Consider the following 72089-nt stretch of genomic DNA (forward strand, 5'->3'; position numbering starts at 1 on the left):
GTTGGTCCATCTTCTTGAGAGCCCACGACTTGAATTTTCAATCTATAACTGGGTTATTTGGATCCACCTCTAGCGGTAGGGTGAAATTTCCCATTAAGATATTCCAAAGCATTTCTTTGGATCTATCACCGACATAAGTAACACCGTCCCCTTTTGGCTTATTCCATTCTTGAATGGAAATCGGGATGTTGTCCCTAACAACAACTCCACTCTGACTTCGAAATGCATGTACGCTCCGCTTGGGAGCACTCGTTTTGCCATGTGCATCGACTTCTTCGATGTTGAACCTTTCACTATCGCCCAACCTTTTTTTGGGTATCGTTTTTGTATCAAAGATTTGTTCGATCCGTAGGGATGAAATAAGAAAGAAGTGTTAATATATGTATATACAAATCAATTAATGCATCTACTTACCAGATCCTTAATTAATATACCTTGTCATACTTTTTTTAATGACGGTTCCAACACCGGAGCCGTCATCTTCTTGCTCCGTTCTCTCACCGGAGACGTCAACTCCCTCATCCGAGTTGTTGAGAAATTGTGAGGTGATATCATCATCCCCGTCGCGTATTATTTTCTCCAAAAAAATTTCTTGTTCTTTGTCTCTGGTGTGTTCTGGATCCATAGTTTTTGCAATCACTTGCAAGTTATTTCATATACATGTTATACAGTTTTAGTATTCTGGACAGAATAACGAGTTTATTTATTTTAACATGTATGATGATGGCAAAACATAATCTACAAGATAATTCGAAACAAATGCATATAAATAATGTCTCGATTGGAATTACGGTTCTACCAGAACGAAACGATGAGGACTCTTCACCGGCCTAACATCGAACTCAACGTGATTAGTTGTTAAAGTTTTAAACATTCCATTACACTGGCACAGAATGACTCGTGTGCCATGCGGTGGACGACCTTATCGCCTTGGAGTTGACCACGTTCGGACACGTTGTGATTAGATGGATATCACCTCCATTGTCAAGAGGTTAGGAACAAGAATAATCGATCACACAAGTAGTGGGCGTGTGCTACTTTTTTCTCTCTCGGTGCAACACACGGGCAAGTTTGCTAGTATAATTTCTTAAGGACTATGCTAAGTATCAAACGTTTGGTTCGTAAGCAATAGATGCGAACGATTTCTTAATTCCTTCGATCACCTTCACTGTTGAGTCCTCCTTTCTTTTTTAAACATGGATGGAAGAAAGAGCACAATGCTATAAAACATTTGCATAAAAATATAAAAACAAGAGGCTCACAACGGTGGTGCGAGCGACGAGATCGGCGTGGGCGATCGACGGCGGTGAGGACGGGGACGGGGATAGGCTTGGAGGAAGAACGGAGGAGAAGAAAAAGGAGAAAGCGTAAGTGTGTCTTGGGCACCTCATATCATGTTTGTTTTGTGTGAACTCTCAAGTGTCATCATTCTCTACGGCATTTCAACGAACACCTCATGTGCATAGGAAGGGAGAGCAGAAGTAGCACACACCTCCCACCTTCTTTGAGCAAAAAAATAGAGGAGGAGAGGGCGGACAGGGGGATATGTATAGGCATTTTTTTAGTCCCGGTTGGTGTCTAGAACCGGGACTAAAGACACACCTTTTAGTCCTGGTTGAAGACACAAAGTGGCACTAAAGGGTGGCAACCTTTTTAGTCCCGGTTGCTGTGTGCAACCGGGATAAAGGTCCCATACGAACCGGGACTGATGCCTGTCGAGCCCCAGCCGGCTTCTTCACCGCTCGAACCGGGACTGATGCTCACATTAGTCTCAGTTCGTAATGCGATCGGGATTATTTCTCTTCGTATACGATGTACCAAATCTGGATTACAAGTGTACTTGTGTGGCATCGACCTAGAGAGCTTGAGATGGTGTGTGCGAGAAGACCATAGAGATTCGTGAGCGTAGGTGTGTGGGTGAGAGAAAGATGGTATGTGTCAATGTAATGCTTGTGAAAAATAGACTAGTCAGTACTTCGCCATGATGCCATTCCTCGCAAACGCCCCAATAACCGTAAGATTTGCAACCAACGGTGCCAGTTATTGGACCGAAACATGAGTAAAGAAAGAAATACCATGTCATTTTACAAAACTGTCGTACCACACCCCTTCTCAACACATGAAACTGCCACACGAGTGTTCACAACTGCCATGTTCTGCTCATTGGTACAATCTATACTAGTACTCCTTCCGTTTCAAAATAACTGTCTCAAGCTTAGTATAACTTTGTATTAAAGTTAATACAAAGTTGAGACACTTATTTTCAGACGGAGGGAGTATTATTAAGACGGCCAGGCATTTGGCATGCGGTAGGGGGTGTCCCACAGTAGGCGGGGGAGTTTGGCGTGTCGGTTTGCTACTGCTCATATGCGGTCGCACATGTGAATGATGTACCCAACTAATGCACGTCCCTTTAGTGAGTGGTGGGCCGTACCAATTGTGGGCTGGTGCCACTACTCACATGCAGTTGAACATGTCAGTGATGCACCAAACCGATGCGCGTCCCTTCAATGTGCGGCGGGCCGGACCGGCCATGGGTTGGTGCCGCTGCTCACATGCGGTCGCACATGTCAGTGATGCACCAAGCCGATGCGTATCCCTTCGGTGAACGGCGGACCGGACCGACCGTGTGTTCGTGCGTCACGAACGACACATTGTAAGCTTACCACATGACTTAACTTGTAAAGTGTAACACTTGCTTCTTGATGAGTTTGTCCGGGAGAAATCCCGATTAGAAAGGCGATGACAGGTTTTTTCCCGCGTGCGAGGCGTGGTTTTTTAGTGGAGAGGGGTTGTGGGAGTTTGGCCTACGGTTTGCATATGTTTGGAGGCGTATGTGGGCCCCACATTCTCGGAGGCCATCGTGGCAGAGCCAGACACCCACAACCTCTCACAGAAAAATAAAGAGAAGTCCATTGCGTGTTATTTTCTATAATCAGTTTTGAAATTTTCAATCGTTCAAGTATGACGTGATATCAGCCGCTCATTGATGTTGATCCAATGGTCCAACTGTCTCGGATTTGCATCTACAGTATACTAATTGAACCCAACAGTGTCTATGTCATTCCGAAATCATCTTTTGAAACACAAGAGCTAGGAGTCTATCATGAACAACAACACATATTACCTTTTGAAGGGTGGTGTCTCTTAGATTGATTAGGTGTCATTTGTGAGCCTTCAAATCTTGTGGAGTTTAACCAAGGAGTTTGTAAGGACAGATCACCTACTTCGTGAGAATCTATCCCGAGTGAGGATAGTCCTTCGTGGACATAAGCCATGATGACATAAACAAGATTGCTTCTTTGTAGACCCTTCATGGATGGAGCCCTCCGTGGACCCATGCAATTGGTCCCCTCTATGGATTGAAATTTTCATCAATGTGGACCTACGATAGCACCACATATCGAAACCATGCCAAAAATCACGATGTCCTCATTGCATTTGATTATCTCCTATCCCTCCTTTACGTTCATGTGCAAAGTATTTACTTTCGCTGCTATCTTAGACTTGCATGTGTTGGATGTGTCTGGACTTGTTAGTATTGTTAAAATCTGTCAAGAACTAAAGTTAGGAAAAAATTATTATTCACATAGTCTAATCATCCCCTCTCCAAACCTACTTGCAATCCTACACGGGTTGATACTTGAGAGAAACATGACGGAGATCGAGAAGAAGAAGACGCGGAAACAGATGCAGCTTGAGAAGGCGAAGGCAAGGGAGCACATTGAGATTGATACAGAGAGAAGGTGGGCACTGAAGCAAAGAGAGCGACAACGGAGGGCGAACAAGTTATGCTCACAAGGATTATCCAGGAGTCCAAAATCATATTGACCTACACTAGCTTCGTAAGTCTGGACGAAAAGAAAGACATCAATGTATGTAATGTTTTTTTTTATTCATTCGATTTAACAACTATGTTTGAAATGATGAATTATTATCCAAGATCATGTTCAAACTGATGAGTAGCTTAATTTGTTGATTGTTGAATTGTTTAATTATTTGTGTTTAAATATTGTTGAATATGTGATATATGATTAAAAATATTAAAAGTATGAAAAAAAGGACAAGACGTATGGGAAGAGAGAAATAGGAACGCTGCATCGTATTTTACAATTGCCGGTTCAGTTTTCTCTGTTTAATGCTTCTTTCTGTTTGAAAGAACAGCCAATGCTCTTGGTCCTTCAGGTTTTCGTGGAAGGGAATAAAATGATACAACTCCACCTCTGATCGAACTACTTCAAACATTGTTTCTTTGTAGCCGAAAAATTAATCGTTCAAGGAGTTATTGAGAGAATAGTTTTCCTAGTGAATATAACTTTTTTCCTTCATTTTATCACCATCCCAGTTTACAAAATTTTAAGTTTTGTAACGTACCGTTGTTTTCTCAGTAGAGATGGTTACCAATGGAAGCAACTGTAGAGAGGCGGATCGGGCTTGTGAAATCATCCTTGCAGATCCAGTTGGTTTTGGGTCGGGATGCAAACCACTAACGACCATTTCAAACGCAAATAGGTTAGGTCAATAAGTGAGCGTACTAGCATATATTATGGTTGGTCGGCCGTGCCAAAAACGAGGGTTTAAACAAGGCAGGTAAAGGACTTTGAAAACTAGGCCATCGCCCTGGAATCTAGCAGAAAAATCAGACGCATACGCACACACGCAAAAACCAAAGTGACAACGTACACGTTACAATTGACTTTTTGGAAAGGAGTAGGTAAACGTTGCTGCCTGCACGGCGTAGAAAATTAGGCAAGAGCAGGTAGGAAGCAAACGAATTGAGAGCAGGCAGCTGCATTGTTTTGGAATCCTCCACGCAAGCTATATCTGTTTTAGGCTGGTTGTAATGGATAGTATCATAAGTTAATATCATTCATATAATACTAGTATATAATACTATCTTTCTAATACATAGTATAATATATTAGTATCATAGATCACTTATTTATTATGATACAATATCATGATATGATACTTAATCATCTTTTTTTTCATTTAATTACATGCCACATCATTAAAATTGTCTAGTTGACATGCATGATACTAGCTATGATACTCCCATAACAACCAACCTAAGTATATAGGCAGTGACGAGGTGGGAGGAGAATGTCAAAATTACAGCGGGCTAACGATTTATGATGCATGATAACACATGCTTCCATGCGTCAGGACAAAGCGGAGTAACCTAAAGCTTGAGATAAACATGACTTTTGTTGCGCTCCTTTTTAATGTGATACTTCTTCCGTCTGAAATTACTTGTCATAAAAATGGATGTATGTAGACATATTATAGTTCTAGATATATCTATTTCTTTTTATTTTAACGACAAGTAATTCCAGACAGAGAGAGTAGGAAATAACCAAAAACTTGAGCCTACAATGCTACAAAATTTGAAATCCTAATTAAAAAACAAAAATCAGAAGGAGACATTACGTTCAAGAATGTTACAAGAAATTCAAGAGGCCATACAATGATTTGCTACTCTAAATCACGACAAGAAATTAACAACCACATTGTTGGTAAAAACTCAAGCATAAGGATCTTTTTTTATACAACAATAATATTTGTGTAAGATTTTTCTTATTTTGACAGAGAAAAATTGAAAATAGGTTCAACAGCACCGTTGATGAAAGCTACACTGCACCAGTTTTCTAGATGGTAGACCCTTTCGTTATTTACTTATATACTCCCTCCGTTTCTAAATATAATTCTCTTAAGAGATTTCAAAAAGGACTACACATACATACGAATGTATATAGACATACTATATAGTATAGATTCATTCGTTTTGCTCCGTATATAATCCGTAATGAAATCTTTAAAAAATATTTATATTTGGAAATGGAGGGAGTACATATGGGTTTTCAATTAAACTCAACAAAAAGGATTTACTAAGTGAGTGCAGTAAAAAACTAAGGAGACATCTAGAATATTGGGTTGCCAACACTTAACATTAACAATAGCACAAATATCAAAAGTGGATTAACGGTTCTTAATTCTAAGTCTCTAACAGGTGAAAGCATGCTTGACATCAACAAAAGTGAGATTCCTAGCAGTCAGGAAATAATAAGCCATGAGCACCACAAATCCTCTGCAAGATTCTTTACATACCTAATGATGTCTACAGATAATACTATGTTTCATATTAATATTAATGAGGTCTTCTTCGGTACAACCCCCCTAAACATAAAAGGGCAGTATGGTCATTGCACGTTCCGTACCGTATCGTATCTGTCGCCCCGTCCATCGTACGCCCGCCCGCCCGTCGTACATACGCCACGTCACCCACGCGTCGGCGGTTTGGTTGAAAAAAAAGCCTAGCTTCATCACGCCCGCCTCCGCCCCCGCGACTCCACCGCCGCGACTCCACCGGCGCGACGTCTCCACCGTCGTCCCCGGCGCCGACGTGGCTCCGAAGAAGAAGTGATTATAAATAGCTATTTGCTTAGTTTGAATCTATGGATGGTTTACATGGGTGGCCTAGATTGGCTTGGATAACAGGATTTTCTGTGTGGGCCACAGTGGGCCAAATTGCCTTTTATGTGTAACATGTGGATCACTCCATCTCACTCTTCACCATCCATTGCCATCAAGCTCTCTCCCCTGTGACAGTTCAGTTCCTTGTTGCTAGGCCCTGATAATACCTGCCTAGTGCGCAACACTTTTTTGATCCTTGGCTTGTATCGCCACCGTTGGTTGTTTTTAATCATTTATGTTTGTTCGAGAGGGTAGTTCACATTTAATTTTTTTACCTTCTCCAAGCTGTGATCGAATGGAACTTAATTGCATTCCGGTCATTACGAGATTCAGCTCAATCTAAAGCCTTTTCTCTGACATCAGAACAAGCTTATAGTCTGCATAGAATCTTGAGGCTGCCAAAGGGCATATGGACAATTCTAATGAATCTGATGCAGGTTTCAGATGCTTATGGGATGCTTGCTTATGGGTCAATAATTTATTCAATAATTCACTTGTCCAATATTCTAATTGTATGAATAATCATACCTTCCACTCATTTTAATTGATTGAAGTTTGTGATAACGCGGGCAGCAAGGACCTCATATTCAGCAATCAGCAAGGCAAATTATTTATTGATTTTCATAGCAAGCTGTTTGGAGACACGATATGAATGATTTGTTAATGTTGTTTATAATGCATTTAAGTATATAGCACTTGTCGTATTGAAATACTTTGTGCTATTGATTGAAAAATGCTAATCACTTTATGTTTACTGTTCCTCTTCAAGTTGTCAATTGCTGAACTAGGACAAATTAATATTCACTTCTTCTTCGGTACAACCCCAAACACAAGGACGGCTGAAATTAAACGATACCCCTTCGTAACAAAGGGCAGGATGGTCTTTTCCCCCGTCCCGACGTACGCGCGTCATCCCGACGCGCGCCAGCTGACGAACTGGCGACGTACATGAGCCCCGGGATACGCGTCGTACCCGCGTCCACCCATTGCGACGTGGCGTCTTCACGTCGGTCTGACCGCGGTCAATCCGTCGGTTCCCGAGACCGCGCCATTAATCCAGCGTTGCGTCGTCAGTTCGCGTCGGTTCCCGAGGCCGCCGCCATTAATTCCGCGCTGCGTCGCCAGTTCGCGACGGTACCCGAAGCCGCCGCCATTAACCATCGCGTCAGCGCCCCGTCGCCAGCTCGTCTCGTCGGTTCCCGAAGACGCCATTAATCGCCGCGTCAGCGCCCCGTCGTCCCATGCCGCCGTTAGCCCGTTGGTTCGCCGACTCCCGAGGCGACGCCATTAATGGCGGCCGCGTCGTCAGAGCCCAGTCGCGTCGGTTTCTGACGCCGTCGCCACTGGCCCGCTGGTTCGACGGCTCCCGAGGCAACGCGCATTCACTTCGGGGGAGTTACGCCGGCCAGCTGCCCCGTCGCCTCCCCTCCCGTCGTTGCGCTATATATACCCGTCGTCCCGCGGCTCGTCGGCACACCCGTCGCTCCCCTGCTCTCCTTCTCTCCCCTGCTCTCCGACGTCCCGCCGCTTCTCCCAACGTTCTCTTCCTCCCTCCCCCGTTCTCCGTCATCCCGGCGACGGATCACGCCGGCGGCAGCAGCTCCGGCGGCGGCGGCGTGTCGGAGAGCAACTGGCCCCAGAGCATCGACAAGCTGCTGACGGAGGAGCTCTACGGCTACGGCCTCCTCGTCCCGCCGGGGTGGCGCCTTGCAAAACCATGGAGGATTTGCAAGGACGGCTATCCAACGCTGGACAACCCCGCAACGCCGGAGCAACTCCGGGTCCATCCCGGCGGCCGCTACAACATCCGCGGCTGGCACGACTATTGGGACGGAAAAAACTACAACGACGTCATCGGGCTTCACCGGCAGGCGGCGGCGGCAGGCAACGCCGGCGGCATCCCGCGTCCCCGTCGGGCGGCGATCCCCCACCCACCGCCGGTGGCCCCGGTGGTGGCCCCGGCTATCCCGGCGGAGTACGAAGTGCCGCCGGAACAGTTCGTCCTCCGCGAGGACGGTGACCCGACGACTCGCCGGGGCTACTCGTCGCCATGCGGGTGTCGCAGGCGACGGCGGCAGCGGCCGCGGCGGCGAGGGAAGAGGCGGAGATCGCGACGGCGATCCAGGGGACGGCGGCAGTGGCGGCTAACCCGCCACCCGTCGGCGATGACGACGACGTCGACTGGGACGCCCTCGCCAACAGCTCCGACAACGACGACGGCGACGACGACGACGGCGACGGCGAGGACGGCGACGGCGTGATGGACGGGCCCGCCGTCGTCTACCTGGACTCCGATTAGATTAGGATTTATTAGAATTTACTAATATTTAATTAAATTTTATTTTTAGTTTTTTTAATTATGTTCGAATGTAATCGGGAACTATGAAATTTTATCTAAATTTATTATGAATCTAAATTTCTTTACATTGTTATTATTATTATTTATTTGAAATATTTAAATCGTTTACATAAGTTAACTAAATATTTAAATTTTATCTAATATATAAATTTTACAAAAATGAAAAAAAACTAAAAATTAATAACTTATATTTTTTCTTAAACGATATAAACATTCATGAAATTATATTACGACGTAAAAAAATTCTTAAACGATATAAACATCCATGAAATTATATTAAAAAAATCGTAAATGATATAAACATTCATGAAATTATATTAAGACAGTAAAAAATTTCTTAAACGATATAAACATTCATGAAATTATATTAAATAATATTTCTTAAATAGTATATAAATAACATATAATTTTTCTTAAACGATATAAAAACGTAAAAAATTTATATTGCCTTCATGAAATTCACCTAACTTTTGCCGGCATCGGAGAATGGACATGCAATGATTTCACGCAAAATTTCGACGAAATCGGAGACCAAACGCACGTTGCGTCACGTCCGGCATCTATTTTTGCCGGTTTTTGAATGGAAATTCAAAAAAAAGCACGGATTCTCAGAAAATTCTAAAATTTGACGTGCCGGCTTGTGAAGTTCGTCATGAAGCGTGGAAAAAAAATGAAATTTTTTCATGAAGGAGAGTTGCAAGATGGCATTGTAGCACCCCTTCCGTCCATACCAACACCCATGGGTTCCACATGAAGTACATGGATGCATTCATGAAATTCACCCAACTTTTGCCAGCACCTAAGAATGCACATGCAATGATGCCACGCAAAATTTCGACGAAATCGGATACCAAATGCACGTTGCGTCACGTCCGGCATCTCTTTTTGCCGGTTTTTAAATGGAAATTCATAGAAAAGAACGAATTGTCATAAAATACTAAAATTTGACGTGCCGCCTTGTGAAGTTCATCATGAAGCGTGCAAAAAAATGAATTTTTTCATGAAGGGGAGTTGCAAGATGGCGTTGTAGCACCCCTTCCGTCCATACCGACACCCATGGGTTGCACATGAAGTACATGGATGCATTCATGAAATTCACCCAACTTTTCCCGGCACCTGAGAATGCACATGCAATGATGCCCCGCAAAATTTCGACGAAATCGGAGACCAAACGCACGTTGCGTCACGTCTGGTATCTGTTTTTGCTGGTTTTTGAATGGAAATTCAAAAAAAGCATGGATTGTCAGAAAATTCTAAAATTTGACGTGCCGCCTTGTGAAGTTCATCATGAAGCGTGGGAAAAAATAAAAAAAATCATGAAGGAGAGTTGCAAGATGGCGTTGTAGCACCACTTCCGTCCATACCAACACCCATGGGTTGCACATGAAGTACATGGATGCATTCATGAAGTTCACCCAACTTTTGCCGGCACCTCAGAATGCACATGCAATGATGCCACGCAAAATTTCGACGAAATCGGAGACAAACGCACGTTGCGTCACGTCCGACATCTGTTTTTGCCGGTTTTTGAATGGAAATTCAAAAAAGAGCACGAATTGTGAGAAAATTCTAAAATATGACGTGCCGCCTTGTGAAGTTCATCATGAAACGTGGAAAAAAAATGAAAATTTTTCATCAAGGAGAGTTGCAAGATGGCGTTGTAGCATCCCTTCCGTCCATACCGACACCCATGGGTTGCATATGAAGTACATGGATGCATTCAAGAAATTCATCCAAATTATGCCAGCACCTGAGAATGCACATGCACTGATGCCACGCAAAATTTCGACGAAATCGGAGACCAAACGCACGTTGCGTCACGTCCGACATCTGTTTTTGCCGGTTTTTGAATGGAAATTCATAAAAAAGGCACGGATTGTCAGAAAATTCCAAAATTTGACGTGCCGCCTTGTGAAGTTCATCATGAAGCGTGGAAAAAAAATGAAAAAATTCCATGAAGGGGAGTTGCAAGATGGCGTTATAGCACCTCTTCCGTCCAAACCGACACCCATGGGTTCCACATGAAGTACATGGATGCATTCATGAAATTCACCCAACTTTTGCCGGCACCTGAGAATGCACATGCAATGATGCCGCGCAAAATTTCGACGAAATCGGAGACCAAACGCACGTTGCGTCACGTCCGGTATCTGTTTCTGCCGGTTTTTGAATGGAAATTAAAAAAAGCACGGATTGTCACAAAATTCTAAAATTTGACGTGCCGCCTTGTGCAGTTCATCATGAAGCGTGAAAAAAAATGAAATTTTGTCATGAAGGGGATTTGCAAGACGGCGTTGTAGCACCCCTTCCGTCCATACCGACACCTATGGGTTGCACATGAATTACATGGATGCATTCATGAAATTCATCCAACTTTTGTCGGCACCTGAGAATGCACAGGAAATGATGCCATGAAAGTTTCAAGGAAATCGGAGACCAAACGCACGTTGCGTCACGTCCCGCATCTGTTTTTGCCGGTTTTTGAATGGAAATTCATAAAAAAGCACGGATTGTCAGAAAATTCTAAAATTTAACATGTCGTCTTGTGAAGTTCATCATGAAGCGTGGAAAAAATGAAAAAAATTTCATAAAGGGGAGTTGCAAGATGGCGTTGTAGCACCCCTTCCGTCCATACCGACACCCATGGGTTGCAGATGAAGTACATGGATGCATTCATGAAATTCACCCAAATTTTGCCGGCACCTGAGAATGCACATGCAATGATGCCACGCAAAATTTCGACGAAATCGGAGACCAAACGCACGTTGCGTCATGTCCGACATCAGTTTTTGCCGGTTTTTGAATGGAAATTCAAAAAAAAGCAAGGATTGTCAGAAAATTCTAAAATTTGACGTGCCGCCTTGTAAAGTTCATCATGAAGCGTGGAAAAAAATGAAATTTTTTCATGAAGGGGAGTTGCAAGATGGCGTTGTAGCACCCCTTCCGTCCATACCCACACCCATGGGTTGCACATGAAGTACATGGATGCATTCAGGAAATTTACCCAACTTTTCCTGGCACCTGAGAATGCACATGCAATGATGCCACCCAGAATTTCGACGAAATCGGAGACCAAACGCACGTTGCGTCACCTCCGAGATCTGTTTTTGCCGGTTTTTGAATGGAAATTCATAAAAAAGCACGGATTGTCAAAAAATTCTTAAATTTGACGTGTCGCCTTGTGAAGTTCATCATGAAGCGTGGAAAAAAATGAAAAAATTTCATGAAGGGGAGTTGCAAGATGGCGTTGTAGCACCCCTTCCGTCCATACCGACACCCATGGGTTGCACATGAAGTACATGGATGCATTCATGAAATTCACCCAACTTTTGCGGGCACCTGAGAATGCACATGCAATGATGCCACGCAAAATTTCGACGAATTCGGAGACCAAACGCATGTTGCGTCACGTCCGACATTTGTTTTTGCCGGTTTTTGAATGGAAATTCAAAAAAAAACACGGATTGTTAGAAAATTCTAAAATTGGACGTGCCGCCTTGTGAAGTTCATCATGAAGCATGAAAAAAAATGAAATTTTTTCATGAAGGGGAGTTACAAGATGGCGTTGTAGCACCCCTTCCGTCCATACCGACACCCATGGGTTGCATATGAAGTACATGGATGCATTCATGAAATTCACCCAACTTTTGCTGGTACCTGAGAATGCACATGCAATGATGTCACGCAAAATATCGACGAAATCGGAGACCAAACGCACGTTGCGTCACGTCCGGCATGTGTTTTTGCCGGTTTTTGAATGGAAATTAAAAAGAAGCACGGAGAAAATTCTAAAATTTAACGTGCCGCCTTGTGAAGTTCATCATGAAGCGTGGAAAAAAATGAAAAAATTTCATGAAGGGGAGTTGCAAGATGGCGTTGTAGCACCCCTTCCGTCCATACCGACACCCATGGGTTGCACATGAAGTACATGGATGCATTCATGAAATTCACCCAACTTTCACCGGCACCTGAGAATGCACATGTAATGATGCCACGCAAACTTTCGACGAAATCGGAGACCAAACGGACGTTGCGTCACGTCCGGCATCTGTTTTTGCCGGTTTTTGAATGGATATTTAAAAAAAACACGGATTGTGAGAAAATTCTAAAATTTGACGTGTCGCCTTGTGAAGTTCATCATGAAGAGTGGAAAAAAATGAAAAAATTTCATGTAGGAGAATTTCAAATTCATATGGAAAGATTTCATGTAGGAGACTTGCAAATATTCATATGAAAAAAATGAAAAAAATACACCCGACATCGTCATATTTTTTTCCCACGACAGCGAGATTAGCGACGTTGCATACCCTAGCCACATCGACGTGATCTCGCCGCCGCCGCGCCCCCGACGGTTCGCAATATACCCGATGTGATCTCGCCACCCCCTCTCCCCCGACGCCTAGCCGTACGCCGACGTGATCTCGCCGCCCTCCATCCATCCCGACGCTGCGCCATCACAACTCCGTCGCCGCGTCCGCTACCGCCACCATCCGTCCGCCGTCGGTCGTGACCGTCCGTCCGCCGTCGTCCGTCGCCGTCGGCCTTGACCGTACGTCAGTGCGTCGCCGCGGCCTTCATCGTTCGTCCGTCCGTTCTTCCTTCATCGGCATTATAATTGGGTAAGTATGTTTATAATGTTCATGTTATTCACTACAAGGAATATGCTAGTACACGACGTTATTTTTTCGTCGCTACATTGTCACGGTTTTTCATTTACGATGATCGCACGACGAAAAACCAAGCGTCGAAAACGGAGCGTCAGAAATGAACAACAACGACGTTTTGGTCAAAATCGTCGTAACTTTACGACGATTCCTGGATTGTCGTAACCTTTACGACGATCCTAAATCATCGCTGACAATTAAACCCAGTCCTACGTGGAAAAATTACAACGATATCAAAACGTCATGGCTGAAATCAACCCAACCCATTTCAATTGATCACATGGGCTCGTTTTATTTTTTTGGCCTTTTTTTATTGGGCTTATTTTGGGCCTTGGCCTATTTTCAGCCACTTTTAGTTTTTATTTTTCGAAATTTTTTTGGGCTCTGGCCTTTTAGTGTCCAAATACATTTGGTCCAATTTCAGTTTTGACCTTTTTTTCATTTTTGAATTGAGCAACTTTTTTTTCAAAAACTTGGTTTCATTTTTATTTATTGGGCCTTTTCAACCAATTATTTGTCCAATATTAAATGCAGCACTATTTCATATTCAAATTAAGAAAACTCCAAATCGAATTAAAATCGTCCATCATATAACATCACATAATACATCTCCCAGGTTTACATAACACAATAAGTCATATCCTAAATACATTTCCTTACACATGAATATAGCAAAAACAAACAGAATTACACAATAGAACATTGGGACATCTGCTACTGTCACTACAATGGACTTCATTCCACTCTCCTATGAGACATGATCGAGATGCGACAACTTGTCATCCTACAAGTAGACTCTCCTGCAATCATCTCTATCCGAGCCTGAAAGAGCAGCAAATCCCATTTTATTTAGCAGACAACCTGTACAGGAGTAAGAAATACAAGAGTCAAATAAAATCCATCAACCAGTGAACAAACAAGAAAGCTACCGGATCTTCAGGAAGTAAAACAATTAAACAGTCACAATTTATAGATACACGAACATCTATGAACCTAATCTGCACTATGGGTTCAATGCCATCAGCATCTCCAGGGTTTATAGGAGAAAAAGTGAACCGCAGGCAAAATATTCATACTTAAGACTGAAAAACAAAGATAGATGTTGTCCTTAGCAGAATCTATACTTGTACTGCTGGAATAAATCATGCATGAGACTGAGACCAGATTTAGAAACGAACAGTAACATAGAAGACAGAAAGTGTGCAAGATACTCTTGTCAAGTGTAACTTACACAAGATACTCTATAATTTCGAGAGGTAGATGAGGTTCAGAACTTGCAGGTTACTGTTCCACTATACAATTTCCTTACAACTGCAGGTAAATGATAAGTGTAGCAGGTCGTAAAAACAAACATATTAACCAATCAATCGATACGAGAGTATTTTGATCGTATATATACGGAGATACAAAAGGATTGCTCTAAAAATCACCATGTCGCAGCACCTGACCAAACATGAATCGGTGATGTACTCAATCACCTATTCGTACTAGTATCTAGCCTAGCCTAAGCAAGGTAGGACACGGACACAACTAATCAGCAAGGAACACTATCACGGACGCTTACACTATCCTACCTAGCCGGATACAATTTCTAAACTTATACGTACATGACCAGTCCTACTACTACTTGGATTAGGACACACACTTAACTGCCAAGCTAACAAACATCTAAATAGCGAGAAAACTAAATCACGTTATAACACTACTACTCAATCAAGATTATTTCTAACACCTTTTCCATCCCCAGACAATAACAGCTTAAAAGAGCCACTTGATGAACGTGATTGGAAATTTTTGGCATCATCCAAGTGCAGGACTAGTTGGTCAAAAGGACCAGATGCTACTGATTGGGCGCTCTCCCCATTACAAGTAATTGCCTCATACCTGATGACGGAAAGGTTTCACAATACTGGGCGAGTCAGAACTTATATCTGAGATTGTGAATCATAAAAGGCTCAATATGCCATATCCATGAAACACGGTTTTCAGCCAAATGCAGCGATGAAAATCTGAATGACACTTCATAAGCTCAATTAGCTGTGAACGGGTGTATCACCTGTTTTTGGTCAAGGACACTTGGAACACTGCAGAATGAAGCTCAACGTGGCCAGCAACTCTCCTCTCCATTTTGCCCACAACTACAAGCGCATCCCCCAACTCCTACACTACATTTTTTATAGATCGAATCAGCTCCTCATCCACTTCAAATACCTGAAAAGAGGAATATCAGCACAAATGTCACAAACCTTGCAAAAGGGAACAGATAACAAAGAAGAGAGATAATGCGACTGCCAAGGTCACAAACGATAACATGTCAACATCTATAATAACTGATTAAATGTTCCATGCCAAATTATGCAGGTTATTTTCCAGCATGGGGGTACCAACCAAGCATAGAGCAAACTGATTGTGCATGTATTCACCGAACCAACTCCACACCTAAGTCATTCATTCCGCTTGATTATGTTCCCATAGCAGAGACAAACTTATAGGCTTCTAGCAATTAAACAACATGTGGTATGAGCGGAGTATGCCTCAACTTCCTGCTCGAGCTGCGATCTGTACCGCCGCATGTCGACGCCCCTCCGGACCCCTTCCCTCTTGTCGGCACCATTGATGCCGTCATCCTGCAATGGAACGACACACCAATTAATCAGGTTCATGAGTGTCACCTGAAAACAGTCCGAAACGGCGAGCAGAGTCGAAGCATCCCAACCAAGAAGGGGAGGAAGAATGCAGAGCAGGATGCTGAAAACAGAGCAGTTCAAGAACTAGCAAGCAAAGGGGAAAGTGGTATCTCGTCCTGTGGGGGTCCCTCGAATTCAGGATGCCGACACACAGCTTGCCCGAAGTTGATGATTCGCGCTGCTGACAAAGGCGGGGGATGGACAAAAACAAGATCGTGTTTGGAGAATTCTAATTATTGTGCGGGGAAGCAAGAAATCGGAGGTTGACTATACGAACGCGACACATTCATTGACCAATTCACCAGAGAAGAAACGAGTTGGGTAGAAGATGAGAGACCAACTGCGGAGCAGCTCGACGACACGGACGCCTCGCCGCCGCTCCCCGCCGTGAGACGCGCCGGGCGCTGTTGCTGCGGCGGCGTCGGCATCGGCGTGGGGCACGCATCGCCGCCCGACCTCCGGCCGCCGGCTCCGGCGCCGCCCAGTCGCTGCATCTCCCTCTGGAAGGAGCCGCCCCTGCGTGCGTGGGCCAAGAACAGAAGCAGCGGCAGCAGCCGCCAGCGCTGAGAGGACGCAGCCGAAGTTCATGCCCAGGATCTCGAGCTCCATCGTCTCCAGATTCGCCACCACGAATGCCAATCTCAGTTCCCCAATCTACGGTTGGTAAATCACCCAATACAGAAATCAGAAGGAGGAAATTTAACGACTAGAGGATGCTCCGGTCAGGAGGGAGCGGGGGGTGAGGGTCGCTGACCTGCTCCGGTCGGCGTCGCGGAGCAGCTCCGTCCGGCGGCGCAGGAGGAGTCCCGGCTGAAGGTGCAGGAGGAGTCTCGGCCGTGGTAGGAGGCGGTTGCGAGGGGAGAGGGAGGTGGGTGGCAGATTTGGATCGGGGAGAGGGCTAGGGTTCCTGTGTGCGCGAGAGAAGGATGGATGGATGGGGATGGAGAGATGGATAGATGGATGGATGAACGCCATGTCGTCGATCCATGCCACAACCAATTTCACCAATTAGAATAAAGCATATCTAATTGTATTTTTCCTATTGTTTTGCTTCTACTTTTTCACATAATAAAATCTAAATATAATCTCTTGGAGTAGACAAGCTTGTATCTTGGAATTACAAACAATGCTGCCAAAGGACTTCTCATTTTCTTTGCACGAAAAATCCATTTTCCATTTTTCGAGTGCCCAAAGTGAGTTTTTTTGTGAAGGACCTACCATATATTTGTTAAAAAATTAGACCAATTTTTTTTCTAAAATTTTAAGTCTTATTAAATGTACAATTGACCAAATGGTTTGGTGTCAAAAGCTTTTGATCGACCTCTCGTGAAAAAGACAATTTTCCTTTGATTCAGCTGGAAGCAGGTCAAATTTCAACTACAACTGTTTGATAGATTGCTCTTTAATTTTCCCAAAAATTATTTTAAGTACATAATTATCTATTTAATCATATAAACACCAAAAAAAATGCAAGAGTCAAGCCCTAGCTACGAACGGTCATACCCGCCGTTTGGACCGTATTTTGAAACAGGTATGAAATATTTAACAAGCTAGAGAACACAAAGGCTAGCACAATACGTAGTTTCACATAGTTCATCCATATATATACATACAAAAGTTTTACATCGTTCGTCAATACAAACGAATAAACTAAACACTAACAATCCATCAATGCCAGCTTCCATGAAATTAATCAAATCTGCAAAAAGGAGTGTAATTAAGAAAGTTAGAAGAAGTAGAAGAAGAAGAAGAAATACTAAAAAAATAATAAGTAAAATAAGAAGAAGAGGTAGAAGGTGCATATATGCGGGAATGTTCATTGCATATATGTAGACAACTTGTTAAGGCCTGACAAAAAATACTAAAATTACAGTAGTGAATGGTCAATCTTATGGCCACATTCATGTCATAGTTTGTTCAAATGATCTAATATTGTGCACAAGGGTGTGTATAGGAATGGAAAACAATGTTGCTTAAGGAAGTTTTCATTTTCCTTTTATGAAAAATTTATTTTCCATTTTTCAAGTGCCCAAAATGAGTTTTTTTGTGAAGGACCTACCATATATTTGTAGCAAAATTGGACCAAATCATTTTTCTAACATACTAGGACATATTTAATGTACAATTAATGAAATGGTTGGGTGTTAAAGGATTTTAGCGACCTCTCGTGAAAAAGACAAATTTTCGTTGAATCACTTGAAAACGGTCAAATTTGAACTGCAGCTACATTATAGTTGCTCTTTATTTTTCCTAAAAATCATTTCTAGGTACACAAGTATCTATTTAATCATAAAAACACCAAAATATTTTTAAGATTGAACCACTAGGTAGGAACGATTATACCCGCTGTTTTGACCGCGTTTTGAAATGGCCATGAAAAATTCAAAACAAATTCAAAAAATGGAAAACCATTGCATTGTGTCATTATATGTGACAAAGTTACCAGGAAAAATAATAAACTAGTAATGCGACAATTATTTTAAATAAGTGTTCTTATAAATGGGCTATCATGTGTGAAGATTCATGGCTTTCAAGCCAAATGATCAATCTTATGGCTACATTCATGACATAGTTTGTTGAAATGATATAATATTATGCACAAGGGTGCATATTGGAATGACAAACAATGTTGATTAAGGAAGTTTTCATTTTCCTTGTATGAAAAATTCATTTTCCATTTTTCAAGTGACCAAAATGAGTTTTTTGTGAGGGATCTACCATATATTTGTTTCAAAATTGGATCAAATAATTTTTCTAAAATACTAGTCCATATTTAATGTACAATTGACAAAATGGTTGGGTGTTAAAAGATTTTATCCATCTCTCATGAAAAAGACAAATTATGTCGATTCAGCTGGAAGCGGGTTAAATTTGAACTGCAGCTGCATTATAGTTTGCTCTTTATTTTTCCCAAAAATCATTTATAGGTATATAAGTATCTATTTAATCATAAATACATGGTGTGGTGCCTTGACGTCGAGGTTTGGATGGTGGTCGAGGGCCCCAACTCCAGAGCGCGTGAACTTGCATGCCAGTCGCATGGTCACCGCCTAACCGTTGCATTGCCACGCGTTCTAGGTGGAATAGTCATGTCTGGTGGGTTGGAAAATTCCTCGATAGGTGTTAGCAAGAATAATACAATAGAATAATCTCATGAGGAGACTGAACTAAGCACAAACATGAATTAGCAGCCAAGTGTTTGATTAGCGGTGCGGGTAATTCACATAGACAATGGGCCTAAATTTTGGCTGAGGATGGTCATCTACTAAGGAGACTCTCTTGACAAAATTTTATCTCAAATGGATGAATCTAGGTGGCACTTGCTTTGCAAAGTAACACATTGTGCAGAAATATGGACGTTGAAGCTAGGATCAAATGGATGAATGGATTGAGCTGAAATTTGGTGTATGATATTAATTTGGGCATATGAAGGCACTGTATAAAAATTATACCATTTGGACATGCCAAAGTGACACTTCCTTCACAATGTGCCAATCTGGACAGAAAATGGTAATTAAAACTGGGCTCAGATAGATGATTGGATTGAGCTTAAATTTGGAGGAGGATTATAATTTGCGCACATTAAGGTACTGTAAAAAATTCATAAAATTTGGATAAACAAAAATTGTACTTCCTTCACAATGCTCTCTACTGAACAGAATATTGGAAAAAATATTGAGAGAAACTGGCTGAATTAAATGAGCTAAAATTTGGTGCAGTGAGGTTATATGGTCAGTATCATCCCGTGGTAAATTTTTCATCAACTATAAAGCAATATAAAACATAGTTGCTTCACAAAATGAAAATAATACCAAAAACAAAGATTGGATGATGAGCTCACATGAATTGTTAGATGTGGCTAAAATTTTATGGAGAGCTACGTTTTGGGCACATAGATGATGTGGAAAAAATTCAACTCATCAGGATATTCCTATCTAGTACTTCCTTCACAAAGCTGTTAGCTGAACACAAACTTTGAGAATTTGCTGAGAAAGATTTAGTAGGCAAATCGTTACGAAAGTTTTCATGAGGCAATGATTTGGATAGGAAAGAGTGCCCAAACAATATGAGGGTAATCAAAGAAATAGAAATAACACTTCCTTCACAAAGTGCTATTTTGAACAGAATAGGAAAATGAATATTTTTGAATTATTTTTGAACTATGGAAGGGAGGGTTTTCACATATTTGAGAAATATATAGTCCAAAGTATTTATGAGAATTTTTCGAGAATTTTTGGAATGATAGAATAGTAGGTTGCTTCATAAACCAGGATCAGGTGGGATAGAATGGACCCACGAGTGACATGTCAACATAGTTAGAGCATGTTACGACATTTTTACAATCGTCGTAAAAGTTATGACGATCTCATCTTATGCGGTTACGACGTTTTGACTCACATCGTCGTAATTTATATGTAGATTTGATCCCCTCAAACGGTTTACGACGATCTCGGATGAAATCGTCATAGATTTATGACGAATTCGTCAACGACATTTTAAAAAACATCACATATGAGCATATTTCTTGTAGTGATTATTGAATTATCAAATAAATTGCGTCGTACGTGACAAATTGTTTAAATTATGAAGGATGGAAATCGACAGTGTGATTCCATGTTCTGTTGAGAAGTGGGTTAGTCTTGTTGATAAACTTTCAACAAGTCAAAAATTTACGTTTTATTAAACGGATTTGCAAGGCATGTTACAAATGCTGTCCGTTAAGATGCGTGAATTTTTACTTCGCTTTTTGATCCAAGGCTACAATCGCCATAACAAAAAGGTTCATGGTTCAAGAGTCAGCTGGTAGTAAAGGCCTTATTTCAATAGGGCATGATAATGTGTTATCTATTTTCGGATTGAAAAATCAAGGGGTTGATGTAGTTGGTTTTCTTAGATCAGAAGGACAAAAAAGTATGAAAAGAATACCAACTAATTTTGTGGACACAAAAAAGGGTAAGATCATGATTGATGATCTTATCAATAAAATTGTGAAGAATGAAAACACAGATGATGACTTTGTCCGGATGACGTTTCTAGTTTTGTTGGGAACAGTAATCGCACCAGTCTCCCATGAATATATTCCGAAGGAATATTATGCCTTAGTTAAGGACAAAAGGATGATAAGTAAGTTCAACCGGAACGAGCTTACTTTGAAATTCTTTCTTTCGCAGATTGGAAAGGTTCTAGAGGATGGCCGTGTGAGGGAATGGCCACATGGCAACCTTGCCCTTTTGCAGGTATGTATTATTCGATTTATTACTCACGTATTGTTAGTCAAATATATATTATTTAAATTATTTGGTGTATTGTAGTATTCCTATTGGGAGAAAGTACAACCAATTATAGGTCCAAAATATGATCCGTTGTCACTTATGAGCCCCTTGATGAGGAACTGGACGGAACCTGTCGCGGAGAAAAAAGACAAATACGACTATGATTATGGTCATGGTGTTGGAATGGTAATCCATATTCTCTAAATTTATTTTTTAATGTTACATTTCCATGGTTTGACTTATTGTCTAAAATAGATGTATAATTATCGGTCTCTAATTATTGTTTTTGTAGATTGATGACAATATTACATATGAGTATAGGGTGAAAAAAATTGCTCCAGAACAAGCTGGAAAAAAATCAAGTACTAAAAAAATTTACTGTTAGTGTAAAGAAGAAAGAGAGCAACACATCAGAGGCTTCTGCGAGTAATGTTATGGACCGCATTTGGCATGAGCTGAAGGAAATACGCAAGGAAATGCGTCGCTTGCCAGAGTTATGCGCATAGGTAACGACGCAACACTATTTACTATCGTGCATAATGTATTTCATTGACTTAAATAACTCTTGTTAATAAATATTTTTTTAGAGGATGATTGAGAAAATGAACAAAACCGGTGTGTTCTATAGAACCGGTAACATGGAGGAATAAGAAGAGAATCTATATGGTGACATTAATAAATCTACAAATGATGGTGATTTGGTCATAAGGAGTTTGTTTATCAGTCTGATAAGGACAACTATCGCACACCTTCTTAAGGTAAAATTAATAAGCAAAAGGACGATGACGAAGGTAAGGTACCTTATTATTGCACTCCAGAATATCTGAATAGTTTCAAGGGTGATTGGAGTGATCCTATCGAAGTATCTGAGGTATCAGATGAGAAGGCGGTCACGTCTTTAGATACAAATGGAATTTCATCACACGAATCGGGTCATTAGAATGGAGTAGATGAGCAAGTGGAAAAGGGGATCGGCAAACATAAACGCACTACATTAAGAGCCATAAAGTCTCCTTTTCTTGTTGTTAAACCCATCAAGCGTGCAAAACGTTCTGCCAAAGCGAGTAAGATTGTTATGAATCGATATTGTTTTTGTAGAACAAAGTTTATTGTAGAGTTACGCTTACTAATTTTAATTTGTAATTTGCAGAACTGTTTAATAAAGTAGATGGTAAGAAAAATAGTGCTGACGTCGATGTGATAAAATCGAGTGTTATGTTTTTACGCGCATGTGAGCGCTCAAAGAAACATAAAGCTACACAAATTTTCAATGACGGTGTGACCGACGCTTTGACTGTAGAGAGAGCTTGTCAGATTCTTAACCGCCAATGGATAAGCGGCGATATAAGTTATTTATATTTTTAACATTATATTTGACAACAAAGTACAATCATTACATTTATTATATTATTTTTAGGTTATGAATGCGTACTCATCTTTTTTGTTGGGGGAAGCTAAAGACGAACGTTACATAATACCTGCTTGGGTGACGTGGCTGCTTGAATATAGAAAGGATAAGAATTTAAACGGTAATGAGTATGAAAAGTGTCAAATTCTAATGAACCCGTAAATAGGTGTATTAGCGAGTATTTCAAAGCACCTAAGGTATGTTTTTGTGGTTGTAATGTATACAAATAATGTAGTAGTATCAAAATATTGCATTGATCTAGTTAATATTTTCTTTTTTTTCTTTATGCAGACTTATATGGCTCTCAACAAGGATAACACCCATTGGGTTACATTCGTCATGCATAAGGAAAAGGAAGAGTACCAGGTTCTAGACTCGTTGATGGGAAAAGAACTTGACAGTACAACTAGAAAACTCGTTGAGGACTTGGTAGGTTTTAATACATATTTGCATTGCGGAACCATCGTGTGTTTACATTATTTATTGAAAGTTTCTTGTGTTTTATTGCTATTTTTAGAGAAGAGAAATTGGAGCAGATATTGCAGAAGCAAATACAACCGGATCTGTGCAGTATCCGGATGTATCCACATGGCCTATTAAAACCTACGACATGCCTTAACAAGAAGATGTGCGAGTATGTAGTTGAATATAACGTTGATGTATTATATGTGTGTGACGCATAATTATTTATTGTTAATTACATGCATAGGAACTCATGTGGATTATTTGTTCTTCATTGCTTTAAAAATTGGAATGGCGATACATGGATCGATCTTTTTCACAGGTACAAAACTAATATTAGTACTCTTTACTATGAACACTTATAGTGGACTAAAATAATTTGAGTGTTGCTTTGCAGAGATCAATTGATGATGCGAGGGAGCTAATGATAGCGCAATTGATTTTTTTCTTTGAAGAATACACTTGGGGAAATGAAAGTCAAAGTTATTAGGATTGCAAGGAGAAAGAAATAGATGACATCAGAGGAGATTCATACGTGTTTGAGTTTACTACGGGACTAGATTATTTTATCATATTTTGTGTTTAAACATTTTATACGTAATAGTAATTATATAGTTTTAGTAATATATAAATATTACGTTGTTGTTGAAAATTCTATCAACTGTGCTACGTTGTCGGTGCATGCAGTCGGCGCGACGTTTTTTAAACGAACGGACGGGGGCCAACTGCATCCACGTTCGGCGGGACATGCAGACGGCGCGACGTAGTTTGCACAAAAAAACCAACGGGCATCTGCGTTCGCGTGGCGTCCGGACATGCAGTCGGCGCGACGTTTTTAGCGCAGAAAACGAAGGGCTCAACGGCCCCGCGCGACGTCGGCACATGCAGTCCACGCGGCGTCTTTTTTGCATGAAAAAAACGGCGGGCATCTGCGTTCTCATGGCGTTGGGGGATGCAGTCGGTGTGGCGTTTTTTTGCCCAGAAAACGACGGATCAGCGGCCCCGCGTTGACGCCGGCGCAGTCGACGCGACGTTTTTTTGCCCAGAAAACGACGGGGTCAACTGCTCCCGCGTGACGTCGGCGCATGCGGTCGACGCGACGGGGTTTCACCGAGAACACACAGCGCCGTCATGGCGTCGGTACATGCATTTTGCATTTAAAAAATAGCACAATTGATGTCGGTTGAAGTGCTCGTAGTATTGTATTATATAAAATGAACAACATATGACATGAAAAACATATACGTATTATCTTAAATAACAAGAAAAACATATACATATTGTCTTATGTAACACAATATTATTGCAGATATAAAAATTTAAAGATTACAATAACACCGCTTCTGTCTTCAACCCCAATTACTGCATGAAATAAATTATAGGTTATAAAAAAATAATTACCGAAATGAAACAACATAAGTAAAATAACAAACAACATACGTACTCTGGATTTTGGTTGCAAGTGGCCTTGTTATGACCTGGAAGTCTGCATAGTCTACATAGACGTCCGCTTTTCTCATCAAATGCTTTTGGTCTTCCATTTTTGGTGACCTCACGAGCATTCTTACCCTGACCTCTAATATTCTGTTTAGGTGCCCCTTTGGTGGACACCTTCACTGGATCACGAATAAGAATATGATTCTGCTTAGGCTGAAATTCATCATTACTCACAAAGCTTTGCTGACTGGGTTCTTCATTATTCAAGATGTCCTTATTCACTATAATTTCTTTCATTGCTGCCAGCATCTTGTCGAATAAGAATGGGTTATGACATGCTATATGAGAAGCTTCTGCAAATACACTGCTCAACGTACTATATCTAGCTCTGGCCTCCTTACCCGTCCAACCCCATGAAAACAGATCGCTGGTGCGCTTCACGGGCAATCCAGATCTTGCTTTCTTCGTGAACCGCCGCAGGATACAACACTTAGGTATTGCAGGTAAGTTGAGTGCATTCAAAACATGAAGAATATGTTTGCAAGGAAGGCCTTCGCGAGTCATACTTCGACAACTGCACTTTATAGTTTCTGCAAAGTTACCTTGTGCGTAGTCCACATTAAACCTATGATCCCTGTTATTTTTCCAAGCAACCACGAATCTGTGACTGTCTGCTCCTCTTAATCTATCAATTACCTCAAGCTGATGTACCTTTTTTAAATCTTCCTGCAACATGTAAAAGTTTGCCTTCGTGAATGCTTTGGTAGCAAACACCTCAATGGTCTTACACTCAGTCACTGCTACTGGTAGAGTCTGTGATGCCACGCAATCGTCATGCGATTCATTCTCGTGCAGGCGCATGATGCAATTCTCATAGTGTACAATCATATCAACAATTGTCATACCGTAGTCCAGATGTAGGTGCAGGCATGAGTTCAGGCTCTCGCTCCTCTGATACGCATACCAAGAAATAACCCACCAAACAAATATGATGCATCCCAAAGCTTCTTCTTCCTCTACATCCTATGGAGCCATGTTTTTGTTTTCTCCGTGTGCCATTTCTGAATAAACGCGGCCCATCTCTCCTCGAAAACTGCATGTGTGGTGGCTTAGTACAAGAGTGACCTGAATTCCTTCAATGACTTGTGGTGGAGGTGTTTCTGCATGTTTTTTTCAATATGCCATGAACATAGACGATGCCACACGTCAGGAAGCACCTTCCTGATAGCCCTTACGTTGCTGCATCTCCATCAGTAATTACAGACTAGGGCTTCTTCTGGCAGTGAGCTTTCAAAAACGTCTCTAGAAGCCAAACATACGTACCTTCAGTCTCATCTGAAAAATGGCGCATGCAAAAACCGTAGTGCAACGGTGATTGTTGAGACCAACAAAAGGGATAAATGGCATTCCATACCTATTCATCTTGTAAGTACTGTCGAACACAGTGACATCACCATAGTCAAAATAATCCGGACGTGATTGCGAATCACACCAGAACAGGTTGTTCAGCCTACCTTCAGCGTCAACGATATGCTCAAAGAAGAAATCCGGATCCCTGTCCTTTCTAGCCAACATGATTCCTATAGCAGTGTCAGCATCACCTTGGACAAGCAGTTTCATCTTCTCCCTGTAGCACATATTATACAATTTCCTCCTTCCAAACCCTGTCTTAGCGTACGAAGCGTACCTGCTGACAAAGTTATAAAAAATGATATGCTTTCTTATCCCAGCTCCTGCCATAGATAAAATATGTGCTTTCTGGAAATCTTTGATTACATTGTGAGACCGGAGGAAAGGGACCTCGTCCAGTTTTGTAAGAACATGGCTGTGATCATCGAAGAAACTGCTGACATACCAAAGTCCACTATTTCTATCAAGCTTCACTTTTAAATGGGCTTCACAGAAACATCGACTCTCCGGTCTCAGTCTGCGGGTCCGGCCTTCCATGGTTAAAAAATTTGCCTGTCGTTTTCCTGCCCTGGAACAGAGATACCTCCTCATGCGTAAAACTTTTTGGGAACCTTTTCCAAATCTTTTCAAGTCCCTCCTGATACTGAATCCACGATCTTTGGCGTACTGGTTATAGAACATGTACGCCTCTCCTTCTGACCTGAATGTCTTGGCCATGACTTCCCAATGCCTATCCAATGTCTCTTGCTGATATTCATCATAGCCGATGTCAAGGTCAAAATCAAGATCGCCAACATGCTCATCGTTCCCATTAGAACCATCAACAACCCCCTGCAAAAGAAGACATATCACCATGTTCGTCAGTCTTTTGATATGTTTTCAGTTTTCATGAGTAATTTGAACATGTAATATAACTTACTTCGCTCATATTTCCTTCATTAGATGCATTGTCATCATCCTCATCATTATCATCATCCTCATCATTATCACCATCCTCATCATTGTTATCATCCTCATCATTGTCATCATGTAAGGTTCTCGTCTCAGCGTCACTATCGGTATTTCTCTGTGCAGATTCAAAAGTGTAAGTGGTAATACAATTTGTATGTTAGTACTAATACAACAACATATTTAAAACATACCTGGGTTCCACTTTCAGCATAAGATTGATCATCGCTGTCATAATCGTCATTGTCATCCTTAGCATGCACCTATTTAAATTCAATAGCAATTGTAAGTGTTAATGTAATAACTTATATTTTCATTATTTATAGTCAACGCACACAACACTTACATTACCACTATATGATTCATCCTCACTCATATAGTTGTGACTGAGTGATTTATTTGCATTCAATGACGAAGATTCATCCTCACTACTAGAGTCATCGCCAACATATTCGGTGTTGTCTTGATCTATTAATAAACCATTCAATAGGTATTGTATCAATGTCACAATAAACACTCATACAATGAAATCATGAAAAATTGTATGGATTAAATGAAAAAACTTATTGTCCGTCGTCGAAGGGTTGATCGACATCGTTCGACGTCGGTGCCACGTCGGTCACTGCAACCCCCGGCGTCGAAGCGAAGGGAGAGGAGTCACGTCGCCGGTGGAGACGTGTGCGGCGGCGTACTGGCGGCGGCGGAGACGAGAAGGTGGGGGAGTCCTGTTGGCGGTGGAGGCGACGCGTGCTGGAGTCGCGGCGTCGGCGGAGACGTGCGGGGGGGGGGGGGGGGGGGGGGTGGAGCCACGTCGGCGCCGCGGACGGCGGTGGAGACATCGCGGCGGCGGAGGCGGGCGTGATGAAGCTAGGGTTTTTTTAACCAAACCGCCGACGCGTGGATGACGTGGCGTATGTACGACGGGCGGGCGTACAACAAGCGGGCGGGTGTGCGACGGGCGGGCGGGCGTACAACAAGCGGGCGGGTGTACGACGGGCGGGCGAACGGGACGACAGATACGGTACAGAACATGCAATGATCATATTGTACTTGTACGTTTAGTGGGGAATTGTACCGAAGAAGACCTCATTTATGATCTATCTAGAACCATGTATCGTGCCTCCAACCTCGAGCCGTCTTTCTAGGCTCTCTCCAAATTGTGCCACTGCTGCTTTCGGGGGGCTGTTACCACTAATCTGCTGTCACACTCTGGTTCTCCGTCAGTGCTTCTCCTCCCAAGGCAACACCCCTAACGCATGAATTGATTCCTCACCAAAGAACAGAACCTCGCTCGCTGTATAAACCACCACCTTGGGCCTAGACACCGCCTTTGGCTGCTATCCAGCGGATTTTGGATCCTTGATCCAAGCATTCATAAATTGCTTCATATCTCAGATATTTGCCACGTATTCCACTAAACATCGAAACATGTTCATTTGAATTTACTGGTACGATGCGAGGCCATTAAGTCCTAAACTGCGGAAAGATGTTTTTTTCTGTTCATCCTATTTTCTGGCAAGAGCTATTAATCATTCCAAATGGTGGATTATAGATTAAAATTTGTGATTATAATTACAAGGAAAGTACAATGTAATAGATATAAAACATAAGATGACAGTATAATTTACTCTTAATAGTCCCTGACATAAACATGACAAATGGGCGGATTTCACTGCCCAGCAATGCCTACCGGCATTAAAAAGAACGACAATTGACCAACAAACCTATGGAGTACTGAAATTCCCTTTCATTCCAGAACTTCTACTAATTGCGATAACGGCATTTCAAAAGATGAGAGCAGTGTACACGCATGTACAAAGCTAGCAAGCACGCACACTGCTGGATGGATTTTCAATGTACATGACTAGCCGCAGCCTCCCAACGTGAGTCAGCTAAGCTAGAGCTGCTTACTTTCGATCAACTCGACGGAACACGAAAAACTTTCGACGATACGCACTGAATCGATTTATAGCCAAAGGCTGTTGACGTGCCTTGTTTTATTGCTTTGATCTGATTTCTGGTGTTACAAGCAACACTTCTAGGATGCCTTTTATACACATCCACAAGGGACTATGAAAATAGACTAGGACTAGGTATCGTAAATACTAATAGGACTCAGTTTGGCTTTCTTTCCTAATCCTACAGGAGCAACATGATTAACTTCTACATTCACCTCCTTAATCTTGTTGTTTGACTTCACTTCTTGCACTCCGACTTTCTTCCTCATCTCGATGAACTTCTGTCGACTGAGGGACTTGGTGAAAATATCGGCAAGTTGGTCTTTCGTGTTCACATGTTGAACCTCGATCAACCCTTCTTCAATACACTCCCGGATATGGTGGAACCGGGTATCTATGTGTTTACTCCTTTCGTGATGAACCGAATTTTTGTACAACAAGATTGCAGCTTAGTTATCGATCTTCAGTGACACCTTCTGCACCTCCCGCTTTGCAAGAATAGCTAGGAGTCTTCTCAGCCACACTGCTTGACAAGCCGCCGTGCTTGCCGCTATGTATTCTGCCTCGCATGAAGACAGTGCCACCACCTTTTGCTTCTGAGAATTCCAGCTAATCGGATTCGGGCCAAGGTAGAAAACCATGCCTGTTGTGCTCTTTCGGTCATCAACATCACCTGCCATGTCGCTATCTGAATATCCACGAAGGATCAATCCTTCCTTTCCCTTTCTGTACATGCAGCCAAGATTAATTGTGCCTTTCACATAGCGTAGAATTTGATTGACCGCGCTCATGTGTTCGGTTGTTGGATTCTCCATGAAACGACTCACGATCCCGATTGAATAAGTCAAGTCAGGTCGGGTATGCACCAAGTATCTTAGGCTGCCCACAACGTTTCGATACATTGTGGTGTCCACCGGCGGATTTGAGCTACGCTTGCTCAACTTGTGACGTTGGTCCATTGAAGCTTGTGTCTCGTAGCAATTTGACATGCCACACTTTTCCAATAACTTGACCGCATAAGCCGATTGACATAGGGAAATGTCTCTGGAGCTTTGCTTCACTTCGATGCCCAAGTAATAGCTGAGTAATCCCAGATCGCTCATGCTAAACTTGTTCTTCATTTGCGGCTTGAAACGTTCAATTTCTTGTACGCTATCTCCGGTGATAATCAGATCGTCGACATAAACTCCAACTAGCAGGTTTGAGCCTTTGAAGTTCTTTGTATAGACTGCATGCTCGAGGGGACATCTCTTGAACCCGAGCAAGACCAAACTTCGGTCTAACTTTGAGTTCCAAGCTCTTGGCGCTTGCTTCAACTCGTAAAGTACCTTCTTGAGCTTGTAAACTTTCCCTTCTTCGCCTTTCTTCTCGTAGCCCAGGGGTTGTTCTACATACACTTCTTCTGTGAGATCGCCGTTGAGGAAAGCGGATTTAACATCCATATGATGAACCTTCCAATCCTCTTGTGCTGCCAAAGCTAGGGGCACTCTCACTGTCTCGAGTCGAGCAACTGGTGCAAACACCTCATCATAGTCAACTCCTTGACATTGTACGTAGCCCTTTGCAATGAGTCTTGCCTTGTACTTCACGATGGCACCCTCCGTGTCCTTCTTTAACTTGTAAACCCACTTCAAACCAATCGCCTTTTGGTTCGGAGGTCGGGTTACCAAAGTCCACGTGCCATTGCTCTCAATCGTCTTCATCTCCTCATCCATGACGTGCGTCCAGCTAGGACTTTTGCTCGCCTCTACGAAGTTCGCCGACTCCTCAACTCGGAAAACACATAGTCCGGACTATTCGAGCGTAACTGGCTTTGTGTACTTGTAGACTTTCTTGAGGGTCTTGTAGCGACGAGGCCCTCAGGAGTCCGCTGTGGCTCGCGAAGGAGGCGACACAAATTATGTCGGTGTTGATGCACTTGAGTAAGATGGCTGAGACCCGGGCGTGTCATCGACATCCGTATCGTCGGCGTAGTCGTCGTGACCGTGACCATCATCTTGATTGTCGTCGTCACTAAGCGCCTCGTTGTCGATGTTGTCGTCGAGATCTCTGTCGGTGCCGCGCGCGTCGTTGTCGCTATCTCCTTGCGACCTATGCGCGTTGTCGTCGGTGTCGGCACCATGATGATCACTACCATTGTGGTCACCTTGGTTGGGCGTCTTGCCAACCACCTGAACATCCTCCCCTGCATCATAATCAGTTGGAAATTCAACCGTGAATATGTTACCGTTTGGAGCATCGTCGGCTGCGGCGCTCCAATTCCACGCTTGGTTTTCTTCAAACACGACGTCGCGTGAAATCCGTAGACGCTTGGTTTGTGGATCGTAGAAACGGTATGCCTTGGTGCCGGAACTCCTCTCGTATCCGATGAACACCTTCTTCGTGCTACGATCGTCAAGCTTTGAGAGGTGCGGCTCCGCCGTCTTCACATGTGCCACGCACCCGAACGTCCGTAGATGAGACACATTCGGCTTACGTCCGTAAATTGCTTCATACGGAGTCTTGCCGATCACCGCCTTCGTTGTATCCCGGTTGAGAAGATAGACCGCCGTCGAGACAGCTTCTCCCCAAAAAGTCCCCGGTAGGTACTTGCTCTAGAGTAAACTCCTTGCCATGTCAACGACGGCTCGATTGCGCCTTTCAACGACCCCGTTCCGCTGTGTCGTGTAAGGTGACGTGAGGAACCTTTTTATGCCAATCTTCTTGCAGTAGTCGTTGAACTCATTCGACGTAAAGTCTCCACCGCGATCTGTCCGTAGAGCACGAACCTTCAACTTGTGTTCCATCTCCGTTGCAGCCTTCAGCTTCTTGAACGCTTTAAACGCCTAATCTTTCGTAGGAGAACGACCTACATATATCTCGAGTAGTCGTCTACCACAAGGAAGAAGTACTTCTTTCTTGCGTGAGTTGCCAGGGTGATAGGGCCACATAGATCACCATGGAGCAACTCGAGTGCATCTTTTGCACGATAGGTAGACTGAGCAGGGAACGACCTGCGGTGCTGTTTTTCAACCAAGCACCCGTCACATACTCGATCAACATGGTCGATAAATGGCATCCCGGATACCATCTCCATCTTTGACATCTTCTTCAAGACGTAGAAGTTAATGTGTCCAAATCTACAATGCCATAACCACGAATCATCATCACTCTTGGCGAGCCAACACTCCGGTTGAGATTGATCAAGGTTGAGGATATAGAGCCTGTTCCGTGTGCGAGTAACACGAGCTAGCACGTTTCGGAGGTTGTTGAAGATCGTCATCACTTTGTTCTCGATATCCACCTTGCATCCATTCCCGTCAAGCTTCCTAATAAAGATGATGTTGTTGCAAAACCGTGGGATGTAGTACACTCCGGTGAGTATGCGATGTTCTCCTGTGAGATCCTCGAAGAGGACAGATCCTTGCCCACAAATCTCCACATTTGAACCATTACAAAACTTTACCGAGCCTTCAACATCATATTCCAGCTTGAGAAATTTCTCCTTGCATCCCATCATGTGGTTACTGGCACCCGTGTCGAGATACCACGACACATTGTGATCCCCAGATAACTTAGGTGTCACATTCTTCTCATGAAGTAGCACTTTCCGGCTTGGTTTCACAACCACCGTTTCAGCAAGATCACAAACTTCGGCCATCAGAAGACCTGGACCTTCGTCTTCGTGCTTTGCCAAATTTGCCTTGATCTCCCGCTTGTCAGGCTCCAGACAATCCTTTGCAAAGTGACCCATCTCGTTGCAGTTATAGCACTTGACCTCGGACATATCCAAGTTCCGTTGCTTCCGTCCTTTAGATCGGTCTGCCTTACCATGACCTTGTGGCTTGCCTTTTCCTTTGCCTTCTCCGGTTTGTCCGCCACTCATTGCGTTGCTTGAGCCTTCGTTGCCATCACGCCTTCCTTTGCTACTTGGGGACTTCCAATCTGCGCGCGAGTACATGAGTTGGTTACTACCTCCCCCGTTGCCTTTCCGACAGCCACGAGCATTCTCTTCCCACGTCCGTAGGCGTCCGATCGCCTCCATTATGGTCATGTCGTCGATGTCGTAAAGCGCTCAAGTGTGCCGATGATGTACGTGAATTTATCAGTCACCGAACTGGAAAATTTCTCCACAATCTCGGTCTCCTTGAGCTTTGCACCAAGCACGCGGATCTCTCCCACCAAAGTAGTAAGACGCGTGGCATAGTCGTTCACCGATTCAGTTTCCTCCATCTGCAACTTGTGAAATTGGCGCTTCAGCACTTGTCCCCAACCTTGGTGACGCGATCTTCTCCAATCCTCATCTCCTTGAGTGCGTTCCACGCCTCTCTTGCCGTCTCGAACTACGCCAATGTCATCAGCATGGAATCCGGCACGGACTGGGCTATGGCGGCCATGGCACCTTCGTCGGACTCGTCATCGACGTCGTCGTCCGTGATTGCCTGCCACACTCGGAGGGTTTGGAGAATAATCTTCATCTTCACCGCCCATACGCCATAGTTGGCGTCGGTGAGCATCGGGTACTGGATGTGGATGTTGCGATGCGCCTGGACGTTGGCACCGCTCGTTCCTCCACCACTCGTTGCTAACTTGCCGCCCTTCTTCACCTTGTCACCGTTCTTGTTCGCCTTGGGACCGTCTTTCCCGGACTTGACCAACTCAGCGTCGCTGTCCGTCATCGTAGATCGTAGATTGTCGAGGCTTTAGATACCAATTGTTGACTTTTAGATCGACTGATCAAACGACGAGAGCAGTGTACACGCACGTACAAAGCTAGAGCAAGCACACTGCTGGATGGATTTGCAATGTACGTCACTAGCCGCAGCCTCCCAACGTGAGTCAACTAAGATAGAGCTAGTTACTTTCAATCAACTCGACGGAACATGAAAAACTCTCGACAAAACGCATTGAATCGATTTATAGCCAAAGGCTTTTGACGTGACTTGTTTTATTGCTTTGATCTGATTTCTGGTGTTACCAGCAACACCCCTAGGGTGCCTTTTATACACATCCACAAGGGACTATGAAAATGAATTAGGACTAGATATCCTAATACTACTAGGACTCAGTTTGTCTTTCTTTCCTAATCCTACAGAAGCAACATGATTAACTTTTACAGTACTGAAATTCCCTTTCATTCCAGAACTTGTACTAATTATGATAACGGCATTTCAAGTGCACTTAAATATGCTTAACAAAATCAATGGTGATAAAGAAGTATACCCAGGGGACGCACCTTCCGTCCGTCCTTCAGAATGTAGAGTGCTTGTCCATATGGTACAAAATGACATCTTCCTGAGAACATAGTGTTTGTCCATATGGCTCAAAATAGCATCGGAAGAATTGCAGCTCGACGCCACGGAGCATAGACAAGTATTCACTTACAGGTTGGAAGCATAGGTTACTCGCAAAAAGAAGGTTGGAAGCATAGGCAGGAAAAAAAACTCGCTTTAATCACCATGCATATAACCACTGTACCTCATTCCTGCAAGGATATCATCAGTCTATGGTTCTGCTAACTTCTGTCTTACAAACTTCACCCAAGCAATGTGGTGTGTTCGAATTTCGATTGCACTTGGAGCAAACGCAATCAGGTCCTTCCGGCCAGTAGCATATGGCCCGTAGAAAGCACACAACGACCTGCAATATCTAACTGCTATACCGAAAAAAATATATACTGGAAATGGTAAGAGCGAACAGCATACCTGCAAATGAAAACGCTGGAAGAAAGACCATCACGACTTCAGTGATGTACATAAAAGGAGCAAAAGGACCAACCGAGCAGGTTTGGCAGGGAGTCAGCGGGCAGCGGCGTATGACGGCGTAGCATGAGGAGACGGAGGCAGCTCCTAACACGACGGCGCGGGGCGGCGAAATCCACAGGACGGCAGGGCGCCGGTGGCTAAGGCAGGCGCAATGCTAGGAGCGGGCGGTGCCAGGCACATGCCAGTGCTGCCCCAACACGTTCGTGCGCCGGCCAGCCATCACACCACCATCCCGCCTCCACCGCCGTCCACCAGCCCACCACGCATCTCCCTCTGGTGTAGCGCCTCGAACGTTGGTCAGACCTGCCCCAGCCGCTCCATCCCCTCGATTTCTGTAATCCCCTCTCTCTCGCTCGCTCGCGCTCTCCCTTTCCCCACAGCCCATCTCAAGTCGCCAGTTCGCCACACTTAGAGCATCTTCGATAGAAGATTTTTTTTAAAGATCCTCTAAGATGTAAATTTATATAGTCGTACTAGTAGACGTCATGTGTTGAAGTTGGCCCTTTTTAAATATAGTCACACTAATTGACAATCCGTTTTCACCGTTGGCTTTGTCGGAACGAGATCTTCAAAACTAAACACGTGTCGACATGTTTCGAGAATTTTTTTCTTCATCCATAATTGCCATATTTTTAGACTTACTTGTCGTATTATTAGCCACTTGTCCGAAAAAATAAATTAATTGCCATTTTTTTGTCGATGTGAATCATGTGCCGCATGTATCCATATTACAGCACACATCAGCGTGGGCTAGAAGGATATGCAGATGACATCACAAAAACATGCATTGCATGCAAAGCATCACACAGAAAATCGGTAAAAAAGTGTCTCACACAAAACATGTGTTGGCAGACCTTATTCACTAGCTAAATGCATCTGGTTAGTACTAGTACTACTGGTAATAGTTTAAAATTGCATAGTTGTCAATTTTACAAAAACTTAGTTGTTAAGATGCTACTTTAACTATGCCGAGTTGTCATATTTACAAACAATGATCAAAAAAGATTTCTTTGTGGTCACCGGTTTTAAATATGTTGAGTTGTCATATTTTTGCGTGTAATCGCCTAAAAAAGGTGTTTCTGTTTGCCATTTTGATTATGTCAAGATGTCATATTTATACGCAATTTTTAAAAATTTGAGGATTAAGTTATTTTTTTTATCAAACAAGTAAGTACTTACTAATATGACAAGTAAGTGCAACAAATGTGGTAATTATGAGTAAAACAAATTGTCCAAACATGTCGACATGGGATCTAGTTTTGAAAATTTCGTCGAAACAAAGTCAACGGTGAAAACGGATCATCGATCGAATTAACTGTTTAAGAGATAAAAGTTTTTGAATTCCGGTCATTTAGAATGAATCTGATGACATCATTGCATGCATGCATGCAATAGAACACACAAGCCGTGCACCGGATGTTTACGGTGCGGTGCTTCTAGATAGAATTTCCCAAGACTAAATTATCGTTGGCAAATTTGTTCCTTAGTGGAAAGTAAATCAATTAGTTCAAAAAAGTATGAGATACATGCAATCAATGGCTCTGTTTGGATTCATGGGTTAGAGTTAGAGTTGGTTAGATTGGACCAAACTAACCCCAAAACATCCAAACAAAGGGTTAGAGTTGGTTAGATGCATCTAACCCATCCAAAAAACTAACCCACCCAAGAGGTGCTTATTTGGGTTAGAGTTAGGTGGGACCCAGAAAAAAATACTTTTCCCTCTACCTCCACCACATCAAATCCTAGTTAAAGGAGCGAAATAATTGGAAAAAGGTGTTTTTATTGGCAATGTAATGTGGCACCCCGATTCAACGAATTGGATTACCAGTGTTTCCAACCCAGAGATCATGTCTTCTGGAAACACTCAACAACTTGGAACAAAACTGAACTAACTTTATTGATGGCATAAGGTTACAAGTACATATATTACAGTGATAGCGAGGCCAAAGGCACCCATGGTGCTGCATCCGTATCTACATTATCTATGGAACAAAGTGGGGCATCGGAACTACTAAGTACTTCTACAACGCAGTGGAACATAGCGGCAACTCCATACATAGGGACATTGTTGTGGACACATCCTAGTACGAACCATCAGGACCTCCGTCCTCGGCTTCTCCTGCATCTGGCATGATACGCCAGGTGAGTACTTGGAATGTACTCGCAAGCTCATAATAACCAAGTAATGCAGCAAACAATGGCAATAAATTATGAATAATACCACTAGGCTTTTCCGGTCATCAACTTACTCATGTCCGGGGTTGTATCAGAACCACCGGGATGCCTATCAAGCATCTCCATTCAGTTGAAGGGTTCTTCCATCATTCTAACATCAACATGGTTGACCATCTACTGAGGTCTGGTCGGGCTGTCCATTACCGTGGACTCGGCTATTCGAATAGGTTTTACACTCTGCACAGGTTGTACACTTTACCCACACTATGGAGTACTAGCCTCGTGATCCCATTCGGGTGGACCAGCATTACTCCAACGAAACTTGCCTGACCCGTGACTCTTTCATCATACCACCAGCGATCATCCTCCCTTCCGGAGTCCTGCCCTGGGTAGCCCTGTGTCCTCATGACACCTGCCACCGTCGTGGCCAAAATGAACCGTCCCACCTAGGGACGGGCCCAACTCATCTTAACTGGGTTCACAGGGTTATCACCGCCTACCGGGCCAAGGTAGCACGCATGAATAACCCTCCCTCTCTAGGGGTATCGGTGAAATATCACGCGGACAACCCAAGTCACGGCGTTCCCATACCGACAAGGTGTGGTTGTACGATTATGCCCGGACAGGTACCTCATGATCAACCACTAAGCCATGATACACATAGAGATTTGTAACAATAAGCACATGTTTCTATATGATTGTTTATTAGACGGTTATTTCCTAGCAAGTTAAGTAATTATAATGCATGAAGATGTAGGTTATGCTATGCAAAACTACATCACATGGATATGATGGCTTGCCTTGGTCAGTGGGGTTGTTCAAACACTCCTGGTCTTCAAAGTTTCCCTCTGAAAATATATTTGAAATAGTAAAAGAAAAATAAAAGTCATTCAATACCTTTTTATTAACCAGAAATTCAAAGAGTGTAGGAAAAATATCAAATTTTACGAGAAAATAAAGGGGATCAGTACCAACTCAATGCAAAAAGAATCAAGTGATTTGGACTTATAAATAAAAAGATACAAATGGTCAAAGTTGCTGGTCAAATCTGAAATAAAAGAAAAAGGAAAAGAACCTGACAGGGGCCACGTCGAAGGCGTAAAGTGGAGGGGTGCCTCCACTTACCGCTTTGGCCGCGGGCCTCGGTCACTGGCAGGTGGGGCCGGCTACTTCAAAACAGAGAGAGGGGGAGGGAGACAGGGACGCGGCGGCTCCCCGGCGATGGTCGCCGGTGCTAGAGACATCGACGAGGCTTGGGACTAGGGGGAATGGAACAAGGGGTCTACGACGAGCACACACGTACCCGCAGATCGGCGAGAGGTGGACAAATGGCGTTGCCCCCTTCTTCTCCAGCGGCGGCGGCTTCGGGTGGTCGTCGGAGATGGCAATGCAGGCGAGGATTGGCTCGGGCGAGGGGTCGAGGAGCACTAGGGGGAAACCCTGAGCTCGATGGAGGGGTGCGGAGGGCTCTGGAGAGGGTGGTTGGTGGTACGGCGACAGAAATCCTTCTGTTGCCTCTTGAGCTTGCATTGGTTTTTCCCTTGAAGAGGAAAGGGCGATGCAGCACAAGAGTAGTAAGTATTTCCCTCAGTTTGAGAACCAAGGTATCAATCCAGTAGGAGAATCGCGTCAAGTCCAGAGTACCTGCGCAAACACAAAAGAGCTTGCACCCAACGCTATAAAGGGGTTGTCAAGCCCTTCAAGATTGATTACAAAGTGAGATCTGAAGGCGGAAAGTGCAATGAAGTAAAATTGTAAGGCTGAAAATATGGTGTGAAGTAGACCCGGGGGCCATAGTGTTCACTAGAGGCTTCTCTCAAAATAGGAAATAATACGGTGGGTGAACAAATTACTGTCGAGCAATTGATAAAACCGCGCAAAGTCATGACGATATCTAAGGCAATGATCATACATATAGGCATCATGTCCGAGACAAGTAGACCGATACTTTCTGCATCTACTACTATTACTCCACACATCGACCGCTATCCAGCATGCATCTAGTGTATTGAGTTCATGATGAACAGAGTAACGCTTTAAGCAAGATGACATGATGTAGAGGGATAAACTCAAACCAATGATGAAACCCCCATCTTTTTACCCTTGATGGCAACAACATGATGCGTGCCTCGCTACCCCTTCTGTCACTTGGTGAGGTCACCGCACGGTATGAACCCAAAACCAAGCACTTCTCCCATTGCAAGAACCATAGATGAAGTTGGCCAAACAAAACCCACAACTCGAAGAGAATTACACGGATATGAAATCATGCATATAAGAGATCAGAAGAAACTCAAATAAGATTCATAGATAATCTGATCATAAATCCACAATTCATCGGATCTCGACAAACACACCGCAAAGAAGATTACATCGGATAGATCTCCATGAAGATCATGGCGAACTTTGTATTGAAGATCCAAGAGAGAGAAGAAGCCATCTAGCTACTAGCTATGGACCCGAAGGTCTATGGTGAACTACTCACGCATCATCGGAGAGGTCATAGTGTTGATGAAGAATCCCTCCGCATCCGAATCCCCCCTCCACCAGGGCACCAGAACGTGCCCCAGATGGGATCTTACGGAGACAGAAGCTTGCGGCGGCAGAAAAGTATTTTCGTGGATCTCTGGGCAGTTTTGGGATTTTTCTGAATTTATAGGCGGAAGAGGTAGGGCAGGCGAGCCACAGGGGGACCACAAGCCTGCTAGGCGCGGCCCCCTTGGCCGCGTCTAGGGGGTTTGTGGGGTCCCCTGCTGGCCCCTGCCTTGGTTCTGAAGTCTCGTGCGTATCTTCTGTTCCGGAAAAAATCTTTTCGGAAGTTTTATTCCGTTTGGACACGGTTTAAAATCCTCCTATGAAAAGGGTCAAAAACACGGAAAACAGGAACTGGCACCTGGCACTGAGTTAATAAGTTAGTCCCAAAAAAGATATAAAAGGCATACAAAACAGCCAAAGTTTGACAAGATAATAGCATGGAACCATCAAAAATTATAGATACGTTGGAGACGTATCAGTTGGCGCTGGCGACGGTGGGGCTGCAAGCGGAGGAACTCCAGCAATGATTCGAGGCCGGAGGGCCTCTTGGCCTCGGCTCACTCAATGTGGGCCCGATTGGAGGCTGCAGGAGGGGGATGGAGAGCTCGAAGGTGTCGGGCGCCCTTTAAATAGGCCGGCGACGAGAACGGCCGATCTCTCCCGAAGCGGCAAGGATAAGCTCGGCCACTAGCGCAGGGGGGTGAGCTGGCCGTTGCTGTGTGACCTGAGGTGACGGAGGAGGGCAGAGGGTCGACGGGACGTCTCCTGCACCATTACTGGCGCGCGGACGCCCACATTGGCTGGAGCCGACTGTTCGGTCCGTGGAGGAGCTTGGCAGGGAGCGGCGGTGACCCTCTCCGGTGACCCAGGGCCTTCTGGAGGTGCCACGCGGCTGCCAGGGACGCCCTCGACGCTAAGGACACGGAGGGGCAGCGATGGACGGCTCGAGTGGCTCGGCCGCCATAGGGGCTGCACAGCGCGCACGCTGTGGCATGCCAGTACCGTGGTCACCACGGTTACTGCTGCCACTGAGCCTCGCAATCCTGGGAACCTTGTCTAGGGTGTCGACCTTACTCTCTCCAATCACTCCCTACCATCAGACCGACCAGTCATTCACTCCTGCGAAGTGTGGCATCAACAACAGATTCTGCCAGCAAACTGGGGGAGGATCTAGAGCACAAATGGGTTAAGATTAGGGCAAACTAGCATGTCTAGGTTAACCGGCATAGGAAAGACTACAGACTGGCAAAGTTGGACAGGGTTTGAAGATCAAATGGATAGGGTTCCTTTGTAAATCACCTTTCTGGTCCAGAACACAAATGAGCTCATGGCACTCTCATGCCAGCCCTGTTAATGGTGAAACTTGGTGAAGGAGTGTCATTTAGTAGTGCACTCATGTCCAAAAATTTGCAAGTCATTTGTGCAACTCTAGCTAGCACTTCCTTCACAAAGGTTCATTTTTAACACAAACTTAGCAGAGTCTTACTGCTAAAAATTTGTACTAGACCATCAGATGTTTTTACATATTTGAACTAGTTATGATCCCTTGGATCTAAGGAAATTTATTGGGAATTTTCTAAAACAGGAAAAATAGGGTTGCTTCACAAAGTGATAATTCTGGTAAGAAAATAAATAATTTTTTCTAGCCAAAATTTTATATTGGGCAATGAAATGTTTTTAAAGATTTTGATATCATATGATACTGAGAACATGTGGAAAAAGTTTTGGGGTCAATAGCTTATTCCAACTATAGGTTGCTTCACAACCCATTGTGATGCCATAATTCCCCAAAATAGAAAAAGAATTATTTAAAAGATTTAAATGATTGCCAAGAAAGGTTTTGGGTTGCTTGAGACAAGAAATCAGAGACTCACAATCCAACTTGCTTGAGAAAATTTGAAAATCCACCAAATGGCAAGTGAAACTCCATAAGTATTTTAAAAGGAAAAGGTTGAAAAAATCAGGGTGTTACATCTAACCCTATCATCCAAACACCTCTTTGGTTAGAGTTTGTTCAAGGTTAGTCCAGGATTAGAATCTAACTCTAACCTCTAACTGAGTTAGAGTATCCAAACAGGGCCAATAAAGATATGGTTTCCTTTTTTGCTGTAGACAATCAAAAAAGAGATACTTTCCTTTTTTAGGAGGGCTAACAAGGGAATTATGGGAAATTAGAAGAAATGCACCTTACATTCTAGAATTTTATTAAAAAACAAATACACCTTATATAGAGGAACGGAGGGAGTAAATAAATCTACACTATAAAATATGTCTATATATGCCCGTATGTAGTCTACTAGTGAAACCTCTATAAAGAATTATATTTAGAATCGGAGGAGTAATAGAGATATAAAAATAGTGCTCTAACACATGATGCATATTTGAAGATTTGAAACAACTACTCGAAGCGGCAGCGGCCGAACTTTGGTGGCATGGTAAAGGCACGGTTGTGATCTATCGATGGTGGTCAAGCTTTAAGACTATGGGGCCACGCGACTGTGGATTGAGCATCGGCGGTCGAGCATGGACTTCAGAGGCACTAGTAGGGAAAACCTTATAGGTAGGAGCCTAGTAGTAGCGCTGGAAAATTGCATGCACTTCTGCTACTTAGCAGTAGTGCTGGCTCAACCAAGCGCTACTAATAATACGCATAGGAGCAGCGCTGGATATGTAAAACGCGCTACTACTAAACGGGGCCCAACGAGGCCACCAACAGTAGCGGTAGCAGAAGTGCGCACATGCAAAAAAGCATTACTGATAAGTTCAATAACAGTAGCGCGCCCAACGAGGCCACCGACGATAGCGGTAGCAGCAGCGACACATGCAAAAAGCGCTACTGATAGGTTCAATAGCAGTAGCGTTGTATTATAAAAAGCGCTACTTCTATGCGTGGCTGTGGGCAGCTTCCACCCGCCCACACACCCTCTCCCCCTTCCTCCCCCTTTGCCCTCTCCCCTCCTTTCTCCTCTCATCTCTCTAAGTTACTTCTCCACCATATTGTTGCCCTTCTTCTCTCTTCCTTCTACCTCTCTTCTCTCCCCATCAATGCCCCCTTCACCCTAATTCTTCTCCATAATGTCATCTCTCTCCACTAGTTAGCTAGGTCATCTCTCTCCCTCTCCACTAGTTAGCTAGAGTCATCTCTCCTCACAACAACTATATCTATCTATTTATTTAGTCATGCACAATCTCTCTCGGGATATAAGGTGAGTAAAAAGTTGCGCATTTCAATAACGGGAATATGTGTGTTTGCGATATGAAGGTATTTGTGTTAGTGACATGCCCTCTGAGCTGTTGATGTTTTGCCAAAATGTCGATTTATTTCCGTTTCGGGGAATTTCGAGCAAACTCAATATGTCCTATTTTTAGGCAAGGTCATGCCAAATTTTTATATGACATTGATGAATGCATGCATTTTGTTTAAAACCCTTTAGATTTTTATACCGTGCAGTCATGAAGGTGAGTGGAAGGAAGGTGGAGCGATACTAGCAATCTGCGGTGATGGACATGTATGGAAATAAACGGACTGGGATTAGATGTCCGTGTACAAGATGAAAAGAAGGAGTAATTTTGGACCCTTTTGATGGTGGAAATTTGAAGGCCCACTTGCTGATCAATGGTTTCATGGATGGCTATATTCGATGGATAAGTAAAGATTATGATGAGGATGTCCACATGGCAGGGAATAATAAAATGGGACTAGACGAAGAGATGAACAATCGACATGAAGACGATGGTGCCGAACATGGCGGCGGGGAAGAGTCCGGACATGGCGGCGGGGAAGAGTCCGGACATGGCGGCGGGGAAGAGTCCGGACACGGCGAAGAAGAGGCGACGGAAACCCCGCAAAATACGATGCTACTAAGTTCAGTCATGCAGGACCTTCATGTTTGAGACCTCCTTCGTAAGAGTACGACTAGCAACAGAGTTGCATCTAGAGAGGAGGCCAAGCTGGCGCAACTTGAAGTAGACTCGAAGACTCCATTATATGACGGTTGCGATCCCGAGGTGACCCGCTTGAGTTTCACGCTCGAACTTCTAAAGGCGAAGGCCAAAAACAAATGGACAAACAAAATCCTCAACTAGCATCTGAAGTATCTACATAATAAAGTTCTTCCCGCGAGGAACATGTGTCCTACTAGTGTCGAGGAGGACAAGAAAATCGTTTTCCCTCTTGATCTCCCGCACATTAGATACCACACATGCATTGACAATTGCATCATCTATCTGCGGCAGCACGTGTGTGAGACGCTTACTGGTCTCTGCAACTTCTACGATGTTATCTCTCAAAAGTCCATCAGTGTGAAGCAACTTCGAAGGCTACACGAAGAGATCGTTCTCATACTATGTGAGCTTGAGATGTACTTCCCGCCAGCGTTTTTTGACGTCATGGTGCATCTGTGTGTCCACATCGTGGATGACATCATTGACCTCGGGCCAACATTCATTCACAACATGATGTCGTTGGAAAGGATGAATGGGGTGATCAAATGATTTGTTCATAACATGGCCCGTCCCGAGGGGAGCATCGTCCAGGGGTATCTGACCCAAGAGTGCATCTCATTTTGCGAGAATTATATGGGCAAAGAAGACCCTGTTGTTGGTTTTCCCATCAACAATCACCATGGGAGGCTCGGAGGAGAAGGTCACAACAACGGCCGGAGGGAATTGCACGTGGACTACTCGGATTGATGGGACAACTTTGACAGGGCTAACTCAGTAGTGCTACAACACCTAGATGTCCTAGATGATTATGTGAAACTTCATAAAGAAATCATCGCAAAGAAGTACCGTGATCAGCGGGTGCGCAAGACAGACGATTAAGTTACTGTAGAGAACAACGTCACTTCCTTGCATTGGTTCAAAGAGAAGGTTTGTGCTAATCCCCCAAAAGAGGGCAGCATGCACAGGTTTATCATACACATCTTAGCACATGGCCCCACGCCCAAACTCGTGTCCTATGAGGCATACGATATCAACAGGTACACGTCCTACACGGAGGCCAAAGACATGGACAGTGATTACCAGAACTCAGCGGTGACGATTGAATGTGTGGCTGACTCCAACGGCACAACTAAAAGATTCTACAGAAGGATCGAAGATATCTGGGAGATTAACTATGCTGGACACGATGCGGCGATGTTACGTGTCAGGTGGGCTAAGGCCGTCGTAAGAGAAAACAAGTATTTCACTACCATGTCTATACCCGACGCAAAGAGCGCTACCGTGATTGTTAACGCCATCGCCAAAACTGAGCCATGAATACATGCTAAGCACGTGACACAATACATCTTCATAATCGACCCGACCAATCCCAGACGTGTTTTCATGAGGAGAGGCAAAAGGAATATCGTCGGAATGGATGGAGTCGCCAACGAGGAAGACTACAACCAATACGGCAACCTGATGAGGGAAGATGACGATGATGATGAATCATACGTGAAAAGAAGAATCAAGACTACATTACCTAAGAAAGATCATACTCCATGGTGTCGGAAATGAAAAATCAACACAATGAACAAGAAAGGAAAGAAGCTCAATGTGAAACATCTTTCATACAGCTGAGAAACAATCATTTATATATATATGTATGTATTTTGTGTACGAACAACACATGGTTCTGGTAATATTCGTGCAGTGTGGGAGGGAGACGTTCTCGTCGTCGGCTACATGCGCGCGAGAGGCCGTCAGGAGAAAAACAAAAAAACAAAAGGGAGAAACAAAAAGAAAAGAAACAGAAAAGGAAAGGAAAATAATAAAAAGGAAAGAAAAGTAATAAAAATAAAGTAATAAAGAAAAATAACTAAAAGAAATTAATAAAGGAAATCAATAAAGAAAATAAAGTTAGCAGTAGCGCGGGTCTAGTCCAGCTTTACTGCTATATAACCTAGGTCATTTAGAAGTAGCGTTGGGTTAGAACGAGCGCTACTGCTAACGTAGTAGTAGCGCTGGTTTTAACCCAACACTACTGGTACATTTAGTTAACCGGCTCCTGAACCCATCTCCCCCACTCCTTCCCTCTCCGTTCGATCCACTCTCTCCCTATCCCCCGATCCAGCGTCGCCCTCACCGTCGCGACCCCGACGCCGTGCCGCTTCCCTCTCCGTTGCCGACCCCCTCCAAGCGCCGCCGCCCCCTCCAAGCGCCGCCGGCACCCCTCCACGCGCCACCAGCCCCCCTCCATGCACCGTTGTTCGACCCCCTCCCCTCCCGCTCTGGTAAGACCCCCACCCCCTTCTCCCTACCGCCTCGTTCGCGCACCCTAGCACCGCACCGCACGCGTGCACCCTAGCACCGCACCGCACGCCTCCCCCTGTCGTGGACGCCCCCGTTTCCTGTGGCCTTGCATAGAATTACTACCCGTTGCCTCTTCTAGTACTTCTATCTATTCTGAACAAGAATTGGTTAGCTAGTGGTTTCTTTGGTCTGTCAAGAAAAAGAAGAAAAGAAAATTTAACTTTTTTACTTGAAACAAATTGTTTGTTTTCGCGGGTTCTTGAGAATATGTATATGTATGTATGGTTAATACAATTTGTCAGTGTAAAGTTGCACGCACGCTCACTACTGATCTCATCTGAGGATGCCTAACCGTTTTGATTTGAAAGTCCTTTGAAAGCCAGTATTTCCTTTCCTTCCACCATCATCATATATAAAAAGTAAAAAACTTAATTTCCCATATGAAAAATAGGCCACAAAACTTCAGACTTTGATATATATACTTTTCTGTCTAGGCTGTTATCAGTTACCTGTCTGTCTGTTAGTGTATGGGCCTAGGTGCTCAATCTCGAGTTGAACACCAACACCTTATTGTAAAGTTTAAAGTGACCTCACTAGCAGCAAAACTATTATCTCTTTTTTACTAGGCAAGCACTGCATTCTTGCTTCACCTTTGGTTACTACATTTAGTACTCCCTCCAATCCTTATTACTTATCTCCAAAGCAGCGACAAGTAATATATATGGATAGGAGGGAGTAGTAGTGTTTTTGAGTAATTTTGGTGTGAGGGTCTACCACTGCATCTAGGGGTTAAGAGACTTAGTGAAGATGGGGTGGTTGCTGACCTAGGGCATGGAAGAATGTTTGAGGGGAACTTTTGCAATATGGTTAGGCATGAGATGTGCTAAATGATTTTCAAGTAAAGAGATGTTTTGGGGATTACTTTCCAAAGTTGGTCCCTTTATATATAAAAAGAATAAAACCTTGCAAAACTTCTGTTTTGAGAAAAACACAATTTGAATATTGAAAGTAGAATACAGATTTTTTTTGTATGGACTTTTATGCATCTTCATGAGAAGAATTTTTTGTGAAAATGTTTGTTATGAGTAAAATGATTGCTAATAGTTCATAATATTCTCTGATTTAGCCCATTTGTTGTACTTGTTCATTGTTGCTATATCCGAGTGGCCTATGTTTTGCTGGAATGTTGATTCATTTCCGTTCCGGCAAATTTCACGCTCTCCATATGTCCACTTTTTAGCAAAGGTCATGCTGAAAATTTCTGTGTATTTTGGCATGACTTGTGCTACAAACTAGGACATATCGAGTACCCGGGAATTGACGGAAAGGGGAATGAATCAAGATTCCGACCAAATATAGTCCCCTTTTTATTATTCATGTTATTCGGCCTAGAATCAAACTATTATACTTATATAATCATAGGAAATTAATATGTCTAGCCACGACGAAGTCGGGGGTTCTGGTGGCCACGAAGAAGACCATTTTGAGAAAGCTAATCATTTTTTTGAGTACCTGGACGAACGGCAGATGTGGATGCAGGGTGGCAATGAGACCAACCCGACACTAACACTGCCACCGGTAGTGATAGTGGCACCGACACCAAGACCAGCGATGATTTTGACGTACCCGGTGAAGGAACGAAGCTGAAGAGGACGAGAAAACCAAACGAGCTCGGCACCGGACAAATTGTGGTCACGGCGATGCACCCCACAAAATTAGAGCCAAAGGCACCGGAGTCAGCACACAAGTGCTATGGCAATCAACTAGGATGCATCCTGAGGGAAACCACCAACATCAATCATGAAAAGTTAAAGAAGATACCACATATGGAGCATACTCTCCTAAGGAAGTTGCACAATAGGTTCTTGTTGTTGGAAATATTCCCTAGAGGCAATGATAAAATAGTTATTATTATATTTCCTATTTCAAGATAATCGTTTATTATCCATGCTATATTTGTATTGAAAACATAGATACATGTGTGGATGCATAGACATAACAATGTTCCTAGCAAGCCTCTAGTTGGCTAGCCAGTTGATCAAGGATAGTCAAGGTTTTTTGACTATATGCAAGTGTTGTCACTCGATAACTGGATCACATCATTAGGAGAATCATGTGATGGACTAGACCCAAACTATAAACGTAGCATGTGATCGTGTCATTTTGTTGGTATTGTTTTCTGCGTGTCAATTATTTATTCCTATGACCATGAGATCATATAACTCACTGACACCGGAGGAATACCTTGTGTGTATCAAACGTCGCCACGTAACTGGGTGACTATAAAGGTGCTCTACATGTATCTCCGAATGTATCCTTTGAGTTAGCATGGATCAATACTCGGATTTGTCACTCCGTGTGACGAAGAGGTATCACGGGGCCCACTCGATAATATAACATCACAAACAAGCCTTGAAAGCAATGTGACTAAGTGTAAGTCACAGGATCTTGTGTTATGGAACGAGTAAAGAGACTTGCCGGTAACGAGATTGAAATAGGTATACGGATACCAACGATCGAATCTCGGGCAAGTAACATACCGAAGGACAAAGGGAATGACATACGGGATTATATGAATCCTTGGCACTGAGGTTCAACCGATAAGATCTTTGGAGAATATGTAGGATCCAATATGGGCATCCACGTCCCACAATTGGATATTGTCCGAGGAGTGTCTCGGGTCATGTCTACATAGTTCTCGAACCCGCAGGGTCTGCACACTTAAGGTTCGATGATGTTTAGTATAGTTGAGTTATATGTGTGGTTACCGAATGTTTTTCGCTGTCCCGGATGAGATCACGAACGTCACGAGGGTTTCCGGAATGGTCCGGAAATGAAGATTGATATATAGGATGGTTTCATTTGGTCACTGGAAAGTTTCGGGCATTACTGGCAGTGTACTGGGAGTGACGAATGGGTTCCGGGTATTCACCGGGAGGGGCTCACCCACCCGGGAGTGAGCCCAGTAACCCTAGGGTGGCGCACCAGCCCTTAGTGGGCTGGTGAGGCCAGCCCAATAGGGCCATGGCGCCACAAGTGGAAAAACACCAAAGGAAAGAAAAAAAACGGAAAGAGGGAGGTGGGAAGGAAGGAGTGGACTCCTTTCCCCAAACCGAATTGGGTGGGAGTCCACCTCCTCCCTTCGGCCGGTGCACCAAGGGGATCCTTGAGCCCCTAGGCTAGCCCCTCCCCTCCTCCTATATATACTGGTGGTTTTAGGGCTTTTGAGACACAACTTGGCCACGTGCAACTCAAACCTATACCACGTAATTTTACCTCTAGATCGGATTTCTACGGTGCTCGGGCAGAGCCCTGCAGGAGTAGATCATCATCATCACCGGAGGGCTGTCACGCTGCCAGAGAACTCATCTACTTCTCCATCTCCCTTGCTGGATCAAGAAGGCCGAGATCGTCATCGAGTTGTACGTGTGCTGAACGCGGAGGTGCCGTCCGTTCGGCGCTAGACCGGAACGGATCATGGGACGGATCGTGGGACGACGGTGATTTGAATCACGAAGCTGTACCACTACAACAACCGCGTTTCTTAGATGCTTCCCGCTTAGCGATCTACAAGGGTACGTAGATCTAATCTCCTCTCGTAGATGGACATCACCATGATAGCTCTTCGTGTGCGTAGGAAATTTTTTGTTTTCCATGCAACGTTCCCCAACAATGGTATCAGAGCTAGGTTCATGCGTAGATGTTATTTCGAGTAGAACAGAAAAGGTTTTGTGGGCGTTGATGTTCGATTTTCTGCCCTCCTTAGTCTTTGCTCGATTCGGCGGTATTGGTGGATTGAAGCGGCCCGGGCCGACATTACTCTACGCTTACGAGAGACTGGTTTCATCGACTAACATGCAACTTGTTGCATAAAGATGACTGGCGGGTGCCTGTTTCTTCAACTTTAGTTGAATTGGTTTTGACTGAGGCGGTCCTTGGAGAGAGGTTAAATAGCAATTTGCACATCTCCGTTGTGGTTTTTGCGTAAGTAAGATGCGATCATATTAGATACCCATAGCAGCCACGTAAAACATGTGACAACAAATTAGAGGACGTCCAACTTGTTTTTGCCGGGTATGGTTTGTATATGATATGGCCAATGACGTGATGTGATATATTGGATGTGTGAGATGATCATGTTGTAATAGTTAATATCGACTTGCACGTCGATGCTACGGCAACCGTCAGGAGACATAGGGTTGTCTTTAAACTAATGTTTGTGTTTGCGGATGCGTTTACTATATTGCTAGGTCGTAGCTTTAGTAGTAATAACATAGGTAGCACGACAACCTCGATGGCGGCACGATGATGGAGATCATGGTGTGGCGCCGGTGACAAGAAGATCATGCTGGTGCTTTGGTGATGGAGATCAAGAAGCACAAGATGATGGCCATATCATGTCACTTATGAATTGCATGTGATGTTAATCCTTTTATTCACCTTATTTTGCTTAGAACGACGATAGCATTATAAGGTGATCTCTCACTAAAATTTCAAGATGAAATTGTGTTCTCCCCGACTGTGCACCGTTGTGGTAGTTCGTCGTTCCGAGACACCACGTGATGATCGGGTGTGATAGACTCAACGTTCACATACAACGGGTGCAAAACAGTTGCACACGCAGAACACTCGGGTTAAACTTGACGAGCCTAGCATGTGCAGACATGGCCTTGGAACACAAGAGACCGAAAGGTCGAGCATGGATCGTATAGTTGATATGATTAGCATAGAGATGCTTACCACTGAAACTATTCTCAACTATCGTGATGATCGGACTTGAGTTAGTGAATTTGGATCATGTACCACTCAAATGACTACAGAGATGTACTTTTTGAGTGGGAGTTTATCAGTAATTTGACTAGTTAAACTATAATTATCTTAAACATACTAAGTCCACTTTGCAATATTTGTGTTGTAGATCAATGGTTCACGCAGTACCAACCCTGAATTTTAATACGTTCCTAGAGAAAGCTAAGTCGAAAGATGATAGAAGCAACTTTGTAGACTGGGCTCATAATCTAAAGCTGCTCCTGCAAGCTGGGAAGAAGAATTATGTCCTTAATGCTGCGCTAGGAGATGAACCACCCGTACGTCTAGCCAAGATGTTTTGAACGCCTGGTTAACATGTAAGGAGGACTACTCAGTAGTTCAATGTGCAGTCTTGTATGGCTTGGAACCGGGACTTCAACGTTGCTTTGAGCGTCATGGAGCACATGAGATGTTCCAGGAGTTGAAGTTTATCTTTCAGAAGAACGCCCGGATCGAGAGGTATTAGAGCTCCGATAAATTATATGCTTGCAAGATGGAGGAGAATTCGTCTGTCAGTGAACATGTGCTCAAAATGTGTTGGTACTCAAACCGTCTAGCTGAGCTAGGGATTAAACTCCCGCAAGAGGCTATCACTGACAGAATTCTTCAATCACTACCACCTAGCTATAAGAGCTTTGTGTTGAACTATAACATGCAAGGGATGAACAAGTCACTCGGCGAGTTATTCGCGATGCTGAAAGTCGCAGAGTCAGAACTCCGGAAAGAGCATCAAGTGGTTATGGTCAATAAGACCGCTGGTTTCAAGAGAAACGACAAAGGCAAAAAAGGGTAACTCCAAGAAGAATGACAAGCTTGTTGCCAATCCGACAAAGAAACCCAAGGCTGGACCTAAGCCTGAAACAGAGTGTTATTATTGCAAGGGAATGGGTCACTGGAAGGCCAACTGCCCCAAGTATTTGGCTGATAAGAAGGCGGCCAAGGAAAAATCAGGTATATTTGATATACATGTTATTGATGTGTACTTAACCAACTCTCGTAGTAGTGCGTGGGTATTTGATATCGGTTCTGTTGCTTATATTTGCAACTCGAAGCAGGAACTGCGGAATAAATGAAGGCTGGCAAAGGATGAAGTGACGATGCGCGTGGGAAATGGTTCCAAGGTTGATGCAATCGTCGTTGGCACAGTCTCACTTCAGTTACCATCAGGATTAGTTATGAACTTAAATAACTGTTATTTAGTGCCTGCATTAAGCATGAACATTATATCTGGATCTTGTTTATTGCGAGACGGTTACTCGTTTAAGTCAGAGAATAATGGTTGTTCTATTTCTATGAGTAATATCTTTTATGGTCATGCACTTAATGTGATAGGATTGTTCATATTGAATCTTGATAGCGATGATACACATATACATAACATTGATACCAAAAGATGTAGAGTTAACAATGATAGCGCCATGTTTCTGTGGCACTGCCGCTTAGGTCATATTGGTGTAAAGCGCATGAAGAAACTCCATTCCGATGGGCTTTTGGAGTCACTTGATTTTGAATCACTTGACACGTGCGAACCATGCCTCATGGGCAAGATGACTAAGACTCCGTTCTCCGGAACAATGGAGGGTGCAAGTGACTTGTTGGAAATCATACATACCGATGTGTTTGGTCCAATGAGTGTGGAGGCGTGCGGCGGATATCGTTATTTTCTCACCTTCACTGACGATTTGAGTATGTATGGATATATCTACTTGATGAAGCACAAGTCTGAAACGTTTGAGAAGTTCAAGCAATTTCAGAGTGAAGTTGAAAATCATCGTAACAAGAAGATCAAGTTCCTACGTTGTGATCGTGGGGGTGAATATCTGAGTTTCGAGATTGGTGCTCACTTAAGACAGTGTGGAATTGTTTCACAGTTTACACCGCATGGAACACCACAGTGTAATGGTGTGTCCGAACATCGTAATCGTACTTTGTTAGAAATGGTGCGATCTATGATGTCTCTTACCGATTTGCCATTATCGTTTTGGGGTTATGCATTAGAGACAGCTGCATTCACTTTAAATAGGGCACCATCAAAATCCGTTGGGACGACACCATACGAACTGTGGTATGGGAAAAGACCAAAAATTTCATTTCTTAAAGTTTGGGGATGTGATGCTTATGTCAAAAAGCTTCAGCTTGAAACACTGGAACCCAAAGCGGAAAAGTGCGTCTTCATAGGTTACCCGAAGGAGACAATTGGGTACACCTTCTATCTCAAATCCGAAGGCAAAGTGTTTGTTTCTAAGAATGGTGCTTTTCTTGAGAAGGAGTTTCTCTCGAAAGAATTGAGTGGGAGGAAGATAGAACTTGATGAGCTTGTCGAACCTCTAATCCCTCTAGATGGTGGCGTAGGGAAGGGGAAACCTCTGTCGAACCGACGCCGGTTGAGGAGGAAGTTAATGATGACGATCATTGTCGGTGAATACTCACAACATATGCCATAGGTAGGCTAAAGTCGGTGAGAGCCGAAGTGGCAACAGAGGGTGCTGGGGGCGAGGTTGGTACAAGCATGGAACGCACGATGTACCCAGGTTTAGGGCTCTCCCTAGAGATAATGCTCCTAGTCCTGCCGGAGTGTATGATGTATATGGATGAGATTACAAGGTTTCTCGTGGAGCTGTATTGCGGAGGAAGAAGAAGGGAGCAGCCGGCTCGTCTCTCCCTCTCCTATGTGGTTGGTGAGTGTGTGTCTAATCTGTTGACCGACCCTATGCATGGAGGGGGACCGGGGGTTTTTATAGACGAACCCACTGGCCTACAATATGGATAAAGGGTACAAGAGTGGGACCCGGCTGGCAGCCTCGCCGGCTGGCCAGGGGGCCCACGAGGGTCTTGTCTTGTCGCATGAGGGGCCCGCCGGCTGCGAGATCCTGTCTGGCCGTGGGACCCGCTGGCTAGCCAATGGAGCTCTCGCGTAAGGTTGACGCAGGGCACGCGCGGTACGTCCGACGTCGTCCAGCGAGATTCGTCATGGGCAGATGGTACGACCGCCTCCACTATTACCACGCTAAGTGTAGTAATGGAGTGGGATTTTGACGGCCGACACTATGCTGGGTGATGCATCAGAGCCGGGGTAGGTCAGCGGCGTAGCCGCCGACGCTGGTACCTGCCGTGCACTCCAATATAGTACCTTTGCTGACGTGTAGCCACCTTTAATCATAGGGTCTCGTCATGACCTACGATCTGATGTGACTTGAGATCCCCAGCCGGCTAGCCCGCTTGGCTATCTGGCTTGGCACAGCCGCCTCGCTCCTAGCCGGCTGGCTTGGCCTAGGCAGTCAGGAAGAGGTAGCCGTCTTGCTTCTAGCCGACAGGTGTTGCCTGGCTGGCCAGAGAGTTAGCCGTCATGCCCCCTAGTCGGTAGGTGTGGCCTAGCCGGCTAGAGGACTTGGGCCCTGCAGAATGGTTCTTGGTCATTCCGTTGGGGCGGGAGATAAAGGAGCAGGCTCGTTGAGCCTACCCCGGGGTTATCCCCCCGACAGTAGTCCCCGGAGCTGGAGAGGCCCGCCACATGCTGGCGAGTGGCCTTACTGGCTTGATTTTTGTCATTGTATTCCTGCCGCCACCTACGACAGGGTTCGTCGACTCGGGAGCCAGCTGGCTTCGAGGCGACGCCTCGGCTTCGTCGTAGGCCACGCAGATCGCGCCACGTGCCAGGCCCGGCCTGACGTAATGATGGTTATTACTGGTGATGGGACCGGGCCTGGGCCCTGGGTCCCGCCAAGACGCCCCCTCGGCCTCCGCGCGGAAGATCCTTTATGGATTTGCTCCACGACGGTTGGGTTTCGAGAAGCGCTACCGCCCGTAATACACGGTGTTAGTGGGGCTCCGCGCGCACCGGATCCCAGCTATCCCACAGACAACAGCGCCAGAAATTGACACGTTGACAAAGGCTGGGCTTGCGTTGGTTTTTCCCTTGAAGAGGAAACGGTGATGCAGCATAGGAGCAGTAAGTATTTCCCTCAGGTTGAGAACCAAGGTATCGATCCAGAAGGAGGGTCTCATCAAGTCCAGAGTACCTGCACAAACACAAACAAGCTTGCACCGAACGCTTCAAAGGGGTTGTCAATCCCTTCAAGATTGTTTGCAAAGTGAGATCTGAAAGCGGAAAGTGCAACGAAGTAAAAAGGGTAAGGCTGAAAATATGGTGTGGAGTAGACCCTGGGGGCCATAGTGTTCACTGGAGGCTTCTCTCAAAATAGCAAGTATCACGGTGGGTGAACAAATTACTATCGAGCAATTGATAGAACCACGCAAAGTCATGATGATATCGAAGGCAATGATCATACATATAGGCATCACGTCCGAGACAAGTAGACCGATACTTTCTACATCTACTACTATTACTCCACACATCGACCGCTATCCAGCATGCATCTAGTGTATTGAGTTCATGACGAACAGAGTAACGCTTTAAGCAAGATGACATGACGTAGAGGGATAATCTCAAACCAATGGTGAAAACCCCATCTTTTTACCCTTGAAGGCAACAACATGATACGTGCCTTGCTACCACTTCTATCACTGGGCGAGGTCAACGCATGGTATGAACCGAAAACCAAGCACTTCTCCCATTGCAAGAATCATAGATCTAGTTGGCCAGACAAAACCCACAACTCGAAGAGAATTACAAGGATATGAAATCATGCATAAGAGAGATCAGAAGAAACTCAAATAATATTCATAGATAATCTGATCATAAATCCACAATTCATCGGATCTCAATAAACACACCGCAAAAGAAGATTACATCGGATAGATCTCAATGAAGATCATGGAGAACTTTGTATTGAAGATCCAAGAGTGAGAAGAAGCCATCTAGTTACTAGCTATGGACCCGTCGGTCTATGGTGAACTACTCACGCATCATCGGAGAGGTCATGGTGTTGATGGAGAAGCCCTCTGTGTCCGAATCCCCCCTCCGGCAAGGCACCAGGACGTGCCCTAGATGGGATCTTGGGGAGACAGAAGCTTGCGGCGGCGGAAAAGTGATTGCGATTGTCTCTTGATTTTCTCTGGAATTTATGGGATTATATAGGCGAAAGATCTAGGTCAGGGGATCTCCAGGGGGCCCACAAGCCTGGATGGCGCGGCCCCCCTGAACGCGGGGTGGGGGCTTCCTTTGGACTCCGTTTCAATATCTACTCTGAAAGGGGTAAAAAACATGGAAAAAACAGGAACTGACACTTGGCACTGAGTTAATAAGTTAGTCCCAAAAAAATAAATAAAAGGAATGCAAAACATCCAAAGTTTGACAAGTTAATAGCATGAAACCATCAAAAATTATAGATACGTTGGAGACGTATCAATCCCCTCCCCACGACACTTCGTGGGGTTTAAATGGGATGCGGGGGTTCCGAGGAGGCCACTCGCCCCCTTCTCGCCCCGCATCGTCGCCCTCTTCCTCCCTGAGCCCAGAGAGAAAGAGCCCGTCCTCCTTCGTCTTCTTCTTCTTCTTCTCTGTCGTTGTCGTGCCACCAGCCTTCCCGAGCATCCGCTGCTCGTAGTCATGGCCGGCGGCTCTTCGTCGAAGAAAGCCTTGTCCTAGGGAGCCTGGCTCGGTAGTGAGATCTACGAAGGCCGCATCGAGGCGCTCCGCCACCGCCGGATGTTGCCCACGACCTCCCAGGTGTTGGTGCGGATCCCTGGCGCCGAGACAGCTCCAACACCGGAAGAGGGAGAGATCGTTGTATTCGACGAGCACTTCTAAAGGGGCTTTGGGCACCCGACGAGCCCCTTCTTCTCTGACTGGCTCAACTTCTTCGGCCTGCAGCCACACCACCTGGCGCCGAACGCCATCTTGCAGCTGTCGGCCTTCGTTATCTTGTGCGAGGGCTTCCTGGGATCGAGCCCCGCCTCGACCTCTGACGTAGTTTGTTTTTCTTCAAGCATCAATCCATTGTGATGGACAAGGCCGAGCTGGATAAGCTCGTCGGGCCACGCCTGATGACTCCGTGCGGAGCCGCACTGGTGCATCATCGTTCGAAGTCCGGCTTCCCCCAGATGCCGCTGCAGGAGTCCATCAAGCAGTGGCAGAGGGGCTTCTTCTACATGAAGAATGCCGACCCTGCACACGACACCCTTAACATGCCCCCGTTCAACATCAATCCTCCGATGAAGTTGAACTTGGGGGCGAAGTTCCCGAATCCGATTCCCGAGGTGGCGCAGATCGGCGCCCATCTCGACGTCTTGTAGGATCGCGACCTCCTTGGCCGCGACCTGCTTACCACCATGGTTACCCGCAGGATTCTGCCGCTGCAGAGGCGGCCCCGTCTCGTCTGCGAGATGAGTGGCCGGCATGACCCCTGTCGGACCTCCACCAAGAGATTCACCCCCAACGCGGTGGCGCGGGGGGTGAACTAGATCTCCATCGCCCGCATGGACGACAGTGGGAACTGGGCGTGGGGGATGGCCCCTTATAGCAGGCCCCGTCCGCCTCCGGTGGTAAGCATTCTTCGTTGCTCTGTTCTTGCTGTTTGTCTCGTGGTCGGCCATCTTTTTGAGCCGGCCGTCAACTCCTTCGCGCAGGTGTTCGAGAAGCTGCAGGCACTCAACCCGCCTGCCCCCGACGTGGCAACGTGTGACGCCTCAGAGGTAGAGGACGAGGGCATGATCGAGTCCTGTTCTGACTCCTCTAAAGGCTCGGAGAATGCGCTGGAGTCGGAGGGGACGGAGTCGTCTGGTGAGCATCTGCGGCCCTCCATTGTAGATTGGACGGACGATGACGAGACTCCCTTGTCCCTATCTGATGCAGCCTTCGAGGAAGACTCCGACGGGGTGGAGGAGGTCACCAGCCCACCTCTGACGCGCGGACGTCGTCATAGGGCTAAGGCGGCCGGACTTGACGAGGCGGCCCGGAAGAAGGGCAAGGGCGCCACAGCTTCTAGGCCGACTCCTAAGCGCCCGGCGACGGGTCCTCCAGCCGGAGCACGAACAGGCGACGCTAAGAAACGACGTGCTAGTGGCGGCAGGAGGCAGGTGCCCATCGTCGTAGGGTAAGGGTTCCCCTCCCTTCTTTTTACTTTGTCTTGTGCGAAGCTTCGTTCCTCAAAACATCTCCTGGCAGGGAGGCGAAAGACATGGAGGAGGACACTGCCTCCGTAGCCGAGCGAGCCGGCTAGGCGGCGGCCGACGCTACCCGGAAGGAGATCGAGGATCAGTCCACCCGCCGGTGGGATGCGGCCGCGGGGAAGATGGCCAAGGGCCAGTCTCGCCCTAGCTGGGCTGAGAAGCCGACAGAGAAGCGTACGAAGGCTAGACATGACCCCTGCACATGTGCTCGCGTGGAGGAGCCAGCTAGCGAGGCGGCCCCGAGGACCGAGGAGGCGCATCCCTCCGAACCGGATGCCTCTGCGCCGGTGGATCTTGAGGTGATCCCTGATTCACCTGGGGCCGAGGCGGCGCCCGACGCGCCAGAATTGATCCTGGATGCGCCAGACGTGGCCCCGGACGCGCCAGGGGTGAACTTGGATGCGCCGGACGTGACCCATCCACCTCCTGCTGAGGAGGCGGCGTCGGTTGGGACGTCGGCGGAGCCGGCCGCCATGCCAACACATAGAGACGGCACCATCGTCGTCTCCAACCGCGGTCCGGCCGCACCAGGAGCCGACCCATGAAGGCCTGGCGGTTGGCTAATCTGGAGCTCCAGAAGCTGCCCGCAGGCACCGTTCTCCACGGCGTCCCGGAGCTGTTATTGATGTTTGCCAGCAGCCGGTTCAAAGTGGACCAGGCGGCCCGCGTGGTGAGTGATACGTCTCCAACGTATCTATAATTTTTGATGGTTTCATGCTATTATCTTGTCAAACTTTGGATGTTTTGCATGCCTTTTATTTATTTTCTGGGACTAACTTATTAATTCAGTGCCAAGTGCCAGTTCCTATTTTTTCCATGTTTTTGACCCCTTTCAGAGGAGATTTTGAAACGGAGTCCAAACGGAAGAAAACCCCAAAAAGATTTTTTCTGGAATGGAAGAAGATCGGGGGACTTGGGAGCCAAGCCAGAAGAGCCCCAGGGGCCCCACAAGCCCCCACCCCGTGGCCAGGGGGGCCACACCATGCAGGCTTGTGGGCCCCCTGGAGGTCCCCTGACCTAGATCTTGCGCCTATATATTCCCAAATATTCCCAAAAAATCAGGGGAGCATCGTAATCAATTTTCCGTTGCCGCAAGATTCTGTCTCCGCAAGATCCCATCTGGGACACGTCCTGGTGCCCTGCCGGAGGGGGGATTCGGACACGGAAGGCTTCTCCATCAACAGCATGACCTCTTCGATGATGCGTGAGTAGTTCACCATAGACCTACGGGTCCATAGCTAGTAACTAGATGACTTCTTCTCTCTCTTGGATCTACAATACAAAGTTCTCCATGATCTTCATGGAGATCTATCGGATGTAATCTTATTTTGCGGTGTGTTTGTCGAGATCCAATGAATTGTGGATTTATGATCATATTATCTATGAATCTTATTTGAGTTTCTTCTGATCTCTCTTATGCACGATTTCATATCCTTGTAATTCTCTTCGAGTTGTGGGTTTTGTCTTGCCAACTAGATCTATGATTCTTGCAATGGGAGAAGTGCTTGGTTTTGGGTTCATACCGTGCGGTGACCTCACCCAGTGACAGAAGGGGTAGCGAGGCACGTATCATGTTGTTGCCATCAAGGGTAAGAAGATTGGGTTTTCATCATTGGTTTGGGATTATCCCTCTACATCATGTCATCTTGCTTAAAGCGTTACTCTGTTCGTCATGAACTCAATACACTAGACGCATGCTGGATAGCGGTCGATGTGTGGAGTAATAGTAGTAGATGCAGAAAGTATCGGTCTACTTGCCTCAGACGTTATGCCTATATGCTAGATCATTGCCTTAGATATCGTCATGACTTTGCGCGGTTCTATCAATTGCTCGACAGTAATTTGTTCACCCACCGAAATACTTGCTATTTTGAGAGAAGCCTCTAGTGAACACTATGGTCCCGAGGGTCTACTCCACACCATATTTTCAGCCTTACACTCTTTTGCTTCGTTGCACTTTCCACCTTCAGATCTCACTTTGCAAACAATCTTGAAGGGACTGACAACCCCTTTGAAGCGTTGGGTGCAAGCTTGTTTGTGTTTGCGCAGGTACTCTGGAGTTGACGAGACCCTCCTTCTGGATCGATACCTTGGTTCTCAAACTGAGGGAAATACTTACTGCTCCTGTGCTGCATCACCCTTTCCTCTTTAAGGGAAAAACTAACGCAAGCCCAATCTCCGTCAACGTGTCAATTTCTGGCGCTGTTGTTTGAGAAGTAGCAGATGGATTTCTGGCGCCATTGCCAGGGAGGAAGATCAAGTCAAGAATTCATCCAAGTAAGTGTCACAGACTCATCTCTTGCATTTACTTTGTTTGCCAGTTGCCTCTCGTTTTCCTCTCCCCCACTTCACCAATTTGCCTTTTTCGTTCACCCTTTTCCTCGCCCTCTTTTTGTTTGCTTGTGTTCTTGCTTGCTTGCTGAAGTCACCATGAACTAAAACACCAAAATTTGTGACTTCTCGAATACTAATAATAATGATTTTATTAGTACTCCGCTTGCTCCCGCCACTAGTGCGGAGTCATACGAAATCAATGCCGCTTTGCTGAATCTTGTTATGAAAGAGCAATTCTCTGGCCTTCCTAGTGAAGATGCATCCCATCTCAATACCTTCATTGAGCTTTGCAATATGAAAAAGAAAAGAGATGTCGATAATGACGTGATTAAATTGAAGCTTTTTCCTTTCTCGTTGCGAGATCGCGCAAAAACTTGGTTTTCTTCTTTGCCCAAAAATAGTATCGATTCTTGGGATAAGTGCAAAGATGCTTATATATCCAAGTATTTTCCGTCGGCTAAGATCATCTCTCTCCGTAATGATATCATGAATTTCAAGCAACTTGATCATGAGCATGTTGCACAAGCTTGGGAGAGAATGAAATTAATGATTAGAAATTGTCCTGCTCATGGCTTGAGCCTTTGGATGATTATTCAAATCTTTTACGCTGGCTTGAATTTCGCTTCTAGAAATATCTTGGACTCCGCCTCAGGTGGAATGTTCATGGAAATCACGTTAGGAGAAGCCACAAAGCTCTTAGACAACATCATGATGAACTACTCTCAGTGGCACACTGAAAGGTTACCTATTAGTAAGAAGGTACACGCTATAGAATAAATTAACTCGTTGAGTGCTAAGATGGATGAGTTAATGAATTTGGTTGCTAGTAGAAGTGCTCCCTTGGATCCTAATGATTTTCCTTTGTCTTCTTTGATTGAGAGTAGCAACGCTAGCTTGGACGTTAATTTTGTTGGTAGGAATAACTTCAGCAACAACAACGCTTTTAGAGGAAACTATGTTCCTAGACCTTTTCCTAGTAACTCCTCTAATAACTTTGGAAATTCCTACAACAATACCCATGGAAATTACAATAGATTACCTCTGATATAGAGAGTAATATCAAAGAGTTCATCAACTCAAAAAAGATATTCAATGCGTCCATAGAGGAAAAACTACTCAAAATATACGATTTGGCTAAGAGCGTTGATAGGATTTCTTGTGATGTTGATGCTTTGAAAGTTAGATGTGCTCCTCCCAAAATCAACATGGATGAAACTTTGAAAGCTATGCGTGTTTCCATGATTGAGATCCAAGAAAGAACCGCCCAAATTCGTGCTAGACATGAATGGCTTAAAAAGGCGTGTTCTCGTGATGAGAATCACGAAGATCTTAAAGTGCTTGGTGTGACTCCCATTGAATCTTTGTTTTCTTGTGTCAAATCTAATGATTATGGGGCTGTATATGAATCCACTTTGGTTGAAAAGTGCCCCAATGATTCGGAGTCCATCTATCTTGATGCTAAAAGCATTAAAAGTGGAGTAGAAGATGTTAAAACTTTAAGTAGTAATGAAATTACTACTGTGGATTTCAAGGTATTCAATTATGATAGTTGCTCCTTGATTGAATGCATTTCTTTGATGCAATCCATGTTGAATTCTCCACACCGTTATAGACAAAACAAAGCCTTTACCGATCATATCGTCGAAGCTATGATAAAAGCTCTTGAAGAGAAACTTGAATTGGAAGTCTCTATCCCTAGAAAGCTTCATGATGAGTGGGAACCTACCATAAAAATTAGAATCAAAAACTATGAATGCAATGCCTTGTGTGATTTGGGTGCTAGTGTTTCTACGATTCCAAAGTCTTTATGTGATGTTCTGGGTTTTAATGAGATTGAAGAGTGTTCTCTTAATTTGCATCTTGCTTATTCTACTGTCAAGAAACCCATGGGAAGGATCAATGATGTTCTTATTATTGCAAATAGGAACTATGTACCAGTGGATTTCATTGTGCTTGACATTGATTGCAATCCTACATGCCCTATTATTCTTGGTAGACCTTTCCTAAGGACTATCGGTGCTATCATCGATATGAAGGAAGGGAATATTAGATTTCCATTTCCTTTAAGGAAGGGCATGGAACACTTTCCTAGAAAGAAAATAATATTGCCTTATGAATCCATGATGAGAGCCACTTATGGTTTGAGCACCAAAGACGACGATACGTGATTCTATCGCTTCTATGCCTAGCTAAGGGCGTTAAACAATAGCGCTTGTTGGGAGGCAACCCAATGAATTTATCTTTTTATTTCTGCTTTGTTGCTTCCACACTTTCATAATTCTGTTGTGCTTGTGTTTTTTGTGTTTGAGCCAAGCAAAACCTTTATGACTAGTCTTGGTAATGGTTGTTTGATCCTCCTGGAAAAAGACAGAAACTTTTCGCTCACAAGAAGATTTTTAATTTTTATTCAGAAAGAGATTTTGAGTTGATTCTTTTTGCTGCTGATTGATATGCTTTTTCCCCAGACTGTCGTAATTGTTCAGATTTTTTGAGGTACCAGAAGTATACAGATTCCTTTAGACTGGTCTGTTTTTGACAGATTCTGTTTTTTTGTTGAGTTGGTTGCTTGTTTTGATGAAACTATGGTTAGTATCGGGGGGTACTAGCCATGTACAAGTGAGAATACAGTAGCCCATCATCAATATAGATGGAATTCAAGTTTTCTACAGTACCAAAAGAAGTGGTAGTTTGTTTTCTTGTACTAATGTTATCACAAGTTTCTGCTTAAGTTTTGTGTTGTGAAGTTTTCAAGTTTTGGGTGATGCTCTTATGGACAAAGAGATAAGGAGTGGAAAGAGCTCAAGATTGGGGATGCCCAAGGCACCCCAAGCCACATTCAAGGATACCAAAAATCCTAAGCTTGGTGATGCCCCGGGAAGGCATCCCCTCTTTCGTCTTCAATCCATCGGTAACATTACTTGGAGCTATATTTTTATTCACCACATGATATGTGTTTTGCTTGGAGCGTCTTGTACCATAGGATTATTTCCTTTTTGTTGTGTCACAATCATCCTTGCTGCACACCTTTTTGAGAGATAGAGACATGCACTCATCGTGATTTTGCTAGAATGCTCATAGTGCTTCACTTATATCTTTTGAGCTAGATACTTTTGCTCATGTGCTTCACTTATATCTTTTGTGCTAGATACTTTTGCTCTTGTGCTTAACTTATATCTTTTAGAGCACGACGGTGCGTGATTTGGTAATTGGCTTATGCTATGAAAGTAATCCCATGTGCTAGGTACCCAAAGAGGATGCAAAAAACCTCCATCTTCATGTGCATTGAGTAGAAAGAAAAGTTTCGATTCCTCTCAATTAGTTTTGAGACATGGATTCGGTAACATTAAAAGCTATGTTAGTAGGGTGTTGTGAATCTAGAAATACTTGTGTTGGAGTTAGTTATTCCCGTAGCATGCATGTATGGTGAACCGCTATGTTAGGAAGTCGGAGCATAATTGATCTATTGATTGTCATCCTTTGTGTTGAGGTCGGGATCGCGCGATGGTTTACACCTACCAACCCTTCCCCTTGGAGTATGCGTTTAGCACTTTGTTTCAATTACTAATAAGAACGTTTGCAACAAGTATGTGAGTTCTTTATGACTAATATTGAGTCCATGGTATAGATAATCTTTCACCTTCCACCATTGCTAGCCTCTCTAGCGCCGCGCAATTCTCGCCGGTGCGCAAACCCACCAAATTCCTTCCTCAAAACAGCCACCATACCTACCTACTATGGCATTTTCATAGCCATTCCAAGATATATTGACATGCAACTACCACCGTTCCGTCTCATGACTTGTGCCGTCACTCTCATATTGCCATTGCATGATCATACTAGATCGTTGCACATCCTCATACACTGTCGGAGGCATTTCTTATGGAGTCATCATCATTGTGATCTTTGAGCTGTGAGTAACTAAAAAGTGTGATGATCATCATTATTAGAGCATTGTCCCATGTGAGGAAATAAAAAAAAAGAGGCCAAAGAAAATAAAAAAAGAGGCCTAAGAGCCCAAATAAAAAAAAGAGAAATGAGAGAAAAAGAGAGAATGGACAATGCTACTATGTTTTTCCACACTTGTTCTTCATAATAGCACCATGTTCTTCATGATTGAGAGCCTCTTGCTTTGTCACTACCATATGCTAGTGGGAATCTTTTATTTAATTTGGCTTGTATATTCCAATGATGGGATTCCTCAAAATTGCCCTAGGTCTTCGTGAGCAAGCAAGTTGGATGCACACCCACTATTTTTCCTTTTGAGCTTTCACATACTTATAGCTCTAGTGCATCTCTTGTATGGCAATCCCTACTCATTCATATTGATATCTATTGATGGGCATCTCCATAGCCTATTGATACACCGAGTCAATGTGACCATCTCCACCTTTTTTGTCTCACAACCACCACCACACTCTATTCCACCTATAGTGCTATTTCCATGTCTCGCGCTCACGTATTGCGTGATAGTTATAAAAAGTTTGAGAAAGTAAGAGTGCGAAAACAACTGCTTGGACAATTCCCGGGTTGTGCATGATTTACATTAGTTGTGTGAGGATGATGGAGCATAGCCAGACTATATGATTTTGTAGGGATAACTTTCTTTGGCCTTGTTATTTCGAAGGTTCATGATTACTTTGCTAGTTTGCTTGAAGTATTACTGTTTTCATGTCAATAGCAAACTATTGTTTTGAATCTTACGGATCTGAATATTCATGCCACGTGAAATAATTTGCAAAGGACAACTATGCTAGGTAGCATTCCACATCAAAAATTCATTCTTTATCACTTCCCTACTCGAGGACGGGCAGGAGTTAAGCTTGGGGATGCTTGATACGTCTCCAACGTATCTATAATTTTTGATGGTTTCATGCTATTATCTTGTCAAACTTTGGATGTTTTGCATGCCTTTTATTTATTTTCTGGGACTAACTTATTAATTCAGTGCCAAGTGCCAGTTCCTATTTTTTCCATGTTTTTGACCCCTTTCAGAGGAGATTTTGAAACGGAGTCCAAACGGAAGAAAATCCCCGACAAGATTTTTTCTCGAACGGAAGAAGATCGGGGGACTTGGGAGCCAAGCCAGAAGAGTCCCAGGGGCCCCACAAGCCCCACCCCGCGGCCAGGGGGGCCGCGCCATGCAGGCTTGTGGGCCCCCTGGAGGTCCTCTGACCTAGATCTTGCGCCTATATATTCCCAAATATTCCCAAAAAAAATCAGGGGAGCATCGTAATCAATTTTTCACCGCCGCAAGCTTCTGTCTCCTCAAGATCCCATCTGGGCACATCCTGGTGCCCTGCCGGAGGGGGGATTCGGACACGGAAGGCTTCTCCATCAACACCATGACCTCTCCGATGATGCGTGAGTAGTTCACCATAGACCTACGGGTCCATAGCTAGTAACTAGATGGCTTCTTCTCTCTCTTGGATCTTCAATACAAAGTTCTCTATGATCTTCATGGATATCTATCCGATGTCATCTTCTTTTGTGGTGTGTTTGTCGAGATCCGTTGAATTGTGGATTTATGATCAGATTATCTATGAATCTTATTTGAGTTTCTTCTTATCTCTCTTATGCATGATTTTATATCCTTGTAATTCTCTTCCAGTTGTGGGTTTTGTCTGGCCAACTAGATCTATGATTCTTGAAGTGGGAGAAGTGCTCGGTTTTGGGTTCATACCCTGCGGTGACCTCACCCAATGACAAAAGGGGTAGCGAGGCACGTATCGTGTTGTTGCCATCAAGGGTAAAAAGATGGGGTTTTCATCATTGGTTTGAGATTATCCCTCTACATCATGTCATCTTGCTTAAAGCGTTACTCTGTTCGTCATGAACTCAATACACTAGATGCATGCTGGATAGCGGTGGATGTGTGGAGTAATAGTAGTAGATGCAGAAAGTATTGGTCAACTTCTCTCGGACGTGATGCCTATATGCTAGATCATTGCCTTAGATATCGTCATGACTTTGCGCGGTTCTTTCAATTGCTCGACAGTAATTTGTTCTCCCACCGTAATACTTGCTATTTTGAGAGAAGCCTCTAGTGAACACTATGGCCCCCAGGGTCTACTCCACACCATATTTTTAGCCTTACACTCTTTTACTTCGTTGCACTTTCCGCCTTCAGATCTCACTTTGCAAACAATCTTGAAGGGACGGACAACCCCTTTGAAGCGTTGGGTGCAAGCTTGTTTGTGTTTGCGCAGGTACTCTGGAGTTGACGAGACCCTCCTTCTGGATCGATTCCTCAGTTCTCATACGGAGGGAAGTACTTACTATTCCTGTGCTGCATCACCCTTTCCTCTTCAAGGGAAAAAACCAACGCAAGCCCAATCTCCGTTAACGTGTCAATTTCTGGTGTTGTTGTTTTAGAAGTAGAAGTGAGCGGCGATCTGGAGCGCTTGGTGGAGCGCACCAGGGTAAGTGCCTCATCTCTGTCTTCGATTTTTCCTTGTCTTCTTCTTGAATTGGTGGGGGCGCACCAGCGCACCCAATGGGTGTAGCCCCCGAGAATCGGGCCGGCCAAGCATCGTCCGGGCCGAATCTCTTTGAGCTTATTCTCTTGTTTTGCTTCTTTTGTGGGGGCGCACTAGCGCACCCACTTGGTGTAGCCCCGGAGAATCGGGCTGGTTATGATTTAACCAGGCCGAATCTTACTTCTGCTTCTTCCTTGCTTTGTAGGATCTTTACGATGCCCAGGTGCAAGCCTACAACACGCTGCGGGCTCAAAACCAGGCGGCTGATGGACAGGTTGTCGAGCTTCAAGCCCGGCTGGGCGAGGTTGTCGTGGAGCGGGACGCCCTACGCGAGGCGGACGGCCGGCTCCAGCAGCAGCTGACTCTTCTCCAAACGGAGAAGAAGGAGCTCGAGGCGGCCCGCCAGGCCGAGCGGGAGCAGCTGCGCGCCTCCCTGTAGGAGAAGGATGCCTCCCATACTGCCGACATGGAGCATCTTGAGACGCTTCATCTCGGGGAGATGAAGCTCAAGGACGCTGCCTTGAAGGAGAAGGAGGAAGCCCTGATCCAGAAGCAGGCGCAGCTTGCCAAGGCCCTGGACGCGGCGGCGGCCCTCCAGGACAAAGTCGCCCGCCTTACCCAAGCGAGCAAGGTGCGGGAGCTTGAGGCCATGGAGGGCGCCCATGAGACTGATAGCCACTTCGACCATTAGTCTTCTTTTGTTTTGTCTTGAATTTTCTTCTGCCATCTCCTCTTCTTACTCTTCTTTGCACCCCTCCCCTATCTCAGGCCTCTTTCCTGAGACATGGGACGCGGACGACACGGCCGTCGAGGTGAGCTGCGAGGAGCGCCGCGCGGCCGGGCAGGAGGTAGACGCTACCTCCGGCTTGAGCGTGGAGGAGATCGGAGTGGGCGTGAGAGCCCGCCTACACGTCCTGGGCGAGTCTGTGGCTCGGCTCCAAATCGCAGGCTCATCGATGGTGAAGGTCGTGTGGCCTGACGGCTTGGAGCCGATGTCGATGAGCCAACTCTCCCGTTGGCTTGCGGCTGGCGAAGACCATCTTGACGCGTGGCGCGCTTCGGCCGCACGCGCTGGAGCCTACATGGCCCTGCGCTTGGCCAAGTCATGGTACCGAAACCTGGACTTGGGAAACCTTGTCGCTCAGCGCGGCAGCTCGGAGGTGGAGCTGCAGACCGTGGAGGAGGAGCTGTGCGTGAGGGCCAGCGACATCGCCTTGTACGCCCCATGGGATGAGCTCAACTTGGAGCGGGGCGAAGGCGACAATGTGATCCCTGAGGATCTACATGGCCGTCAGCCCTATGACACCGATGGCAGCTCCGACGAGGCAGCCCATGAGGTGGAGAATGCTGCCGCCTCCAACGGCGAGGCGTATGCCGACTCCGATGCGGACGGAGCTGGAAGCCCTCGCGGAGGAGACGGCGCCACCGCCTTGGGAGCAGACGACGATGGTGAAGCCACCACTTCAGGCGCAGCACCCGGGGCGACCGACGAGGCCGCAACCCCTTAGCTGATCCTGTTTTTTCTTTTTGTTGTGTGCAATTATCTTGTGAGTCCAACAGTTCCACCCACTAGGGGTGTAATGAACTTCGGCCGTGGGCCAATGCATTTTGAATGTATGGATTCATCATTATATTCGTATTGCCATGCGTGTTGTTTTTTATCTTTATCTTTTGATTCCTGTTTGACTTCTTTTTCTGGAACTCCTCTACCCCCAAGTTTCCACCCCGCCAGCCCGACAACCGGGAGCCGGTCTGTGACTCAGTCGAGGTTTCTGACTTTGAGAATATAAGACTTAGATTTTTCGAGGCCATCAAGACTTAAAGATTCAGACATAAACCAGCAGAGGCCGGCTTGAATGAGATCGTAAAATAGATCAAGCCAACCCGAGCCGGCAACCTTTTTGTAGTCAAACTTTACATGCATCCCGCCTTACCTGGCATCGCCTTGCTAGCCGGACAGCCGAGAGACGGTCTGTAGCTATTACGAGGTGACCAGGGATCGGCCCAGCGTACACTATGTGTTTTTCTACAACATAAGGAAGGCGTCCGGGCGGCTAGCGAGGCCCCGAACTTATTAGAGACAGCAAGGGGCTCACCGAGTGTGCACTCTAGATATGAACTTAAAAAGAAGCATAAGGCATGCTCTTTTCATTGCATTCATTATAAATCCCAGAAGAGGGAGAAATATACATATGTGCATGCTCTTTCCATGTTTGATACTTGCCTTCTAGCAATAGAACGGGCGAAGCAACGCATCATTTCATGGATGTTCCGTCTCCTGGCCAGAGTCGTCCCTCCTGCGCTTCCTTGGCTTCTAGGCATTAATCAAGTAGTATGCGTTGTTGTGCAATGCCCTACTGATGATGAAGGGTCCCTCCCATGGGGATGAAATCTTGTGCTGGTCGGCGGTGTGCTGGATTCTTTTGAGCACCAAGTCTCCCTCTCTGAAAGAGAGAGGCTTGATCTTCTTGCTGTGGTAGTGTCTCAGCTTCTGTTGATAGATGGCCGTCCGGCTCAAGGCCAGGTCCCTTGCTTCCTCGAGGAGATCAACACCGTCTTCTCTTGCCTCATTCGCCTCCGTTTCCGTGTACAAGGTGACCCGAGGCGAGTCGAACTCGATATCCGTAGAGATGATGGCCTCGGACCCGTACACCAGAAAGAACGGAGTGAAGCTGGTTGACTGGTTGGGCATGGTGCGAAGACTCCATAGTACAACCGGCAGTTCTTCGATCCAGCAGCCAGCTGACCTGACAAGTGGTGCCACCAGTCTTGGCTTGATGCTGGCTAGGATTAGGCTGTTGGCCCTCTCCACCTGGCCATTGTACTAGGGATGTGCCACTGACGCCAAGTCGAGCCGGATTCCTACCTTGGAGCAGTAGAGCGCTAAAGCGCCCTTGGCGAAGTTAGTGCCGTTGTCGGTGATGATGCTGTGAGGGACACCATATCGAACAGAGATGTCCATGATGAACTTGACAGTCGTGGGTCCATCAAACTTCTTGATGAGCCTAGCCTCAATCCACTTGGTGAACTTGTCGACGACCACCAAGAGGTGAGTCATGCCACCGCGAGCCGTCTTGAAAGGCCCCACCATGTCCAGCCCCTAGACGGCGAAAGGCCATGACAATGGGATGGTTTTGAGGGCCGAAGGCGGCATGTGGCTCTGTGTGCCAAAGAATTGGGAACCCTCGCATTTGTTGACCATGTCCACGACCTCCTCGAGGGTCGTGGGCCAGTAGAATCCATGGCGGAACGCCTTGGCCACCAGGGTTCTAGAGGCGGCATGTTGCCCGCACTCCCCCTGGTGCATGTCTCTGAGGATCTCCTGTCCCTTTTCTGATTCAACGCAGTGCTGGAACACGCCACTCACGCTACGCCGAACCAGCTCTCAATTGATGATGGCGTAGGCTGCAGATCTGCCCTAAATCTGCCTCGCCTCCGCCTCGTCTTGAGGAAGTTTGTCGCGAAGGAGGAAGACCAGGATGGGTTGAGCCCATGACGGAGCCGACACAAGGGCTGGCTCCGTCTCGACCTAACCGTCAGGGCCTTCAGCAGCCCCGCGCTTGATGAAGTAGTAGTCGTGGGCTCGAGACAAGGTGTCTCTAATGCCGTCGTGGCGGCCGGCTCGCTGTCTACCTCCATGACGTCCACCCACTGGGTGTCGAGATGACAGGATTCGAGGCATGGCGGAGCCAAATTTGTTATTGTAGCCGGTGAAGTAGTCGTAGCCGGCGAAGTGGTTGTAGCCGGTGCCGCAATTGGAGTCGGCAGAGCCAGCGTAGCCGGCACAGGAGCTATTGCCGGTGTCGCTGGTGGAGCCGACGACGCTTGCACCAAAGAATAAGCCGGTGCCGCAATTGGAGTCGGCAGAGCCAGCGTAGCCGGCACTTGAGTTGTAGCCGGCGTAGCTGGTGGAGCCGACGACGCTTGCACCAAAGAATCAGCAGGCACAAAGATTGATGCCGACTCTGAAGACGGCTTGTGGAGTTGCTCGAGGGAGATGCCGGCTGGGATAGCCTCTCTCATGGAGCCAATCTTGGCCAATTCTCGGCAGCCTCGTTGTCCGCCCTGGGAATGTGGTGGAACTCGCAACCCTCGAAGGGGCCGCTGAGCTGTTGGATGACGAAGCGGTAGCTTGCCATGTTGGTGTCCCTGGTGTCCTATTCACCAGAAACTTGCTGCACCACAAGGTCTGAGTCGCCGAAGCAGATGCCAATCTCCTTGGCGAGCCGGAGTCCATGAGCGAGCGCTTCGTACTCGGCGACGTTGTTGGAGGCGGCAAAGTGGATCTGGAGAGCATACTTGAGCTGGTCTCCTTTCGGAGACGTCAAGACGATGCCGGCTCCGAGACCAGTCCGCATCTTTGAGCTGTCGAAGTGCATCCGCCAATGCATGGAGTCTGGAGGTGGTGGCTCAAACTGGGTTTCGGCCCAGTCGACCAGGAAGTCGGCCACCACCTAAGATTTGATGGCGGTGCGAGGCTCGTAGCGGATATCATGGTCCGCCATGGTGATGGACCACTTGGCAATCCTTCCAGTTGCATCACGGTTGCCCATGATTTCTGAAAGTGGAGCAGTGCTCACCATGGTGATAGCATGCTCTTGGAAGTATTGCTTCAAGTTCTTTGCAGCAAGGTAAAGACCATAACACATTTTTTGGTAGTGGGGATAGTTCTGCTTGGAGGCGGACAAGACCTCGCTGAGGTAGTAGAGAGGGTGCTGCACTAACAGTACCTTACCCTCCTCCTTGCGTTGAACTACCAACACAACACTAACCACGCGAGTGGTTGCTGCAATGTATATGAGTATGGGTTCCCTTTCAGCCGGTGCTGCCAAGATTGGCAGGCTCGAGATGACTCGCTTGAGGTCGCGGAAGGCTTCGTCCGCCTGGTCGCCACTCGAATTTTGTCGTCTTCTTCATGAGCTGGTAGAGTGGAAGGGCCTTCTCGCCGAGCCGGCTGACAAACCGGCTATGGGACGCCAGGCAGCCGGCGAACTTCTGGACGTCTAGGATCCGAGCCGGCTTCACCATCTGCTCGATGGTGTCGATCTTCTCGGGTTCGCCTCGATGCCACGAGCGGACACGAAGAACCCCAAGAGCTTGCCGCCTGGAACCCCAGAGACGCACTTCTCCGGGTTGAGCCGAATCTTCTACTCGCGCAGGTTGGCGAACGTCTCCCGCAAGTCATCGAGGAGGCTGAAGTGGTGCTTCGTCTTGACGATGATGTCATCCACATAGAGGTGGATGTTTCTGCCGATCTGTGGCAGTAGGCACTGCTGCATGCAGCTTTGGAATGTCGCACCGGCGTTCTTCAGACCCAAAGGGCGTGATGAAGGAAGTCTTCAGGCGATCAGCTGGATCTAGCTTGATTTGATGGTATCCTGAATAAGCATCCAGAAATGACAGCATTTCATAGCCTGCAGTGGAGTCGATCACTTGATCTATCCTAGGCAACGCGAAAGGGTCTTTCGGACACGCCTTATTCAAGCTAGTGTAGTCGATACACATTCGCCAGGTATTGTTCTTCTTCAGCACCAGGACTGGATTAGCCAACCAGTCCAGGTGGAAAACCTCCATGATGAAGCCGGCTGCAAGGAGCTGGGTAATCTCTTCTCCAATTGTGCGCTACTT

General features: G+C 45.3%; 1 protein-coding gene across 1 annotated transcript; it reads right to left on the bottom strand.

The window, feature by feature from the left end:
• Positions 1 to 25376: 25376 nt before the first annotated feature.
• LOC123446186 (protein FAR1-RELATED SEQUENCE 5-like) lies at positions 25377 to 35252 on the bottom strand. The gene is made up of 6 exons (XM_045122868.1): positions 34296 to 35252; positions 27469 to 27590; positions 27317 to 27385; positions 27094 to 27240; positions 26541 to 27005; positions 25377 to 26454 (listed from the first exon to the last, which is right to left on the bottom strand). Exons 1-6 carry the CDS (start codon positions 34375 to 34377, stop codon positions 26434 to 26436), a joined length of 906 nt encoding a protein of 301 aa, XP_044978803.1. The 5' UTR covers positions 34378 to 35252; the 3' UTR covers positions 25377 to 26433.
• Between the last annotated feature and the right edge of the window lie 36837 nt (positions 35253 to 72089).

The sequence above is a fragment of the Hordeum vulgare genome, chromosome 4H (assembly GCF_904849725.1).
Source record: "Hordeum vulgare subsp. vulgare chromosome 4H, MorexV3_pseudomolecules_assembly, whole genome shotgun sequence".
Taxonomy (NCBI): Eukaryota; Viridiplantae; Streptophyta; class Magnoliopsida; order Poales; family Poaceae; genus Hordeum; species Hordeum vulgare.

Coding starts and splice junctions, on each gene's coding strand:
- LOC123446186 (XM_045122868.1), bottom strand. CDS start 34,377: ATGGACAAACACTATGTTCTCAGGAAGATGTCATTTTGTACCATATGG. Junction 27,241..27,316: donor ATGCTGAAAGTGGAACCCAG/GTATGTTTTAAA, acceptor GAATCTGCACAG/AGAAATACCGATAGTGACGC. Junction 27,006..27,093: donor ATGAAGGAAATATGAGCGAA/GTAAGTTATATT, acceptor CTTCTTTTGCAG/GGGGTTGTTGATGGTTCTAA.